General features: G+C 42.5%; 2 protein-coding genes across 2 annotated transcripts in view; one reads left to right on the top strand and one right to left on the bottom strand.

Moving 5' to 3' along the window:
* PCK1 (phosphoenolpyruvate carboxykinase 1) overlaps window positions 1-6,314 on the bottom strand; it is a 19,444-nt gene extending 13,130 nt beyond the window's left edge. Inside the window, exons 1-3 of the mRNA XM_087720502.1 lie at window positions 5,882-6,314; window positions 5,100-5,366; window positions 1,317-1,498 (exon numbers count right to left, since the gene is read on the bottom strand). Of these exons, the coding sequence (XP_087576628.1) occupies window positions 1,317-1,498; window positions 5,100-5,323 (406 nt within the window). The 5' untranslated portion in view covers window positions 5,324-5,366; window positions 5,882-6,314. The remainder of the gene's footprint in view (window positions 1-1,316; window positions 1,499-5,099; window positions 5,367-5,881) is intronic.
* Window positions 6,315-25,510: 19,196 nt separating this feature from the next.
* CTCFL (CCCTC-binding factor like) lies at window positions 25,511-49,858 on the top strand. Its single transcript, XM_087720862.1, is given in 8 exon segments — window positions 25,511-25,676; window positions 25,678-26,070; window positions 31,522-31,770; window positions 42,189-42,240; window positions 42,302-42,435; window positions 47,371-47,491; window positions 48,506-48,655; window positions 49,761-49,858. Coding segments are annotated over 8 exon segments (1,329 nt in total). The 5' UTR covers window positions 25,511-25,544.
* The last annotated feature ends 22,231 nt before the right edge of the window (window positions 49,859-72,089 follow it).

Genomic DNA, 72,089 nt, shown 5'->3' with positions numbered 1-72,089 from the left:
TTATTGATTACGACTCTTTAGCCCCATGTTTTACTGCAAATGCCTGCCAAATTCCAGCAGTATATCATTAAGCTGTTCCAAGTTTAAGTTTAGAAGATAAGTGTAGATTGCAGTCCCATTCTATCTTTGTGGAGATTGTGCTCTCACTAAGGAAGTTCAGAAGGCAGATTTGACAACTTGATCATCAAAGAGGACGTATCAATAACATTGGGAAACCTTTAAGTTTTGCAGAGGTTCTGGAACATTCCCAAGGGAAGATGTTTGAAAAAAATAAAGGGGAGGGCAGCTCTCATGCAGGGCTACCAGGGAAGGAAACACAAGTGGAGCTAAACAATAGGAGCTAAACAATAGCACTCTATATTGTAACTTTTTTTTTTTTTTTTGCTGAAGATCAGTCTGGGCCATTCTAACCCTTCACGAAATACATTTTAAGAAGTAGATAATTGGATTCCAAAACAGTAGAAATAGAAATAACACTTATATACTGCTTTACAGTGCTTTTACAGCCCTCTCTAAGCAGTTTACAGAGTCAGCATTTTGCCCCCAACAATCTGGGTCCTCATTTTACCCACTTCGGAAGGATGGAAGGCTGAGTCAACCTTGAGTTGCTCAGAATCGAACTCCTGGAGTAAGCAGAGAGTTAGCCTGCAATACTGTATTCTAACCACTGTGCCACCACAGCTCTTCCACAGTAGTTCAAGAGTGACATACTGCTGTCCATTCAAATCCAGATGTGACTTCTAAGTAGACTAGCAAATCTAAAGAGAGCTAGTATAAAATAACTGGCATTGTAGGCCCACCCAAACACAACTATAAGTAAACCATCATTCTACTGGTTTTCCCTTGGTAAAAATAATTATAATAAAGGCGTCATTGGTTGTGGCGTTCACACTTACTCCATTACTTACATAATTGACTCTTTTCTGTTGGGCTTACAAGGACTGCTTAGCCATGGAACAAATGAAAAAAAATGTTTTGTGAATATCTTTGAAGAAATGTTCTTCTATCTCTTCTATGTGAAGAGCTGTGGTGGCGCAGTGGTTAGAATGCAGTACTGCAGGTACTTCTGCTGACTGCTGGCTGACTGCAATTTCGAATCTCACCAGGCTCAAGGTTGACTCAGCCTTCCATCCTTCCGAGGGGGATAAAATGAAGGCCCAGATTGTTGGGGGCAATAAGCTCACTCTGTAAACCCCTTAGAGAGGGCTGTAAAGCACTGTGAAGCAGTATATAAATCGAAGTGCTATCTCACCGCAGGTAGAAAGCTGCAGTATTTTACTTCTAAACATAAAATTAGAGTTTTTTTGTGTCTCTACCTTCCATGCACCCAGGGAACCTGACCCTGAAGGCTTTCTCAAAATCTTCTTCTGACATCCACCGTCCCAGCTGGCTCAATCCGCTTTGGGGGATTGGGATGGTGTCTCGCTGCTCTGGTGTCACAATTACAGTTTTGCTTTCAATTCTGGCCACGTCCCTTGGATCGGTGCAGGCTAACCAGCTGTGGAGACGAGAAGCTGAACATTTACACTTGTCATGTGAGCAATAAAAATGACAGAAATCCAATTCAATTTCTCCTTATTTCAAGACAGTCTAGCACCATACAATGCTGGATCGTGAAAAGAATATTATTTATTTAAGTGCAGTCAAACCATTGACTCCTGGTGATGTTTTGCTAATGAACATGACTTTATTCTGTATAGAGACATTTCACAAATGGGGCCCAACTCCTACTAGGTTCTCAGCTATCTTTTTAAAAGATATATATCTTATATTTTTAGGGAGGAGAAGCAGGAAAGAGATAAAATAAGCAATAACAACCTCATTATATAAAATAAGCCGTATATTCCCCATTTCTAATTGGAATGAAAAATAATGGAAATGCCTCTTTATATTTATTTCCAAACATTAAAACTTCCAGACGCTTTATATTTACTTCCAAACATTAAAACTTCCAGAGGCTTTATATTTATTTCCAAACATTAAAACTTCTAGAGTTTGTAGAGTGGAATTTTCAGACTCCATCATTGGAATATTAGAGACAAGATCTCAAGATACTTTCAGTCCGGGAGAATCTTTAGGGCAGTGTCCCCCAACATTTTGGGCACCAGGGACCAGTTCCATGAAGAGAGACTTTTCCACCGCCCAGAGGGGGTGCATGATTTTGCATGCTGCCTGCATCCCTCAGATGGGGCTTTGCTTATTTGCTCTAGGCAGAATGCTACTCATAATTCATTTGAAGCTGCTGCCTCATCTTAGAGACAATTATGAAAAAAAATGAGAACTGGGGCTGCATTTCCTTGAAGGTGGAACTACGCATACACACAGAGAGACAAACATGAATGCATGCATGAATGCATGCATGTATGTATCAGTGGTAGGTTTAACAACCAGTTCGGTGATCACAGGCTTCGCTCCTGAGGAGGAAAACAGCTGAGGCATAGCAATCCGCTCTGTCGTGCGACTAAGTGAGAAGATATAGGTCAGTAAAGCACAAGGGTGGGCTGGCGAGCCCACTTATTTGTCAGAGCGAACCGGTCCAAACCGGTAAAATCCTACCCCTGGTATGTATGTATGTATGGTATGGTATGTATGTATGTATATAGCAGTGGTGGGTTTCAAAAATTTTTAGAACCTCTTCTGTAGATGTGGCCTGCTTTGTGGGAGTTGCTTGCTGGCCATGTGACTGCATGGGTGTGGCCAACTTGTAAAATGTGGTGAAATTCACTTAACAACGCTCTTGCTTAGCAACCAAAATGTTGGCTCAGAAACTCTGGCATTTGAAGCACGCAAGTTTTAAAGCTGTCAAGTTACAAGACCTTTGCATCCCTAACCCTTTAGGAAAAAACACCCCAGGGGTGTTGAAACTTGACAGCTTTAAGACTTGTGGACTTCAACTCCCAGAATTCCTCCTCTCGCTCTTCATCTTGATGATGTGCAGACAGGCGAGGGGAGGGAGCTGGAACCGGTTCTAAACGGCACTGTAGATTTGTGGAACCTCTTCTATAGAAGAGGTTAGAATGGCAGGAACCCACCCCTGGTATATAGCCAGTTTGATCTAGTGGTTAAGGCACCAGTCTAGAAGCAAGCAACTATGAGTTCTGGTCCAGCTATGAAAGTCAGCTGGCTGACTTTGGGTCAATCACTCTCTCTCAGCCCAACTCACCTCACAGGGTTATTGTTCTGAGAAAAATAGGAGGAGGAAGACGTGTTGGACATGTTTGCTGCCTTGAATTATAGGTAAAAAAATAATAAAGGTTGGATACAAATTATATATATAATACAAATATGTGTGCGTGTATGTGTATATATATATATATATATACATACATATACATACATACATACCTGCAATATATACATGTGTGTGTGTGTGTGTGTGCGTGCTTGTATGTGTGTGTGTGCATATCTCTATCTCTATATCCATACCTATTCCTTCCTCCTTATTTTCAGATGTTGCTGCTTGCCTATGATAGGAAGGAAAACATTAACGTATCTCCTTCCTATGCTAGTCTCCATATTGACTCCTAAAATAACAAAGCAAAATTTTATGAAGCATTTTAGAGTTGCATATACTGTAAAGAATAAGGTGGCCAAGCTTCAGTAGATTGTTTTAGAATAGAATAGAATAGAATAACAGAGTTGAAAGGGACCTGGGAGGTCTTCTAGTCCAACCCCCTGCTTAGGCAGGAAACCCTACACCATTTCAGACAAATGTTATCTAACCTCTTCTTTAAAAGATCCATTGTTGGAGCATTTACACCTTCTGGGGTCTCCAATTTTTATTTTATTTAGATCTGTATTAAGACTTTTAGGATATCTTATATAAACGAGACATACAATGAAAACTCATTTCAACTAACCTCCAATTAATTTATTTAACCTCTAATTGTAGGGAAAGTCTGGTAAATCAAAGAAGACCATCAGTTCAATAAAGCCAAAGATGCACACTATGCTACTTGGGTCAAATTACATTATTATATTGGTGTGATTGCATAAGTTGTGCTAATCACAAACTGGTGTTATTGTTGAATGGGCATAAATTGCAATGGAATTTGATCTGTGACATGAGAAGTCTGTGGTATCAAATACTAACAAATCTAAGTTTCAGTGAACTAGGAAACTAAAGATGAGATAACTGTCTTATTGGCTTATTCTTCTAGATTCCAGCTAAATTGTCTGTTTTATTTTGTGTTCTTAAAGTGCTATGTGTGTAATTATTCTTTTAAGCAGTTGAAGAAATAAATTTATAAGATTTCTCCCTAAAGTTTGGAAAAAGGGAGAGCCAGTCTGCACTCTATATACCCGTTTCTAGAAATTAGATTTATAGTTGCTTCACCAGACCAGATTTAACCCCCCGTGGCTTAAATCATGTTACATTTACTCTGGGCACAAATGGTTGAATGCATTACTTGATTTTATTCCGTCTTTTCTGCACAAAGAAGCTAGATCCCAAAAATTAAAAATCAGAATGACTGCAAAGTGACAAAGAAAGGTGGTATTTTTAGAAGAAAACTAATGATTTTGAGAAATATTGCTATCTGAAGTTTTCTCCAGCTAAGACATTCAATAACGAGAAAATCTTTATCTATTGATGTTTTGATAGCTACGTAGCCACTAAAAATATGGCACATCCATTAAAGAGTGGCAGTTCTGTATTGGAATAATGTAAAAAAGAAAGAAAGAAATGGAACTTCGGTTTTTATTCTTGCCTACATTGAACCGTCCAGGAAGAACATAACATTAATGGCATTAAAACACTTATGGACAGTTCCCCATTGCTGAGCTGAACCGCTCTCCATCCCTCATTGATTTAGTCGGGTATGGCATTTGCTGCCCCATAGCTGATCCCTATCTTGTCTTTATTGTCTCTCTTCCTGGTTACTTCTCTCTTCCTGGATATCCCTCCAAAAAGTTTTGTACACACTTTTAGGATGCTTTGGGATAATGCTGGAATAAGGGATAAAACGCAGAGGAGAGAAAAGTTACTTCAACCCCTTATACCACCGCTAAGTACAAGTTGGGGAAAGCCCTAAGGAATGGAACATGGTACAGTAGATCATATATTTGGCTTTGCGCAACGTACAATAGTGGTGCCTTACCAATTTTCATATTTTCTAAGCTTCTTGATCATGCCTTGTTCCACCATGAGCTCCAAGATCTTCTTGTTCTCATCCTCTGATCCATCACAGATGTGGATGGCCTTCGGTTGGCACAGCTTGGCATTGCTTTCAATGAACTTTCTCACATTGGGTGCCAGGCTCTTGAAGTCTCCTTGGACCACTTTTGGAGTGGCATTCATTCGTGTTTTCACTTGGGGTGGCATTGCCTGCTCTTTACCACTGATGAGGATGGTGAGAATATTTAGCCTGTGAGATGAATTGCGAATTATACAGAGTAAAAAAAATATGTCTTTAGTTCATTAAAATGCATAATTGTTGGCAAAAAAAAAAAACCACTTAGGGTGATATTGCCTTCAACAGAACTGAACCAAACGAATGGATGTGCTATCTATTTCAAAGGGTGAACAACCTGTTACACATTAGGTGTTTGGAAATTATCTCCACCAGGCCACTGTCATTGGTTGAGTTAGAACTGATGGGTTCTGGCATCCAACAAATCTGAAGAAAACTTATGTTAGTAATCTTTACTTATACTAGCAATATCCCAAACTGAAAACATCAAAAGTAGAAGCCAGGAAGAGAAACAACAGGATTTTTTGCATGGCGTGAATAAGTTCTACTATCAACTTACAACTTTTCTCAAAAAAAGAAGCATTTTTTTTTCAGACTAAGCAATACAAGTCACCCCAAACAACTCCATCAATTTTTGGTTATCAAACTATCAAATTGCACGCAGGTGATTTATATATGTAAACACTTACTTTACCAGAGTAGTTTCAGTTCTTAGCTTTGGAGAAGATTTTTAGTTGGTCCTTTCAAGGAACATGATGCTGCTCACTAAACTTCTTCCTGGGACTTCTGGTTTCCCTTCCTTAAATACTCTTGTCTTGCTTAGTCCGTCCCACCACTCAAGGTAAAGGAGGCTTGTCTCTAAAATCACCCCAGGGAAAAGTTCTTCTGACATCTTGCCAAGGATGGATCTCCGAAGAAACAACAGTAGTCACAAAGGGTTTATCATTTAACTGGCTCCATTAATGAGTGTTTGAAGTAGATGCTCTTCAGACCTCCTGTCTTCTCAGTGGGTTTTTTTTTTTTTAAAGTCCCGTTTACGAAATGCCTTGGCTTGACCAACCTTTGGCCCAGTTCTAGCCTGATTGGAAGGGGGGGAACCTGTCGTCACTACTCAGTAGAAGTGAAAGGCTGAGCATACACAGCAGATGGTTGCAGCAGCTGAGACTGAAGGCACTTGTTTGTAGTATTTAGAAAAGCAGGTTTTGTCGTCACAGTAACGGCCTGTTGGCTGTGAATTGGAGGCTTGCCCTGGGTGTGTTTTCTACCCTTTGGATTCTCCCTAAGAGAGGAAGAAAGGAGGAGGACTAAATAGCAATTCAAGAGCAGCCAAGGCAATGTTTGCATTCTGTTCACATCTCATGGTTCCCATATTCCGGATGAATGGAAATATTTTAATTTGGCTTGGAAGAAGGGGTCGGAGGTGCATTGCTTTGGATACTTCTTCCGTTTTTCAGGGTAGCAAGTTGTTCTGTCACCTTGTAGTCTAGATCTCAGTAAAATTCAACTATTTCCTTCCTTTCCTGTTTTTGTTTTCCAAAAGTAGGGACAATTGTTCATTTCCAGGATTAACTGAATGCATGCGCAGAACTGAAAAACAAGATGGTGGCACCAGCAGGAGAACCGGTTTGGGGACGTGACAGGCCTGGATCGCTGCCGGTTCCAGCGACCCAGGCTGCCAAATCACTACCAGTTCGCTGAACCAGTCCAAACTGGTAGGAACCCACCACTGAAGTGGACTATTAGATGTATCCTTCTTCAACATGCCACATCAGAAGAGGGAGGCAAGCTATTCTCCAAAGCACCTGAGGGCAGGACAAGAAGCAATGGGTGGAAACGAATACAAGAGAAAAGCAACTTAGAATTAAGGAGAAATTTCCTGACAGTTAGAACAATTAATCAGTGGAACAACTTGCCTCCAGAAGTTGTGAATGCTCCAACACTGGAGGTTTTTAAGAAGATGTTAGATAATCATTTGTCTAAAGTGGTGTAGGGTTTCCTGCCTAAGCAGAGGGTTGGACTAGAAGACCTCCAAAGTCCCTTCCAATTCTGTTATTCTATTCTATTCTATTCTAATATGGATGGTGGAGAGAATAGTCCATTGCCCTGTAGGAAGTATGCTGAGCAAGCACAAAGAGCAGACAAGATGGAAAGGAGGAAGAAGTAAGGCGATCACATAGAAGATCAAGATGTACTCTTTAGCAAGAGGGTAAGGAATACAGATAGTCCTTGACTAACAACTATTCATTTAGTGACTGTTCGAAATTACAACAACACTGAAAAAAGTGACACAATTGTTTTTCACATGACCTTTGCAGCATCTTCATAGTCACATGATCAACATTTAGAAGCTCGGCAAAAACAGGCATGTGTTTATGACGGTTGTGATGTCCCGGGATCACATAATCACCTTTTGCAACTTCTGACAAACAAGAGCAAGATATACTTACCAACTGTGTAACTAATTTAACAACTGCAGGGATTGACTTAACAACAGTGGCAAGAAAGTTAGTAAAAGAGGAGAAAACAAATGTTTCACTTAACAACACAAATGTTGGGCTCAATTGTGGTTGTAAGTTGAGGACTACCTGTATGGCTTCAAGTTACAGCAAGGCAGATGTCCGTCAAATGGCACAAAAAAACTTCCTAGCAGTTTGAGAGTAGAACCAATTACTTGAAAAGGAGGGATCTAAGTCCCCATGTCCCTCCAAACAAGGACTGGAGAGCCCTCTGTCAAGGGATGTCTTGATATCTTAAGTTTAAAAGTACACCAAATAAATAAACCTACCGCATGTGGTCAAATAGTCAAGATGGCAGCCAAAATGGTATGCCTGAAGCAGAGGTGATATTCAGGCGGTTCAGACGAACCAGTAGCAGAAATTTAAACTGGTTTGCCGACCGGGCAAATACCACCTCTGGCTGGCCCTGGCCCTACCCCCAGCCACCTGCTCGTCGCCACTCACTCTACCCACCTGCTCACTCTGCCCACCCACTCGCCCCGCTTGCCCCACCTTGTCGTGAGTAACATTGAGTTGGCAACGCCCACTCTGTCTCATGACCACCCCCACCCCCATGAAGTCATGTCTACCAAGCCACACCAACAGAACAGTAGTAAAAACATTGAATCCCACCACTGGCCTAAAGCACCATTTGTTTTTGTTTTTTTAATATTGATTGCATGAATCTAATGGAGCAGTGATCAGATGTGCTCAACTAAACTGCATAATCTGGACAATTTTTTTTTTCTCATCATCATCAACCAGATATATCCTTTGTTCCATAGTTTGTGTATGACAGCACAATAGATAGATAAATATATGTACGCATGTATGTATGTATATGTGTGTGTGTGTGTGTGCGTGTGTGTTTGTGCGCGTGTGTGTGCGTATGTTCCAGCATAACTCTGGAATGTCTCAAGCAATTTCAACCAAACTTCGTACACAGATGACTTACTCTCTGGAAACAAATACTATGGAGGTAAGACACCCCTAACACCCCTCAGGGTGTGTATTCTGTTAAGATACAGCCTGTTGTGCCTTAAAATAGCTTCTACTCTACTGCCTTAAAATGGCTTCTACTGCACAGCACAGTGAAGTTGCCATGGTAACGGCTTCACAGTACTCCACAAGGGAGCTCCCTCTGGTAAGGGGGAAACTCCAACATTAGAAATTACGTTTGGTCTGGACATTTGTGAATGTCTAATACAAAATTGGAATAAACAAATGCCCAGGCAATGCTGGGTTAACAACTAGTTCACAATAAGGGTCAACATCTGCAAGACAGTGCCAGTGGCTGTGCAATTAAAGCCCTGCCATTCTTTTTATCTAAACCTCATCCTGCCTTTTTTAACCACCCCATCCCAATACCCCGATCAAAAGTATCTTGAAAATAAGGTGGAATAAAAGAGAAGTTTCATACAGACAGTTGGAGACACAAGAAGAATCTTTTTTTTTTTACAGGGGAAGAAAATGTAACACAGTACAGATCGTACTGAAATTTGTACCAAATGAAGATTTCATTATAATATTAGCAAAGCCGATGATAAAGATAGAAACGTAGACCTGTCTTAACTGTGTTGAAAATGTTTTACTTGCAGCAATTCTTTTCCCTAAGAGAGGCCAAAGTATAGAAGTTCAGCAAGTGCAGAGTGAATCGAAAGATAACTGTGTCACTGCCTCAGCTGAATTGCATAACGGAGTGCTCTCAGGCCTTGTATTTAGAATATTCTTTAAAGAATTTTTATTCTTAAAAAGAATTAAATGCAATTATGAAGCAAATGGTAAGGGGATGGGATTATCTCCCCCGTATAGAGAGATAGCTATATTTGAGGCTTTTTAAAGTAGAGAAACTAATAAAGAGAGAAGTGACAGAATGGAATAGAATAATGCAAAAGGCTCAAACAATTTCCCCATGTCTTCTTATATATTAGAGTTTGCCCAATGAGTTTGAACTTGTGGACAATTCATCGTCAAAGTTAAAGTACAGAATTTGACTGACACGGTGCAAAGCTAAACTAAATTACTTCGAACAAGAAATGGGGTGAAGGCCACTAAGATGGCTTTAGAAGAGAGCCTGCATCAGTTCATGGAAACAGGTTATCAGCATCTGCTAGATAGGATGACCTCTAGGATCAGAGGCAACATAACTCTTGAGTACATCCCTTGCTGGACAATAACAGAAGCTGGACTAAAGCAGCTTTAACCTGATCTCCTCGGGTTCCTTTATGCTCTGTCAATAACTCAGTAACCAACAGTTGAGCAAGTAATTGCGTCAATAAACAACATATGCTCCATTCCATATGAATACTGAATGGCAGGGCAGGCAATGAGGGAAAAGAACATTCATGGTCCCCAAATGAATTTGGCTAGTTACTGGTTGAAACACAGCACTGTTCAAAAGAGACATGGGCAAAAAAAGATATCAGTGGTGGGGTGCTGTCAGTTTTACAACCGGTTCGGTGAGCACACACTTTGTGCCCATGTGTGTTTTCCCCATGCGCAGCTCTGAAAATGGAGCATTTAGAAGCTCAGATGCTTAACTTCCAAGTCAGCAACGGTAAGGAAAACAGCTGGGGGAGAAATCAGCTGTGCCACGCAATTGAGATGAGCTAGAAAGCAGGAAATAAAGGACAGGATACAGCAGGGCTGGGTGGGTGGGGCCAGCTGATTATCGGAGCTACCGGTTTGCCTGAAGCAATCCGAACTAGCTGAATACCACCTCTGGATGTTATGTCTTATAGAATGAAAGCTTACATTGAGAGATTTTCAGAAATCAGGAGACATTGCTACCATTTCATTCACATTGGAAAGATGGTGGCCATTTCCCCGAAGAGACATATAGCAGAATAGCATGTTCAAAGCATTATTCAGCCATAACTGAAGTGACCCCATCCCCCCAAAAAAATCCCAGTCCTCATTACTACTGATAGTCCTTAACTTACAACATTTGCTTAGTGACTATTTGAAGTTACAACGTCATTGAAATAAATGAGTTATGATTGTTCTTCACACTTAAGACCATTTCAGTATCCTCCACGGTCACATGATCAGAATTGGCAACTGACATGTATTTATGACTGTCGCAGTGTCCCGGGGTCATGTGATCACCCTTCGTGACCTTCTAACAAGCGAAGTCAACGGGGAAACCAGATTCACCAAAAAGCTGCAGTGATTCTTTTAACAACTGTGGCACAACAAGTCGTAAAATGGGGCAAAATTCACCTCATAACTGTCTTGCTTAGCAACAGATATTTTGGGTTACATTGTGGGCATAGGTTGAAGATTTCCTGTATTATTTGGCCCAAAGATGATCAGAGGATTGTCACATCATATTAAGAGATACATGTGCATCAGGGGTGGGTTTCAGCCGGTACGTACCGGTTTGGGCATACCGGTTGGTGAAATTTAGCGTGCCTCCTAGTACCCGTTCTTCCGGAGGCCCAGTACCAGAACGCTCCCTCTCCTGGCTTCAGCGCTGCTCTGAGCTCCTGAAAAGCCTCCCTCTGCCCCCTTCCTCCTCTTTCACAAGCAGCTTGAAAATGGGGCTCTTCTCAAAGAGAAGGAAGGAGGGGAACATGACCACAATTGAGCCCAAAATTGCTAAGCAAGAGTGTTGTTAAGTAAGTTTCACCACATTTTCCAAGTTGGCCATGCCCATCCGGTCACATGACCACCAAACCACTCCCACCCAGTCATATGACCACCAACCCACTCCCACAAAACAGGCCACACCTACAGAATAGGTTCTAAAAAAATTTGAAACCCACCACTGATGTGCATATACTTCAAATCTACACATTAATGATTCTTGATGTGGCCACTAATTGAGCGGAGGAATGGATAGATATTTCTCCACTGCTATTAGATTGCAAATGCAAAGAACTGGTTTATTTGTGTGTTTATTTGTATTAAATGTAATGGGAACTTTATAATCTGTATGGCATGGCCTATACAGATTATGGTTCACTGACAAATGCGCGCACAACAAAAGCGCACTGACAAAACCGCGGCGAGAAAACAGCGAGGTCGAAATCGCGGCCACAACAGTGCGCCGACAACAGCGCACCAACAAACAACGCGAAAACAAGATAATAACCCTAACCCCAACCCTAACACTAACACTAAACCTAACCCTAACTTTTACCTTAACCCTAATCACGCTTTTGTTGGCGCGTTGTTGTTGGCACGTTGTTGTGGGTGCGATTTTGACCTCGCTGTTTTTTCGCTGCGGTTTTGTTGGCGCGCTTTTGTCATGCGCGCATTTGTCGGGCCACAACAGATTATGTGTGCCTACTGGGACCATCAAAGAAATCATGATGGTGTTTGAAGCTATTAGCTTGATATTTTTTTTTAAAAAAATCTCCCTGCTGACGCAACTGATACAGGAAATAAGTAGTTAAAGCTACAATGAAGTCAGAAATTGATGGTGTTTATTCTTTAAATAACTGAACCCCCTAACTAACCAAAGTGTTGTGTAGAATTCTGTGGTAGAACATGTTTTAGTATTTAGAAGTTAATATTCTTAGTCGCAAAAGCAGGAATGGGAAAATTAGTCGACATTAGAATTTTTTTCCCATTCAAGTTAATAAATACTAAGAGCAGGAGGTCAAAAGATATTAGCTGAGATCTTAAAAACTGCTACCAGCCAAACTGAAGCTACTAAAAAAAAAAATCAGTGGTCCCATTACTAGAAAGCAGGAAAACATTAGGTATGCTAACATTAATTCCAAATGTTTTGGAATTAATTAAAGAATAGATATAAAATCTACTCTAGCAAGATTCTAGAGAGGGTTAAATCATTAAATTTGCAGCTACTAAGATTGTCGGATAAGCAGGCACAAAAACAGCCAGGAAAGTGATTGAAGCCTGGGAAACAGGAGTGCTGGTTTACCCCCAACCTTATCAAATACTTAAGAGATGGGGTGAGTGGAGGAGGTTTGGCAGCACAAGGAAACAATAGCCAACAATTTAATAGCCAGCCATCAACACCCCAATCTACATCTAAAAAGCTACAAACAATGGCACCAAGGGTGAGCTGCTGGCAGTTCTCACAGGTTTGGGCGATCCTCTAGCTAGGATTCTGCCCAGTTCAGCGAATCCCCAAATGCCACCCCTGGCTGTCTCCGCCCACCCCTCCCCTCCCAGTCTCCACGTGGCCCATTCATCATACCAGGTAAGTACAGGGCCCATGTGAAGACTTGGGGAGGGCAAAAATTAGCCTACCAGAGGTTCCGGAAGTCTGGAAATGGACCATTTCCAGCCTCCGGAGGGCCTCCGGAGCCCATGAGAAGCGGTTTTCGCTTTCCCAGAGGCTTGAGGAAAGCCTCCAGAGCCTGGAGATGGTGAAACCCACCCACCCCTGCTGTGGTGCAGGCGTCCAACTAGATCATACGCACCCAGAAACGGGACTGTGAATCCATTGCTGGAACTTTTGAAGCCCACCCCTGAATGGCACAATATAAATACCACACAAAGAACAGCACCCTGAGGATGGGCTCTTGCACGAGTCCTAAAGTTCAGAAGACAAAACCTCTGGTTTTGACTCAGATTGGATCCTGTAAGTCATTAAATGTTTGATTAATAAACATTGCTGAAAGAATTGAAATTAGGGTTTCCACAATCCTAGTTTGGGGAAAGAAATACATTTGTTTTTCAGAAGCCTAAGACACTGTCTTCTCTTGAGTTCGTCCATTAATCCATCTAGGACGTTGCTTTTGACAACAATTAGTGGGATCTCTCTGGAAAGGGTGACTTTTTCAGCCCCATTTGATGAAGTTGGCCTTTTTGCATGCAAAGCATGTACTCTACCACTGACCTACATGCAAAGGCTTCTTTTCCTGGAATTTAAATTGCTGTATTACTGGGCTGGATAAATCCATTAGATTGCTGAAGATCAAAAAAATAAAATAAAAAGAATTCTAGCCTCATGCATATCCCTGGCAGTTTAAAACTCTTGAACGGTTTTTAACATAAGATCAATAACCGATGAATCTCAAAAGTGTCTTCATGACAACCTTCTAGAGACTTTTGTTATATTTTCAAAACTTAAGGATGAAAACAGTGAAGAAACGTGGCATGTCTCTTATCACACCAAGGCCAAACATATTTGATAAAATGTAAGCCCTAAAAAGCAAGGAAGGATAAAAGAAATTGCAGGTTGCTCTAAAGGGGTTGCTTGCATTGAGGAAAGGTCAAAAGCTAAGAAAATTAGAGCACTGGGATTCCCACACTTTGAACTTACATACATAATAAACATGAGCACAGAACACAATTCCAGTTTGCGGCATTATTTGCAGGAGTACTTTTGGGAGAGCTCTTTCCCCTTCCATTTAGTAAAGGTAAAGGTTCGCCTCGCGCATACTGTATGTGCTAATCGTTCCTGACTCTAGGGGGAGTTACTCCTCTCCATTTCTAAGCCAAAGAGCCAGCGCTGTCCAAAGACATCTCTGTGGTTATGTGGCCAGCATAACTAATTGCCAAAGGAGCACGGAACGCTGTTACCTTCCCACTAAAGGTGGTTCCTATTTTTCTACTTGCATTTTTAACATGCTTTCGAACTGCTAGGTTGGCAGAAGCATGGCGCTAGGGATTCGAACCGCTGAACTGCCAACTTTTCTGATTGACAGTCTTAGCCACTGAGCCACCGCATTCCTCTTCTGTTTAGGCTGACAGATAAATATGTTAATTCTCTGAGTGGAGCTGAGAAATATATGGAAGGAAAGGAGGGAGGGAGGGAGGGAGGGAAGGAGGGAAGCAAAAGATACTTCTGCTTGTGAGGGGAAAATAACTCAATAAAACTTGCAATTTTCAATTGTAAGACAAGCATTTGTATAAACAAATCCTATATTAAGGAATGAAAATATTCCACAATCTTTTTTGCTGGAAATTTCCCTCTGTATGCTGTCAAGCAAAGCACCAGTCTCTGGCATCATTTTAAGAGGATATAGGCAATTTAGAAAATATAAAAAATTATGGGTAACTGCAACATTGCATGTTCTTAGGAACTGTGTTTAGCTGTCTAGGTAAAATAAAAGAATAAAAAACCCAAAACCAACAGCAGTTGCAAACTGTTGTGGAAGACAGCAACCAGGAAAGGCTCGGTGCAAATCATTTGTTATACCTACAATGGCAGCAATTTTATGAACCAAGAAGCCTTTTCTGAAGAGTTACCACAACATTGTTTCAACATTTCAAATACGCCCGCTACTTCCAAAACATCTGTATCTATCACAGGTTGATCCAAAGCTGTGGTCAAAGCAGGATTTTTAAAAATGTAGTTTCAGTTTAAATCAAGCTACATATATTTACTCCCCAAAAATGAGACAGGGTTCTTTTGACCCCCGAAATAAGCGCTTGGCCTTATTTTTGGGGAGGTCTTATTATTTTTGAGGTGCAAGAGACCCCTTAACCTTGGTGTCAGTCTCTGCTTTGCTGCTGCTTCGGCGGCCGTTGAAACGGGGAGGGGGGGCATGGTATTTGGGAGGGGAATCATTATGTGCTGGAGGAGTGTTCTAGAAGCTGTCCTGACCATCTCTTTCCGCATGTGGAGAAAAGGAGTTTCCCGCCAAGGCTAACTGTCCAGCATTCCACCCTGATGATGCTTTTTGAAGATATCTCCCACCTGACAGTTGGGTGAATTATTATTGGACTATGGAATGGGGTGCCAAGGGGAGCGGATTGAACTATACATGATATCTATTGCTTTTGCGTCAATTTACCCAGACTCAGCTTTGCCTTGCTACTTATTGTTTGTAATTAGTAAAAGTACACTTAATTTCAAGAATGGAGTTAAGTGGTTTCTTTCCTGATTATTAAATGAAGCAGCACCTGACACTCGGCCTGCGGCCTACAGGTCAGCTGAGCCAGAGAGGACCGGAGGTTCTGTCTCTGTTTCTGGCACATTCTTGCCAGCCCTAGCATCACTGGGCCTACTACTCTTTTTGCAGTCACCACTAAGAGAAGGTGCGTGGTAGGTAGAGTTTGTGTGAGTGGCAGTGGTGGGTTGCAGGTGGTACGCCCCGGTACAGGCGTAACGGAGCCTGCCCGGAGCACCGGATACTGTTCTGGTATGGTGCTCTGGAGGGCCCACCCGCCCTCCCAAGCTCGTTACCGGTCTTTTAAGTCTTCGGCACTTCTGTGCATGAGCATGGCCCGTACAGCACCTGCACAACACTCCACTGAGCAACTGGAGCATCGCAGAGGCTCATGGAGGCGCTAAGACACATACGTTGCATGCATCATGAAGGCTGCTGGGCCTGTTCCAACCGTATCAGTTGGAACAGGATCCGGAACCCACCACTGGAGAGCGGCCTCCGTGAGGCCGTTTCACATGGATGGCAGGCGCATATGGGACATGTTCACCCCCTCCCCCCCAGGAAATGGCAGGGACCGGGTGTGCATGTGTTTAAATATTTTAGGGGAAGGCTTATTTTAGTGCATGCGCTCAAAAGCCCAATTGGGCTTATTATCCAGGGAGGGCTTATTTTAGGGAAAACAGGGTATGTTTATTGTAAAAAATGTGAAATTGCTTTAGATCTGCCTGAAAAGAAGTTCAATTGTCTCATTTGTATTTTGGCATCATCAAAAGTGAAGGTTACATGATATCAGCCATTTTATTTTTAGGGGATTTTTTTTCTTCATTCATTCTCCACACTGAGCTGATACGACTGCATTTTGAAGCTTTACTCAAAGCTCTCTTTCCTGGATAGTTACAATAAACGGTGATCTCACAGTATATATCTTATCTTTAATGCTAGCCTTTCGTTAAAACCTTACCTTATGTTAAGTTTGTACAGGGCCACCATGTCAATGCTTAAGAAAATGTGGAGACAGTTAAAGGCAGCAAAAGGTTTGAAGAAGTCTTAAATTTTAAACAACTAAAGATGGGCTTGTAACAGTTGGAAGGCAGAGCGATACTATCTTCTACCTACTAAAATGTTTTCTTCCTGATTACCACTGATCTGATCACTATAGTTAATTTGCTAATGGATTGAGACTTTGCTTATTACATAGAAAAACCCTACACTTTGATATTCAATAGCTATCACTCTTTGAACTCAGCAGGATATTTGTACACTTATTTCTTCGATGTGTATATGCGCTTGTGTGTGTGTCTATGCACACACAGACACACACACACACACACATGCAATTTTTCCATACGTTTTCTGTCTTATCTGCATTCCTTCACTCTGTTCATGGCATCTCCAAACCTTTTGCTGTCTTCCAATCATTCAAAGACAAGATTAGTAGAGAAAACAGTAGGTAGTCCTTGACTTATGATCACAATTGAGCCCCAGATTTCTGTTGTTAAGTAAGACATTTGTTAAGTGAGTGTCGACCTATTTTACAACCGTTGTTAGGTGAATCACTGCAGTTGTGACATTAGTAACACAGTTGTTAAGTGAATCTGGCTTCCGCCTTCACTTCGCCTGTCAGAAGGTCACAAAAGGTGATCCCATGAGCTTGGGACACAGCAATGGTCATAAATATGAACCAGTTTCCAAGCATCTGAATTTTGGTCACATGACCATGGGGATGCTGCAAAGATCATAACTGTAAAAAATGGTCATAGGTCACATTTTTCAACTTTGAATAGTCACTAAACAATCTGTTGTAATTTGAGGATCTGTATGTTATAGCAGACATTGTTTAGACCAGGGGCAAAGTACTGAAATCCTTCAGGTATATTCCAGGCTTGTTATTCTACTCTGACTACAAAGGTGACTATTGGATACTTCTAAAGTTCTATTGTCCTACAACCAATCATTAACAAATGTACTGCATTTTCTGGCAAGTCAGCCCAACTCAAAGAAAACTTCCCTATATCTGATTTTAAGTATATAAAAGGCTGATATCCCAATAAGCCTTGCTTATACATAAACTATATTAACACACTAGCCCTCCCAAAGAATAGTGGAAACAACAAGCTAAATGCACAATTTATAAAGGAGAATATTTGCAGTTCAGGGTTGACACGTGGGGGATCCTTGGTGCTCTCTGAGCTTGTTTTCTTGCAGATGTTTCATTATCCAACCTGGAAGAAAACAAGCAAGCTCAGAGAGCACCAAGGACCCCTAAATGCACTATCAATTGCTCTTTTAGGAAACAGATTTCCTGAAGTACATAATGTACTAACTACAAGTCTGGGAGCAGTAAACTTTCATCCTGACAGGGAGAAGGAAAATAATCGGTAGAGCATAGACCAAATTTTCATTCAAGGCACTAAAAAAAAAATTAGGAAGGCAATAAGGCCAGATGTGCTGAAGGCCCAATATTAGAAAAGTTAGAAGACAAATTGATGGCTATTAAAACTAATGAATGAAATTCAGACAACAGAAACAGTGCCCAAGAGGTGGGAAGAAGCATATATCATCTTAATACAGAAGAAAGGAATGACAGACTGAATAATGTGTCTACTGAATATTGATTACAGGATAATACATACTATACTGACTAAATGTATAAGGAAATGCACTCAAGGAGATCAGACAGGTTATATTCTAGAGAGGAAGATGTTAGGCAATAAATTTATCATAAATGCATCAGAATATATCCAGATTAAAACAAAGAAGGAGGCAGCAATATTTTTAGATGCAGAAAAGGCTTTTGACAAGTTGGAATGGTTATTTTTTTCCCCAGAGGTTCTAAATAAAATGAATCCCAGAGAAGAATTTAAAACCCGGGATAAAGGTTATAATATCAACAATAAAAAGCAAATACTATAATGAATGGAAACTTTTATACACATTTTTCAATATGTAAAAGTACAAGGCACGGATATGTATCCTCTTTCTCCTTTGCTATATGTAATTTCGAACTCCTAGCAAACAAATTCTAAAAAAAATAAACAAATAACCAGGGTTATAAGGGGAATATAAAATGAAGTGTCAGGCAGATGATATGGCAGTGGACTCTAGTGAGGATTGTTTTATATAACTATATTCAAGAAAAGATGTACAGTGAAAAAGAACAGTTGCTGGTTGAGATCTACCTCAAAAGGACAGGAAACTACATAATTGATTTTGGTCAATCTTGCTCAGAGGAGGTTCTCTGGTTTGTTAAAAGATTGTGGTTTACCCATCTGGCCCCTTTCTATAGTTAAGTTGGTCTCTGATTAATTTAGCAGTGCTCATCAGTTATCAGGGGACAGAAGGAAAAGGAAAGCTTTGTGGAGAAGATATAAAATGCCAATGGGAATTGCAGCAAGAAGGACAGAAACAGCTTTGAAGGGGAACCACTCAGAAACAGAATAGAATAACAGAGTTGGAAGGGACCTTGAAGATCTTCTAGTCCACACCCCTGCTTAGGCAGGAAACCCTACACCACTTCAGACAAACGGATATCCAACATCATCTTAAAAACATCCAGTGTTGTAGCATTCACAACTTCTGGAGGCAAGTTGTTTCACTGATTAATTGTTCTAAAAGTCTAAAATTTCTCCTTAGTTCTAAGTTGCTTCTCTCCTTGATTAGCTTCCATCCATTGCTTCTTGTTCTACCCTCAGGTGCTTTGGAGAATAGCCCCTGAAATATTGGAACACTGCTATCATGTCATCCAGAGTCCTTCTTTTCATCAATCTAGACATACCCAGTTCCTGCAGCTGTTCTTCATATCTATTAGCCTCCAGTCTCTTAATCATCTCGATTGCTCTTCTCTGCACTCTTTCTAGAGTCTCAACATCTTTTTTACACCGTGGTGACCAAAACTGGATGCAGTATTCCAATATTCCAATATTTTTTCCTTTACAAAAAAAAAAAGAGGCAAGGATTTTACAAATGATTGCTTGTTTTGTAATTGCTGCCTCTAGAATATGAGCTAATGGAAAACAACTATTGCACTGTATATGCTTTCATAAACACCAGATCACTCATAGGCTAAGAATGCTGCAGAAACACTTTGGAAAGAGTTGCATTGGGGCTTAACAAACGTTTCACTTAACATATATTTTGGGCTCAATTGTGGTTGTAAGTCGAGGACATTTGTCCCATTATGAGAAGAAAAATGTCTCAAGCTGCAAAAAACCTACATTAGTCTCCCTGCACTTTCTTCAAATAAAGAGTCCAACTGACAAATGTCCTTTTTTATTTTTTTTATTTTAATTGAACAAAAACACACAAAAAAAGAATCATCCTTCATTACATCTTGTAGAAAGCGTGTCGATTGGTTACAGAAAACATTCGTGCATTTCTTCCACAGTCATTATTTATAGTTCATATTAGATTATACACTTTAAATCAAAAATCTTTGTATATCTTACTATCAATGTACCACAATTCTCATTTGACTACAATTATTTGAACATGCTTTTACTTCAAATCATTCATATTTAAAGACACAACCACATAATGGCATTCATTAGCTATTTCAAAAAAATCCTCCAATAACATTACACCTTTATGACATCTTTTAAGTAAAAGTCAATTAATAAAGTTTCTAACCTCCCCCTTTTTCCCCCCAACTCACTGTTTAGAAATTATATCCAAGTTACTTTTGCCAATACCATAGCGTGTATATATTGTTAAAACAATGTCCATTGACATTTCCTTGTTGTTATTATAATTGGCTAAAAATCATTTACTATTTATGTCCCATCTCCTCTCATCAACCCCCCCCCAAAAAAAATAACCTTACACCTTTATAACAAGATCTAAATAAAAATTATTAATATATAGGTCTTTTTCCCAAGTCAATTTGCAAATGTCTTTTTTGAAAGCTAAAGAGCTGTTACTAGTCCAAGGAATCAAACTTCCCCATCCTAGTGTCCACACCTTCAAATGTTACACAATAGGTCACAAACTAAAATTTGCAGTCCCAGCACATATGAAAAAAGCAACATGGTTTATGGTTCTGCTCCTATTGCAGCTTGTCCTCCTTCTCCTACCAGCCGTCTCCACACAAGGCTCAAATGTTCTCCAGAAGATCCACTGGATCTTCCAGAGCAGGACACTGGTGGTACAAAAGGACAATGATAAAAGAAAAGAAATCCATTGCCCTGGCGAGCAAATGCAATTAGATGCAATCCAAAAGAGGAATAATACCAGGATATTAGATTGCTTAATAACGGTGACAACTATGCTGTTTTGTAGGACATTCCTGACAGCCATTTCTACATCTACGGATTTTGCAATATTCCTGGTATTTCAGTAACTCATAGCAAACTATATATAATTGCTGGCGGAAGCAGGGAAGTGCAGATTTCTAACAGGTAACTACGTAAGATTGACATGTCAAAATGTGCTCTAGAGCAGAGGTGCTTAAACTTTTCCAGGCTGCAGAACCTGTTAGTTTAAAAAAATATATATCCCAGAACCTGTGATTCAAGATGTATAGTGACTGAAAATTGGCTCTGCTCAAGTGATCCCCCCCCCTTCTTTGTCAGTCTTTGACAAAAACCACTGCAAGTTCCCACAGAATCCAGGGTGTGCCACAGCCTTGACTTCTGTCCCAGAACACACAGTGAGATGATCCTGGTGGGGAATACAATATCATTCTACCTTCCTGTTGTCACCACTGGGAGCAAGGTTTAAGTGGCCATATTTACAAAGCAGGAAGGATATTATAAAAAGATCTGGCTATAAACAAGGTAGCACCCACTCATTTATGACCGTGAAGATGTGCAAATTTTCAATCTTATCTTCTGAAGCATTCTAGGCCCATTAGGATTACCACAAGCTTCAGCTGTTGTGGAGTTCACCTTTCCACTGGCATGCTTGAAAATCAACACCGAGTGATCCCGGTTTGCCCTGAGCTTTCTTTGCAGAGAAAAATATTTTTATTATTATTCATTTAGTTTGTCAAACATGTACAAGATAAAAGGTATAAGTATAAACATGGACATGAACACAGGAGATAAGTACAAGGTTGACTCAGCCTTCCATCCTTCCGAGGTGGGTAAAATGAGGACCCGGATTGTTGGGGGCAATATGCTGATTCTGTAAACTGCTTAGAGAGAGCTGAAAGCCCTATGAAGCGATATATAAGTCTACCTGCTATTGCTATTGCTAAGTACGAATAAATGGGGACAGTAGGACAGGGACGGTATCCCTGGATCCATAGTGAATTTAATTGCACATCTCATTAAACACATGGCCCAAGAGACAATTCTGTGCACCTTGAAATGAAGTTCCAATGATGAAGCAAGACACAACTTCTTTGAAGAAAGGCACAACAACAACAACAACAACAACCCTTTGCTTCCCATTTAGGCTCAAAATATGTGAGGCCTTTTGCTTTCTGTGGTAATTATCCCACTAGCTTAGAAGGTAACTTTCTAATAAAATTCTGAATGCCTGATATTTGTTTAGGATTTTAGCTGGACAATGCCGATTGCTTACTTGTGAGTAAGCAGCACACAGACAGTTCCAGTCTGTGAATGGTTTCCTCCACAGAGCTGAACGAAACTTCCAAGTAGTCCCGCACAGTAGTAAAGCCCATTTCCCATTTACGCACCAAAGCCACATTGGTGGAGACACTTAAAGCCCTTTTATCTTTCAGCACCGTTTGGGCTACTATTTTATGTTGAGAAACGTGTTTTGACTCTCAAGTTTGGTTGAGTTCTCAGATGCCATTGGTGAGTTGGGTAAAGGGCTAATACTATCAAGCCTTAATCCCATCATCCTGGAGCTGAAGGGGAGAACTCTTTAGAGTAGACTGGCTTGGGCATCTTAATGGACCATTGACAAAGGGGGATGGGCAGGGAGCTGCAGGGAGCTACACTTTTCTCCCTTTTCACATCCAGGGAAATATAATATTCTCTCTTTTCAATATTTCCTAGGATATTTCATTCTTCTAGGAGAGGAATAAGTTTTAACTTCCTACAGTGGGAAGCAGCCTCCTTCTGCAGAAGAGACATGATGGAAGAAGAGAAATTGTGGGTCTTTGTGTGTGTGTGTACTTTCAGCAATAGCAATAGCAATAGCAGTAGACTTATATACCGCTTCATAGGCCTTTCAGCCCTCTCTAAGCGGTTTACAGAGAGTCAGCATATTGCCCCCAACAATCTGGGTCCTCATTTTACCCACCTCGGAAGGATGGAAGGCTGAGTCAACCCTGAGCCGGTGAGATTTGAACCGCTGACCTGCTGATCTAGCAGTAGCCTGCAGTGCTGCTTTTAACCACTGCGCCACCTTGGCTCTTTCAGGATGGAGGGGGCTCCGCTGGCATCCAAAGAGGGTCTTCAGACTTGGGTCAGGAAGTGATCAGAATAAAAATTGTGGGTGGGTGGGGAACCAGTTCTATGCGAAGTTAATTTGCAGCTTTGGAGGGAGAGGGGGGGAATCTGGAAATCGTAAGGAAAGGCGAGAAATAAAGGATTCGGGTAGAAGGGATCCCCGGACAGAAGATTTGAGGTGGGGAGTTTCCTACGCCTATTTGCTTGGAACTAAATCTCGGTATTTTTCCACAGTAAGTATTCGTGGGGATTAAGAGGAGTTAATCCAATACGTATTTCTTCCGAGTAAATACTCTGAAATACTGCCCAGTGCGCAGAAACGCTGAACGCCCAAGTGGTCGTTCAGGAACAAAGTTAAATAGGAATTCCCCACGGATGTCTAAATGTGCGCGTTATTTATTCCGAAAGTTCGCCCGATTTCATTAGAAATGAATTTTAAGACGCCTTGAAGGCATTTTTTTTAAAGTCCGGTGGAATCAATTGCTTCAGCATGGGTTCATTCAAATCACATTCGCACGTTACGGATTAGGAATTAATCGGAAAGCAAAATGTAAAAATGGATGGGGAGTGAAACGCACCCTGAGCGTTCAGTTATAAAACGGGATTCTGCAGGACTTTTTTTTAAAAAAAAAATATAGGAAACTATTCAAGTAATGGCGCTGGGATCCGGAAGATTGAAAATTCAAAGTAATTTGAAAACTGGGTATAAAACAAAAATAGAGAAATTAAAGTATGTCATTTAATTTGAAAAACTGAAAAAACCCGCAGCTCTCTAAGAAATCAGATTGGTAGAGGAATAATCTAATGAGGGGAGTTTCTTGTGCTATTAAATATTACGTACACAAATATCCAAGCAAGTTATGTTAGTCATTTATGGCTTAGTAAAATCTGTGTGTGTGTGTGTGTGTGTGTGTGTGTGTGTGTGTGTGTGTGCGTGTGTGTGTTCGCCCTCTAGCTATCCCCCCCCCCTTTAATTTGGCATAGGCAGCCAAAGCAATTAAAACTGAAAAAGAGAAGTAAGAGTTTGAGGATTAGAAAGAGAAAGGATCACAAGGGCTTGTACCACTTTAGCGATAATCTAGAGTTGAAAAAAAAGAGTGTGTTGCCAACATGTGAGATCAATTAATATTGAGTGCCTAATTTGATCTTTCTAAAATATGAGAGGGAATTAAGGTGTAAATGGTGCTAGACAGTAAAAAATTAAGAATTGGGCCTCTTTTTTTTAAAAAAAAAGATCAAATTCTTAATAAGTAATGTTGATGTTTGAGTCTTGCCTGCAAATCAGGATGAGTGATGTTATGCTTTTGAGTTTTTGTACGAAAAAGGAAAATAAATTTTACTTTCTCCCAATTGCTGCTTCGGGGTAGATGAGGAAGAGTTTTAATGTTACTGTACAGTACATAAATTATGCCTTGTAAAGTGTTTGCCCCTGAGGTTAAAATAGAAAGTGCACTTTTATAGCCAAGAACTTCATTTAGTTTGGAGGGTTGCCAAAACAGGACAAAAAGCAGGGAGATACGATGATTTTATCGTTTAGCATTTCCTTTTAAAAGCTCAAAAGGATTTAAAAAAAACCCAAATACTGGCCTGACCCAGGGTTAGAACCTAGATGATAGCATAGTACTTAGACTTATATACCACTTTATAGTGCTTTACAGCCCCTCTCTAAGTGGTTTATGGAGTCAGCATATGGCCCCCAACAATCTGGGTCCTCATTTTACCAATCTTGGAAGGATGGAAGGCTGAATCAACCTTGAGCCGGTCAGGATCGAACTCCTGGCAGTGGGCAGAGTCAGTCTGCATTCTAACCATTGTGCCACCATTGGGTTAGTGTTGAAAAATAGCCCAGCCCTAGTAAGCTATTGAAATTTTTGTCACTGGTTCCTCTAAACCAGTGGTTCCCAATGTGTGGTCCATGCCCCACAGGGGGGCAATTTATTTTTAATGGGGGCAATTTGAACTTTATTTAAAACAAGTTAATAGCCTTTTAGGCTTCCTCCACATGAGTAGAGTTTACTTTTTGAGTAAAGTAAGAATTATATGTCTGGGATGGGGGGGGGGGCATCAGGATTTTAGAGATGCTTAGGTGAGGCATGGCCAAAAAAAGGTTAGGAACTACTGCTCTAAATTAAGTTTATCAAATATGGGGGACAGAATTGTGGACAATCACAAGATAGAAGTAAAGAGAAAACTATAACTGTTTGCCTGGTTTGACTGGAGATTTGCAATTCAGATCTGGCAGATATGTAATGGTGGACGTTAGGATGGCATGTTGGTTCATAACATGACTATGATAATTAGTGTGGTCTGCAACTCATTTGTGTAAAGGTTATCTGATGCTCTACTTTCACCTCTTGTGTGTTCTTGACTATTTTAACTTACCTTTTTCCCTTCTTCTCAGGGTTGATTTGTGAGCAAAGCATTGTGTTACAGCCACTTACTGTAGTTTTATTTTCTAAGAATTTCTTTGTTTTCTTTTCAGTGTATATGGGACTCAAAGCCATCCATGCAAATAAGGGGAATGTTAGAGTCTCCAGCTTCCCATTTATTTATTATTATTTTTATTCTTAAAAGGAAACTAAAACTAAGTGGGGCATGGAAATTTTCTAGGAAAATATTACCTCACCCATAAATCTTTCTTTTGTGGTTCTTCCAGTCCTTGTTTTAAAGACATCGTAGACCACAATGGATCACCAGGAGGACACAGAACCCAATGAGCATTTCACTAAAATCAAAATCGAGGAAAGTTTTCAGAACAAAATGCAAAGGGAAAACGTATCCTTTGGACATCTTGTCCAACTATCCAGAACTGGGTAACTATCCAGAAAAGATCAAAGCTGTCGATTGCATCTTGTTCAAGAAAGTGCTGGAAGAAGTTGATAAGTGGCCCCCATCATCTTCAGAAGGAGGGAAGATCCTCATTTTGCTGAAGACCGTGCATTTGAAAACAGCGAAAGATCATATCCAGGGGCCTTGTTTAATTGATCACCCAGTGGAGCCTCACACTATGTTGCGAAGAGAGGCAGATTTGGCGAGGATGCCAAATAGCATAGACATTCAGGAGAACCCAGGGAAAGTCCTGGCAATAGGTTTGCCAGCAGGCATTTATGCACTCCACGAGATGGAAGTGGTCAACGGTGCAAAAGAAACACCAAGATTTCATGAGGAGCGATGGTCAATTGAGAAGGATTCAAATATTCCTGGGATTCGGGTAGCTTTTGTTCTTGATTATTCATTAAACATAGCACGTGCCCCCGAAAATAAGACAGAGTCTTATTTTCTTAAATAAGAGCTTGGCCTTATTTTGGGGGAGGTCTTATTATTTTTGAGGTGCAGATCAGCTGATCCAGAGGTGGGCGGAAGTTCTGTCTCTATATCTGGCACACTCTTGCAAGCTCTAGCATCGCTGGGCCTGCCGGACTTTTTGCGGCCGCCACTAAGAGAAGCACAGTAGCTAGGGTTTGTGGGAGCGGCGTCTGTGAGGCAGGTGCACGTGGGGCATGTTCCCCCCAGGAAATGGCAGGGGAGGGCTTATTTTAGCACATGCGCTTGAAAGCCTCATTGGGCTTATTATCCAGGGATGTCTTATTTTCAGAAAAACAGGGTAGACGTCAATTTATGACCATAATTGGTAGCAAACAAGGAGAATTTTTGTAGCTTGCCAATTACCTCCCTGCGACCTATTAGGTCACACAGATTGGGCCTCCTCCGAGTTCCATCTGCCAGTCAGTGTCGACTGGCAACTACACGGAGGAGAGCCTTTTCAGTAGTAGCTCCGACCCTTTGGAACGATCTCCCCGTGGAGATTCGTACCCTCACCACCCTCCAGACCTTCCGCACAGCCCTCAAGATCTGGCTATCCCGTCAGGCCTGGGGTTAAAGATTATAGTCTGTCCCCACCCGAATGATGAATGAATGTTGCTTTTATTTTAATTATATGTTATTTATATATGTCATTGTGTGTCTTCCCGCCCTATCTGTTGTAAGCCGCCCTGAGTCCCCCCAGGGAAAAGGGCGGCCTATAAATAAATTTACCATTTACCATTTACCATTTGAAATGAAGGGGTCTTTGGTGCTCTCCAAATTTGGTTGTTTTCTTGCATGCGTTTCATTACACTAACTAGGTAACAACATCAGGACTAGTAAGGAGTGGAGTCTACTCTCAGTTTATTGAATTGAATTGAATTGAATTTATTACACTTATATGCCGCCCTTTTCCCCGAAGGGGACTCAGGGCGGCTCACAATCCAAGTCAGGGAAGGGGATACAGATAAGGGATAAAAAAGACGAACAAAACAATACACAATTTAAAAGCACACAACAATCATACCATTCGAGGAGGGGGGCAAAAGCTCTTTAGCCCCAGGCCTGTCGGAACAGCCAGGTTTTAAGGGTTTTGCGGAAGGCCTGGAGGGTGGTGAGGGTTCGAATCTCCACGAGATGTTTCAGGACATATGGACAGATTTAATCATAGCTTCAATTGGGAAATCATGGCCATCCTAGACCAAGCCAAATCTAAAAATGCTAGGAAATTTTTAGAAGCCTGGCGCACTGACAAAATTACCATCAATAGACCCATAGACATAAACAATTATTTATATACTATGCAAAAGAGACAATCAACAAGCCAAAATGGGAACAAAGAGACCAAAACACCTCCCCACCAGCAATCAGCAGCCAGATGAGCATGGATTAACTGCAAGATTATCATCAGACCAACAATCAAGGAAACAATATTCTAATCAAGGAAGTGCCAAACAAGCCCAACCAAAGAACCTGTAAGATTACCTTCACCAACATTGACAAGGTAAGCCAGGGGTGTCAAACTGGATTTCATTGAGGGCCCCATCAGGGTTGTGTTTGACCCCGGGGGGGGGAGAGATCTGGCCAGGATGGGCGTGGCCAGCTCAACGTCAACCATGTTGGGCGGGGGGTGCCTATGGTTGCCTGAGTGTTCTACCAGTGAAAATGACTCCTAAGCTCTGTTTTCGGCTGCAACAGTCTCCTGCAATCCTTTGCCAGAGAGAACAGAGCTCAGGATCACTGCCTGTGGCCTCTCAGAGCTCTGCTTTTGCTAGCTGAGGCACCGTAGGCCAGTCTTTTACTGTTTCCAGGGTGGCCCTGTGGGCCAGATCTAAGCACCCCTTGAGTTTGACACCCCTGAGTAAGCTTAGAGAAAACCCCATTCATTACTAGCACTGATAATATTACATACTTTGGGTAATAAAACGTCTGCAAGAAAACACCCAAACTCAGAGAGAACCAAGGACCAGAATTGGGACCAGATTTTCTGTTGCGAAGCAAGGAAATGTGCAGGGATTTATGTGTATCTCTCTTTTTTTAGTTAGAGAGAGAGAGACAGAGAACAGCATTAGTCTGATAGTGGACACTATGCATCTGATGAAGTTCACAAATGCATTAAACTGGCTCTTCGCTTTGAAACAAAGATGGGCACTGCCCCCTAGAGTCAAGATTCCCCTTGCACATACTATATGCGCTAGTCATTCCTGACTCTAGGGGGCGGTGCCCATCTTCGTTTCAAGGCGAAGAGCCAGCATTGTCCAAAGACTGTGGTCACGTGGCTGGCATGACTAAAAGCCGAAGGCACACGGAACACTGTTACCTTCCCACCAAAGTGGTCCCTATTTTTCTACTTACATTTTAACGTGTTTTCAAACTGCTAGGTTGGCAGAAGCTGGGACAAGTAACGGGATCTCACTCCGTTATGTGGCGCTAGGGATTCGAAATGCTGAACTTTCTAATCGACAAGCTCAGTGTCTTAGCCACTGAGCCACCGCATCCCTTTGCTATGCAGTAGGGTATAAATAAAACAATTTGCAAAGAAACTGTAAGAAGAACAACAATACAGATCTGAAGGGATTCAGCGCACACAAGGATATCCACATGGCACCCATCAGCAAGTCTTTACCGGAGTTGCTCCTGTTCCTGAAATCTTGGGCTTCTGTCCCAAGAAAAGGTGGATTTGATTTAAGGAGGCAATGCCAACAAGCATAATGTGAGCCCTCTTGGATGCTCCCAAAACCAGTTTCCCTTCTGAATCAGATCACTGCACTGTCCTTGACATAGATGTCCAGTGAACCCAGCATGAGGATTCTTAATACAAATTGCTCTGACATTTTTGTAAAAGAGCATGAAGTCTATAAATCTAAGGCCCGTATCTTGCAAGCAGTGGAACAGATGTGAAATGTTTCTGAAAGTGATGCCACCCACCAGCAAACAGACACTCCTTTTCTGCATTCCTGATGGAACAAATAAGGTTGAAGAATTATTGCAAAGGATTTGTCTCCCGATTGCAGCAAGGAATAAACGTCTTCAGCAGTAGAAAATTCAGTGGATATACTTTCACATCTAAATACGTTCTGTTTAAGCTACACAGTCACCTGGTATTCATCAAAAGATCTAATATCCACATCTATTACAAATATACAACGCCTGAAACAATTGAACCAAGTATATACATTGTAAAACACCTCACCAAAATAGAATTGACTCCTGAAAAATTCGGGGGATGGGTGGATGACCGTGATGGCGACTTATAGCCTTCTGTGGGCACACCAGCTATCTCCCGAGCCCAACTCCACAGTGCATGTGCGCGCACCTCCTATTGGCCATCTGATCTTCAGGTCTCTGCCGCACATGAGGTGGGGGCACATGCTAGGGAGGCGTTCGCATTGCGCAGCACCCCCACAACCTGTTTTGTGCTGGAAACCCTCCTGCACCAATCTGGAAGCAAAAAAGGGAGGTGGGGGTGGGCTGCATGCGCAGGTGGGCAGGGAAACATGGGATGGTTGTGCGCGCAGGGGGCATTGCATTAGGTGTGCCAGCAGTGGGCCTGCTGTCGTCCATGCGCACTTTCAGCACACAACAACAAAAAGGTTAGCCGTCACTGGTCTATGACAATTTGCCACAGCCAACTTACTGCGAGGCAAGAGTTCCATTAACATCAAAGAATTGATGGAATAGAATCCTTAAAGAAAGGATGCAAAGGAGGGACAGAATGAAATGTGAATGGCAAAAATTAAACCAAATTTTATTTCTTTTAAATAATGAAATAGAATTGTTAAATTGTCCCGCAATGCGTTGTCTGTGGGGAGTTGGCTGTGGTGAGTTGCCTTTGGTGAGTTGGCCACGGTGCATTGGCCACACCGAGTTGGCTGTGGCCAGTTGTCCCATTTCCATTTGGGAGAACATTAGTGGGGGAACACCCGGCTTCTGTTTTTGAATGGAAGACATACTTTAAGATCAGGTTTTGCCCATTGGAAATACACCATATAAAGATTTTTACAATAATCGACAGGCAAAAACATAGTAAATTGTGGTCATTTGACCTCCAAGTGCTGCAAATTGTCATAATTGTTTTACAGAGAACCCAAAATGTGACTGTGTCACTGGGGAGGCAGATGTCAAAATCTTAAATCCAGATCATAAGTTCCTTTTTGCGGGATCTGTTTTAACTTTGAATGTTTGCTAAGTCGTAAGTAATACCAAGAAAGAGATGAGAATCTCCTATTTATTGTGTAGCTTTTTTCTTCCTTTCTCTTTTTTTATTCTTGTTTTCTCTCTTTCTTCTTCCCTTTGTTGTGTTTTATTAATCAAATAAAGCAAAACAAAATATCATTGCAATAACTTCTAAATGATACGGTATAAGAAACTATCTTTCTGGTTGCGGATGCTGCCCCCCCCATTGAAATTGGATTGTCTTCATGCACATATATTGTATATAAGTAAAGGTAAAGGTTCCCTTCGCACATATGTGCTAGTCGTTCCCGACTCTAGGAGGCGGTACTCATATCTGTTTCAAAGCTGAAGAGCCAGCGCTGTCCGAAGACATCTCCGTGGTCACGTGGCAGGCATGACCAAATGCCGAAGCTTATAAAGCCCTTCATGGTATTGGACCTGGGTACTTGAGAGACCGCCTGCTGCCAATTACCTCCAACAGACCGATTAGATCCCACAGATTAGGCCTCCTCCAAATTCCATCCACTGGCCAATGCCGATTGGCTACCACCCGGAGGAGGGCCTTCTCTGTGGCTGCTCCAGCCCTCTGGAACGAGCTCCCCGTGGAGATTCAGACCCACACCACCCTCCAGGCTTTCCGCAAAGCCTTAAAAACCTGGCTGTTCCGACAGGCGTGGGGCTGATGAGTTCCTGTCCCCGTTTGAATGGTGTGGCTGTTGATTGTTTTTAGAATTGTGGTGCTGTGTTGTCCGTTGTCTTTCTTTTTCTTTCCGTTTGTACACCCCCACCTGACTTGGTTGTGAGCCGCCCTGAGTCCCTCTGGGAATAGGGCGACATAGAAATACAATAAAATCGAAAATCAAAAAAAAAATCGAAATGGAATGCTGTTACCTTCCCACCAAAGGTGGTTCCTATTTTTCTACTTGCATTTTTACATGCTTTCAAACTTCTAGGTTGGCAGAAACTGGGACAAGTAATGGGAGCTCACTCCGTTACACGGCGCTAGGTATTTGAACTTCCGACCTCCGTCTTAGCCACTGAGCCACCATGTCCCTTCATGATATTGTAAATGATATGGTGTAAGAAATTATCTTTCATCTTGGGGATGCTGCCCCCCCCCATTGAAATCGGATTGTCTTCATGCACATATATTTTATATACTGTATTTCTCCTTTAAACACAGGTCGATAGAGAAGAAAATAGAGATGGAGGCAGGGACCAGCAGCTCCTTGTAGCTGAAGAGGGAAGGATTGTCTCTCTGCCTGACTCTGAAGCAGCGGATATTCCAAATGGAGCCTCGCTGTTGCACAATTCTGAAAATAAAGCCCAGAGCAAGGACAGTGAATCCCTACCTCCTGTTGCAATAAGCCGTGACGTTTCTTCAGAAATCCAGGGGGACATAGTCCAGCAAGGGAAAGGCATAAAATCACTTGCATAGTTTTATTTTTAGATACCTATGGTTGTAAAGGGAAGGACTTCCTGTTCCTTGAAGAACACTGACATCAGCAGCCGGCTCTAATCTGTTATTAGGAAAGTGGGTGGACTTTCACTCCAATCAGCAGAAAAGTTCTTAACAATGTTTGCTTCACCTCCTCCTCTTTAACTTGTCGCCTTTTAGTTCATCTACCCATACAGGTACCTCGACTTACAGTGGTTTCATTTAGTGACCGTTCAAAGTTATAACGGCACTGAAGAAGGAGACCGAGGACCTGTTTTTCACACAACCACAGCAGTGTCCCCATGCTCAGTTGATCAGAATTCAGCCACTTAGCAACTGGTTCATATTTATGACTGTTGCCGTGTCTGAAGGTCATGTGACCGCCCCCCCTCCCCTTTTGCGACCATCTGACTGACAAAGTCAATGAGGAAGCCAGATTCAGTGAACAACCATGTTACTGATTTAACAAGTGCAATGACTCACTTAACAACCGTAGCAAGAAGAGTCGTAAAATGGGGCAAACTCACTTGACAAATGTTTCCCATAGCAATATAACTTTTGGGCTCATAATTGTGGTCGTAATTCGAGGACTACTTATAATTATCTACGTTGAGGTAACTCAGACTGAATTCGTGTTTTTACAGTCAAGAGTGTTCAAAACATGGTCAATTGACTCCTCAATAATACTATAGAAATATGAATTATTGGAGCACACATGTAGGAAAACCCATACTATAGAATGCTTTCTCTTATTTGTTACCTAGTGAAGTCATAAGAAACTCGAACAATGAACAACCTTTCGGTATTGTATTAGGTTAATTATTTAGTTTATTGCCTTGAATAAGAAATCTTGATCGATCTAGGCTCTCCTCTAGGGCAGTTCTAATTATTCTTCCCCAAACCTTGATATTTGCTAATAATTTGTTATGTATGTGTTCCACCCATCGTCTAAGGAATAAAAGCCTGCATATAAAGTTTCATTTCTCCTTTTTATTTATTTTAAGGGTTTTTTTTAGCTTGCCTTTATTATTTTTATAAATAATTTCAAGGTGCTGAACGTATCGAACCTATGCTGCTTCTTCCTGCTATTTTCCCCATAACCACAAACCTGTGAAGTGGGCTGAAAAAAATGTGACTGCCCCAAAGTCACCCAGCCAGCATTTGTGCCTAAGGCGTGCCTAGAATTCACAGTCTTCTAGGGATTGGCCAAAAGTCGCCCAATTGGATTTCATGCCTAAGGCAGGATTAGAACTCCCAGTCTCCTGATTTTCAGTCTGATGCCTTAGACCAAGGTTGTCAAACTCGATTTCATTGAGGGCCGCATCAGGGTTGTGTTTGAAGTCAGGGGGCCGAGGTAGGCATGGCCAACTCAACGTCACTCGTGTTGAGGGCGCCTGTAGTGACCCGAGTGCTCTGCCAGCGAAACCGGGCTCCCAAGCTCTGTTTTCAGCTGTGACGGCCTCCTGCAACCCTTTGCCACTGAAAATAAGAGCTCGGGAGCCCCCCATTAACTCCATTTTCACTGTCAGGGGCGCTGTGGGCCAATCCTTCGCTGATTCCAGAGTGGCCCCAAGGGCCAGGTCTAAGATCCAGCCTTGAGTTTGACAACCCTGCCTTAGAGGGAACTAGCTCTCTTCCTCTGCTCTTGTAATGTAGTTAGCTCTCTTAACTCTGCTCTATGATGTAGCTAAGACTGAGTACAAACATAGCCATAGAGATCTTTCCTCTGGCATGTTCCCACAATACTGTCTTTAATTCATCTCCTGCCCACATGTGAGACAGACTCAAGTCTCCTTAACTGTTCAGGGTTAACAGTATTTTTCTTCTTCCTTCTTTCAAGGCTGTACAAGGACAGCCTCAAGTTTTATAAAATACTAGCCAATAACCCGGCATTGCCTGGGTATTTATTTATAGGGTGAAAATGTCCAGACCAAATGTAATTTCTAATGCTGGATTTTCTCCCTTACCAGAGGGAGCCCCCTAGTGGAGTACTGTGAAGCCATTACCATGGCAACTCCACTGCACTGTACAGTAGAAGCCATTTTACAGCAGTACAGTAGAAGCCATTTTACACAGTACAGTAGAAGCCATTTTAGAGCAGTACAGTAGAAGCCATTTTACAGCAGTACAGTAGAATCCATTTAAAGGCACAACAGGTTGCATCTTAACAGAACACACACCCCAAGGGGTGTTAGGCGTGTCTTGCCCCCACAGTATTTGTCTCCAGAGAGTAAGTCATCTGTGTAACAAGTTTGGTTGAAATTGCTCAAGGCGTTCCAGAGTTATGCTGGAACACACAGACACACACGCACACACAGCCATATATATATATATGAAGAAAGATAAGAAGATAAGATAAGATCTTTAGTTTGTCACCCATTCACTTGCAAGGAAGTACTAGCTCTAGAACAACGTTTCTCAAACCTTAGCAATTTTTAGATGTCCAAACTTCAACTCCCAGCTGAGTTAGGAATTCCGGGAGTTGAAGTCTACATATTTTAACTCAAAGGTTGAGTAACACTGCCCTAGAGTAACTTGGGACAGGCAGGAGAGGCAAGATAAGGTTCAGTGATGAAACAGCATTTTTCTTGCCAGAATAGTGTCTTGCCAATTCAAGGATTGGTGGGCAGCACAGCTCAACAGTTGGGGAAGGGGGGGGGGTTAAATTCCTTTATGTCAAAATCAGATGCTAAATAGAAATATGAATATGGTATTCAGATCTGTGCAGAATCAAGGGGTTGTTTAAATTGTGCTAAAAAGGCCAAAGGTGTAGCAGGTAAGTACGAAAAATGAATGAACTCACTTTATGACTTTTGTTCTAACTCAGTAAAGAACGGACCAGTGATGGCTAATCTTTTTTTGGCTCTGGTGCTGAAAGCACATGCACAAGATTGTGCACACACGCATGCCCACACCCATAATTCAATCCCTGCCCTCCCCCACATATGCACACAGGTCCCCACACGCTGCCCCCTCCATGCATGCGCGCACACCCCCTCCATTCCCTCTTGAAGCCTGGGGAGAGCGAAAACAGCTCTCTCCTCCCGGAGGCCCTCTGGAAGCCGGAAATGGCCTGTTTTCGAACTTCCAGTATGCTTGGTAGGCCCATTTTTTGCCCTCTCCAAGCTTCAGAGCTTGCTGATGCGTGCTGCCGTTAAATTCGGACAACGGTTTTCATGACCTCAGAGATGGTTCCATATGCCACCTGTGGCACATGTGCCATAGGTTCACCATCACGGGCATAGACAAATAAAGGAGAAAATGCATTCAGAAGTATTTTACGTACAACAGGTTTAAAGAGAAGACATGCTGCAGAAATAGTTTATTGGAAAATGAATGAAAAAACACTGAAGAAATAAAATTGTAGAGAGATTTTTCAGTGATTTCTTACTTGCGTCGGCAGATGTCAGAAGTTTTTTACTACACTCATACCTGAATTGTTATTTTGTAGTCCTTTTAAAGGGCTCCGACATGCATAAGTAACACATAGAAGTAATTCAGTTTTACAAGCAAAAAAATCCAACATCACTTAGGAGAACATTGAACAAAGGATTGTTAAAGAATGCAGCTGTGAAATGGTTTACCTTTCAGATACAACACACAACATCGCTAAATCCAGGAACAGCTGTGGGGGATTCAGAAAGTCAAGATGGTGCTTGTCTTAATAAGATGAAAATCCACCTAAAACTTAATCCATCTGCCTTTGACTTGTAACAATTTATATAACCATCCATCTTGCAATTTTGAGTGATGCGAACTGCTCACAAATATGCAATATAAGAAGGCAGGGATTATATTTATGGAATTATATACTTATGATAAATCTGTGTAGGCCAACTTTGTGGGTTGTCAGCCTCTACTTCGCTTGCTTGCTATCGGCTGCCATAGTAGCGGGGAGGATGGGGGCTGGTAGTTTTTTGGGGGGGAATTGCTAGGTGCTGGAGGAGTGAATAGGGAGTTTTGTTCTCACCATCTTCTGCACATGCTGATGGCTCGTGTTTAGGTTTGGTCAAGGTTAATCGTCTCTGCATACCAACTGATAGAGGTCAGTTGAAGATGCACCCCACATGACACCTTTGGGAGTTGCAGATTGGACATTCGGTTGGGGTAACAGGGGAGGGTCCTGGGTAAAAGTTTGATATGTACATGTTCGCGCCGTTTTGCTTCAGATCCTACTTTTCTTTAGCTGTTTTTATTTCATGTCCAGTAAAAGTACCTTTATCTCTATTCAAATGGAGTTGGGGTTTTTCTTTTCTTGGATACTGAATGAGGCACGCCTGACATGGGTAAAGAATTTTCACAGTTCTCCCAAGACTTCTTAAACAATAGAAGCAAATGAAAATAAGCACCAATAAAAAACCTGTAACAATCAAATGAACATTTCTTTATTAGCAATTATTGCAATGCCATATCAACAATTTTGTGAAAATCCAATCAAAATGAATGTTTAATTGACCAAGCCTATTTCATATTAGTGGTTTGTTGTTGTTGTTTCCTAAAGTACATTTTATTGAAACATTTGACATTCCTAAAGGGTAATGCAAACTGAAATAAAGAGAGAAGAGTGTAGAAAAGAATTACAAAGTTTGAAGAGAAAAGGATACAGGAAAAAAAATTACTAAATGAATTACAGGTAATTCTTGACTTACGACCAGTCACTTAGCAAGTGGTCAAAGTTATGTTGGGTGCAGGGGTGGGTTTCAACCGGTTCGCGGCGGTCCCTGCGAACCGGTTGGTCGGCGAACCCGGAAGTAAGTAACTTCTGGGAACGGTGAAGGGCCCACCCGCCCGCCCGCGCTCCTTACCCAGTTTTGACGAGTTCTGCGCTTCCACGCATGCGCAGGACGCATACAGCGCCTGCGCGATCCTCCAGGAGCAGCTGGAGCATCGCACAGACGCTAGTACGTATGCGTGCACCACGCGCGTGCACGAGGACGCCGCCGGCCCCGTTCCAACCGAATCGGTTGGAACGAGGCGAGAAACCCATCCCTGGTTGGGTGCCTCAAAAGATGTTTTAAGACCCACTTCAGACCTTCTGAGGGTCATGTGACCACATTTCAAGCACTCTGCAACCAGCCTGCATTTACAGCCATTTGCAGTGTCCCAAGATCACATGGCCATGATTTACTAGCATTTTTTTTCCAGTTTGCCCAAAATGCTTCATAATGAACCATGAGTTTGCTTAACTACTGTGGATTCGCTTAATGACCGCGGTGATTCGCTTAATGACCGAGGTAATGACTGCTGCAAAAGTAGGTTGTAAAATCAGGTCAGTCACTTTACGACCATAATGGGCTGGCTTCATTATAGTCATAAACCAAGGACTACTTGTTTTCCCCCACCCAATGTTAATTGTGTTGATAATCATCCCATCTTGTGCAATCTCTGACAAGTTCATTAGGTTTACAAAAGATGATATTATTGGTTTAATCTCACCTTAAGAGCATTAGGAGAAATCATTGATATTTTTTTCAAATTGATTTGCTAGGGTGCATATCAATCGCTCAAAAGCAGACACGTAAACAGTGCTTCTCCTGAAACATGTAAAATTCTGTCAGACTACTGTAAGTGGAGGCAGTCCTTTAATATGCCCAACCCCACATTTAAAGCTTTTAAACTTAACCCGGGACGTAGAAGAGCTCCAGCAATCAGGCTGGTCACTGTAGTGCATTACATGGATTGCCTACACCTAAGTCAGAAAAAAGATCTGTAAAATTTGATTCTGGTCCAAGATTTTTGCAAAATAGATAAGCCAAAAATTTTGCAGGCTGATGGATGATAATAGTTGGAATCAGGGACGTACAGTCATGGGAGGCAGAGCCTCACCACTGTCATCATGAAAAGAAAAAAAAAATGTAAAAGGAAAAAGGCAAGAGCTGAGGTCAGGCTGAGCTAGTTGCTGCCAGAGTCACCGTGGATGACTCTGCTTAGTGCTTAACTGTTTAAAAAAGCCTCTTAAAAAGCGCCCTCTACAGGAGGAGGCAGGAGAACGACATGCCTCATCTAGTCTGACTTTAGGCGTTTTATGATCACTCAAGCAGAGTTAAGCAAGGGTAAAAATTCCTGACGTAGGTGAGGCACGTCGTTCTCCTGCCTCCTGTAGAGGGTGCTTTTTTAGAGGCTTTTTTAAACAGTTAAGCAGAGTCATCCACGGTGACTCTGGCAGCAACTAGCTCAGCCTGACCTCAGCTCTTGCCTTTTTCCTTTTACATTTTTTTTCTTTTCATGATGACAGGCAAGAGCAGAGTTGAAATCCTCTCTGAAACAGCTGGAAAAGGTACGTGTGGGTCGCAGGGAGGGGGAGGAATTCAAACTTCATCCTCAAGTGTAGATCCCTCCCCAAATGTAGTTTGATTGCAGGCATAGCCACTTTTGCCTTTTCAAACACAAACACACACACACACACACACAGCTGGATAAAACTATATAAGCCCAGCTTCACTGATTACAAGTTTGAAAAGGCAACGTGGCTCCGCCTGCAATCAAAGGCTTGGATCGGCTCCCCTCCGGCTTCTCTGCCTCCTCTCTCACCCCAGCCTGCAAGAGCGTGTGTCTGTTTGAGAGAGGGGGGAGAGAGGGAGGGAGGAGGGGGAGGGAGGAGAAAAAGAATGAAGGAAACTTTTTCGCAAAGGAAAAACAAATGCGGTTGCTTTAAATCAGAACTGAGCATGCCTGGCTGTGGAATTCTGGGAGTTGAAGTCTACAACTCTAAAAAAATTTGAAACCCACCACTGTGTCAGTGCCTCACTAGCCATAAACCTCACTGCACGTCAGTGGCTGGAATTTAAGGTGACACCCCCCCCCCCCCCAAGGAACCTGTCTAGTCTTTTAAAACTGCCTAGTCTTCTTTTAAAACTGTCTAAAAGGATAACACTAATCACATCTCATGACTGAGCTATAGAATATCTCAATCCTTCTAACATGGTGTCTTCCAGATGGCATGGGAGGAATCGCCATTTAGTCAGGGTACGGTAAATCTGGGAGGACAATCCCAAAATACCTGGGGAAGATAACAGTTGGGGACCAGCTGCGAGGTTGAGGGTGGGTGGCACTATTTTGTACTAGTCCTCCTTTCATGGTGTTGATCAGGAATAGGTGGTCTCTCTTGCTCCCTACAATGTGAGGGCCACAGAACTCAGTATTTTCTCCATTCTGCTGGGTGAGGCAAAGCTGGCTGGGGAATTCTGGGAATTGAAGTCCATAGATCAAAGTTGCCAAGGTTGGACATCCCTGCTTTAGAACATCATTTCCCCTAAAGTCAGATTAACTCCAAACCCATTGGCCTTCTGGAAGATTCTGAAGAAATGACTTTGATATCTATCTGGGTCTTGAGGCCACCTGGATCCGAGAATTTACATTTTTAGTTTGCTAGCAAGGATGTGGAACCTGGAAAGTAGCTGTATTGCAGGAAATATTGAATATAGTTTCCCATATATCGGCTGGGTTTTTTAGTTTTCATTATTTTTCGTGTTATTATTGATTTTTCTGAAGAAGCCATCTTTGGATCCAGCCATCTTAAACAACTATCGTCCAGTCTCCAACCTCCCCTTTGTGGGGAAGGTTGTTGAGAAAGTGGTAGCCTTTCAGCTCCGGCAGTCCTTGGAGGAAACCGATTATCTAGATCCCTTCCAGTCGGGATTTAGGCCTGGCCTGGCTACAGCACGGAAACCGCTTTGGTCGCATTGATTGATGATCTCTGGAGAGCCAGGGATGGAGGTCATGCCTCCATCCTAGTGCTCCTTGACCTCTCAGCGGCCTTCGATACCATCGACCATGGTATCCTTCTGCAACGACTGCGGGAGGTGGGGGTGGGAGGCACTGTCCTACGGTGGTTCTCCTCTTACCTCTCGGACAGGTCGCAGTCGGTGTTGGTCGGAGGGCAGAGATCGACCCCTAGGCCCCTGAATTATGGGGTGCCGCAGGGTTCAGTCCTGTCCCCGCTCCTGTTTAATATCTACATGAAGCCGCTGGGTGAGATCATTCGACGGCACGGGATAAAATACCATCAGAATGCGGACGATACGCAGCTGTATCTGTCCGCCCCGTGCCAACTCAGTGAAGCGGTTGACGTGATGTGCCAGTGCCTCGAGGCTATTAGGGACTGGATGGGGGTTAACAAGCTTGTACTCAATCCAGATAAGACCGAGTGGCTGGTGTGTTTCCCTCCTACTAATTGGCCAAGTGTTCCATCTCTCAGGCTGGGGGGTCAAACAGGACGCCCCTCAGACAGGGTTCGCAATTTGGGAGTCCTCCTGGACCCACAGCTGACTTTTGAACACCACTTGTCGGCTGTGACCAGGGGGGCATTTGCCCAGGTTCGCCTGGTGCACCAGTTGCGTACCTACCTGAACCGGGAGGCCCTCACAACAGTCACTCGTACCCTTGTGACCTCTAGACTGGACTACTGCAACGTGCTCTACATGGGGCAGCCCTTGAAGAGCATTTGGAGACTTCAGCTTGTCGAGAATGCAGCCGCGCGAGCGATCGTGGGTGCACCTCGGTTCACCCACGTAACACCTATCCTCTGCAAGCTGCACTGGCTGCCTATTGGTCTCCGGATACGCTTCAAGGCGCTAGTCATCACTTGTAAAGCCCTTCATGGTATTGGACCTGGGTACTTGAGAGACCGCCTGCTGCCAATTACCTCCACTAGACCAATTGGATCCCACAGATTAGGCCTCCTCCGAATTCCATCCGCCGGCCAGTGTCGACTGGCGACTACCCAGAGGAGAGCCTTCTCGGTGGCTCCTCCGACCCTCTGGAACGAACTCCCCGTGGAGATTCGAACCCTCACCACCCTCCAGGCCTTCCGCAAAGCCCTTAAAACCTGGCTGTTCCGACAGGCCTGGGGCTAAAGAGCTGTTGCCCCCGTCTCGAATGGTATGACTGTTGTGTGTTTTAAATTATGCATTGTTATGTTTCGTTTTTTTATTATTATTATTTTTTGTCTGTATCCCCCTTCCCTGGTTTGAGTTGTGAGTCGCCCTGAGTCCCCTTCGGGGGAAAAGGGCAACATATAAATATAATAAACAAACAACAAACAAACAAACAAGATCTCCAAGGTCCCTTCCAACTTTGTTTATTCTATTCTATTCTATCCTATTCAATTCTATTATGACACCATTTGTATATTAAAATGCATGTTTACATTCCCAAACAATCTCACCACAAGAATTCTTATCTTTTTAAACCCCAATAGTCACTGAGAGAGATTTGGGTGGGCCATATAAATTTTCTTAAATAAATAAATGCTGTATACATTTACCCTTAAGTACAATAAACAATGAAGGATTTATCATGCATCTTTAGTCCTTGCTCAATTTACTTAGCATTCCATTCTTTGTTATATATCCTTTAGTTTCATCACTTCAATTGCAACCAACTTGTAAAACATTCTGTAATTCAAGGTTATTTATGACATAATGTGCTTTCTCTACATCAACAGGCAGACCATAACCTTTTCTCCTCATATTCATATTCTCAGTTATCTGTTGAAGAGCCAAAATCCAGTTTGCATAACCTATCTGGCATAAAGCCATAGTGTTATTTCAGATTTTATTTGCATGTATTTATCAAACTTCTACACTTTTATTTATTTGCCTTTATCTATTATTTATCAAATTTCTACGCTGTTATTTTCCTTTATTATTTATTTACCAAATTTCTACATCGTTTTGTTCATTCCCTTTGAATCAAATTCTATCAGATTCCTTCCCACACATACTTAATAGTCTAATTCCTTATAGTTTTTCATTCAGTCTAGCTATTTTTCACTCTGTGTTCCTTCAGTTGCCAAGCACAAATGCCATCCTCAAACTTCAAAACAAGTCACATTCAATAATTAAATCACATTCACACATTAACACTTTTCAAGTTCATTTATTCCATTTATTAATTACATTTTTATCCCGCCTTTTATTATTTTTAAAAATAACTGCAGGCAGCAAACACATCTAAATCTTCCTCCTATTTTCCCCACTATAACAAAATCAGGACTATGTTTCTCCTGCACACCTGATGCTGATTTACCTCATCTCTGCCACCTGGAGAGGAGGTGGTACAGTGGTTAAATGCAGCACTGCAGGCTACTTCAGCTGACTGCAGTTCTGTAGTTCGGCTGTTCAAATCTCACTGGCTCAGGGTTGACTCAGCCTTCCATCCTTCCGAGGTGGGTGAAATGAGGACCCGGATTGTTGGGGGCAATATGCTGACTCTGTAAACCGCTTAGAGAGGGCTGAAAGCCCTTTGAAGCGGTATATAAGTCTAACTGCTATTGCTATTGCTATTGCTATTTTAACTTTTTTTTTAATTAAAAAAACCCCACTAATCCTATGCACAGAATTAACAGCATTTCTAAGTTGCTTTGAAGTGTTTGATGAGCCATTTTCCACCTTATTGGATTCTATGCCTAGGTAGATGTAAAACTAACAGCCCGCTATCACAACAAATTTCTCAGTATTCCGGGTAGATTTGGATTTAAAGGTTTCAACTGAATACATTTTGAAATTCTGCTGCTCTTTTGCAGGGACTAAGCCACAGAAGTGTAATGAATGTGGTATGGCCTTTGTGACAGTGGGGGAACTTTCCCGCCACAAGCGATATAAACATACTCTGGAGAAGCCCTTTAAATGCTCCATCTGTAACTACTGCAGCGTGGAGGTAAGATGGATTGTTCTCTGTAGAATCATTTTGCAAAGTCCTCCCTTGAGTGAGTAGAGAAAGATGAGGTTTCCTTTGAAAGAGGCACTGCCATTCATGGTACATGCATTTTTAGTTAGAAGTATGGTAGGGAATTTGAAAGTAAAAGTAAGAAAAATTACACACACACACACACACACACACACACACACGTGCATTAACAACGCACATTGCAATTAGTAGGGATGAGTGGATGGGACCTTTAGGCTGGCATGAAGCTGCAGTGTGGTTGAGATTCAACCTAGAACTAAGAAACTTCCTGACACTGAGAACAATTAATCAGTGAAATAGCTTTCCTCCAGAAGTTGTGGGTGCTGGATAGACCAAGGGTCAGATAGATATGACCTGGGGGGGGGGGGGGGGGGCTGTAAAATGGCCAGATATAATAGCAATAGCAATAGCAGTTAGACTTATATACCGCTTCATAGGCCTTTCAGGCCTCTCTAAGCGGTTTACAGAGTGAGCATATCGCCCCCAACAACAATCCGGGTCCTCATTTCACCCACCTCAGAAGGATGGAAGGCTGAGTCAACCTTGAGCCGGTGAGATTTGAACCGCTGAACTGCAGATAACAGTCAGCTGAAGTGGCCTGCAGTACTGCACCCTAACCACTAACCACTGAGCCACCTCTGCTAATCCAGCCTCTGCTTGAAGATCCTAAGGACATGGAGCCATATTGGTGGGCACACGAGCTCAGCTACCCACGTGTGTGCCAACCAGCTGATTTTCAGGCCTTCTGGCCCCATCAGAAGTCGGGAAAGAGGCTGTTCTTGGCCTCCATGGGGGGGGGGGCATTTTCACCCTCCCCGGGCTCCTAGAAAGGGTCTGGAGCCTGGGGAGAGTGAAAAATGGACCTTCCAGTCTGACCGGAATTTGGCAAATGTTGTTTTTGGGCTCCGGGGGAGAGGGGTAGGCCATTTTTTCCCTCCCCAAGCTCCTAGAAAGGGTCTGTGTTATGGGTCAGGACGAAGGACGAGGCAGGAGGCAGTCTGAGGTAAGAACAGCTTCGTTTATTGTAGAACAATCAACTATGTACAGAAGTAGCAGTTCAGCACCTTCCCTGCTTGACAGCTATTTTTACGGGCTGTCAAGCAGGGAAAACCAATAGGCACACCCCTAGCAGCCCGCGCTGCTTGGCATCTTGGCCAATCAGGACGTGGCTTGGCTTATTGCTAGCCGCTAGGTCGTAAGTCGAGGACTTACCAATATTCAACAGTCTGGAGCCTGGGGAGGTAAAAAAGCAGGTATTAAGACACGCCTCGAAGGCTCGTCTCAAAGTCTTCCAGCCACCTGAAATATGGAGGGTGACTTCAAACAGGAATTGTCTACAGCAGCATTTCACAACCTTGGCAACTTGAGGATGTCCGGACTTCAACTCCCAGAATTCCCCAGCCAGCAAACGCTGGCTGGGGAATTCTGGGAGTTAAAGTCCGGACATCTTCAAGTTGCCAAGATTGCAAAACACTGGTCTACAGCCATCTTGGTTTTAATTCAGTGTTAGATTAAACCCTGTATTTGCTTGAAGATTGCTATTACATCTTCCCTTACAGGAAGCTTTCCTTTAGCAACGGCCTTGTTGAGTAACCATTTACAGTTGCGACAATGATGAAAAAGTCACTTTCCTACCAATCCTCCCATGTACAATCTTCACAAGTCTCTAAAGCAAAAGAAAGGTGAAGTAAAATCATAAGAACAATTGCTGTTCATTTAGTGAACCCTTTCGTTTAATAACCAAGCTGCAGTTGCTAAACAGCTACTTTTACAGTATAATTGTCTTTTCTATAGGCTAGATATATTCAGATCTTTAACTGTTCCCTGTAGGACTTGCTTTTACAGACCCTTCACCTTTATCCCTTTCAAACTTGCTAAAAATTTGTCCTTTTCTTAAACAGCAGTGCTAATTCTTTATTAGGAATACTCCTTACATGGAAGGGAAAAAAGCCCCTGAGAGATAATTTTAAAAGCAAGGACAACAAAATCCCAACAAAAGACACTCTGGAAGTATTAAGCAAATACGGGGTTTTGTCTAATGCTGAATGAAAACCAAGATGGCCACCAGGAATCCCTGTTTGAGGTCATCCTCCGTATTTCAGACGGCAGGGAGATTTGAGAAGAGCCTCTGAGGCTTGTCTTAATACCTGCATTTCATTCCTGCTTCTGGTAAATAGATTTTGTATCATGTTCAGAAATCTGTCTGCCTTGCCGGATGAAAGAAAGACAAGAAGCTTAAACCCCTTTCAACTCTTGTGAAAACAATGGTTTGTTTCTAATCAGCGTTAACATATTCTTGTGGATGTTCCGTGGATGAAGCAGGAGCCCTTAGCATTGATTTTTTTTTTTAGAAACTAATGAGACATCAGCCACTGGAGAGCTGATTGCAGACTCCTTTAAACAATATTTTCTGTCTTTTTTCATTTTTGGAAACAACATATAAACTTCTATCTATCTCTATTGATAGATATAGATAGATAGATAGATAGATAGATAGATAGATAGATAGATAGATAGATAGATAGATAGATAGATAGATAGATAGATAGATAGATAGATAGATAGATAGATAGATAGCTAATGATGATAGATAGATAGATAGATAGATAGATAGATAGATAGATAGATAGATGATAGATAGATAGATAGATAGATAGATAGATAGATAGATAGATAGATAGATAGATAGATAGATAGATAGATAGATAGATAGATAGATATGGCTCTGTGTGTGTGCGTGTGTATATCAGGGGTGGGTTCCTGCCAGTTCTAACCTCTTCTATAGAAGAGGTTCCACAAATCTACAGTGCCGTTTAGAACTGGTTCCAGCTCCCTCCACTTGCCCATCCGAACATCATCAAGATGAAGAGCGAGAGGATGAATTCTGGGAGTTGAAATCCACAAGTCTTAAAGCTGTCAAGTTTGAACACCCCTGGGTTTTTTTTCTAAAGGGTTAGGGGTGCAAGGGTCTTGTAACTTGACAGCTTTAAGACTTGCACACTTCAATGTCAGAGTTCCTGGGCCAACATAACTGGAGGAGGAATTCTGGGAGTTGAAGTCCACAAGTCTTGAAGCTCTCAAGTTTAAACACCCCTGGTTTTTTTTTTCTAAAGGGTTAGGGGTGCAAGGGTCTTATAACTTGACAGCTTTAAGACTTGTGTGCTTCAAATGCCAGAGTTTCTGAACCAACATTTTGGTTGTTAAGCAAAAGCGCTGTTAAGTGAGTTTCACCACATTTTACAGTTGGCCACGCCCACCCAGTTACATGGCTGGCAAGCCACTCCCACCCAGTCACATAGACTGCAAGCCACTCCCACAAAGCAGGCCACACCTACAGAAGAGGTTCTAAAAATTTTTGAAACCCACCACTGGTGTGTGTGTGTATGTGTGTGTGTCCCAGAATAACTCTGGAAAGCCTCAAGCAATTTCAACCAAACTTGGTACACAGACGACATACTCTCTGGGGAAAAAAATCCTGTGGGAGTTAGACACCCCTAACACCCCTCGGGGTGTGTGTTCCATTAATATACAGCCTGTTGTGCCTTAAAATGACTTCTACTGTACTTCTGTAAAATGGCTTCTACTGCACAGCGCAGTGGAGTAGCCATGGTAACAGCTTCACAGTACTCCATAAAGGGGCTCTGTCTGATAAGGGGGAAAATCCAACATTAGAAATTATGTTTGTTCCAGACATGTTCCCGCTATAAATAAATACACGGGCAACGCCTGGTTATCAGCTAGTATTAAATAAAAGGAGAGTAATATAAAAGGATGTGAGGATCTGTATATATCTGTTGTCTATCATGCTGCATATCCGCACAAAATCACCAGTTGCTCAGGTTTGCTATGCAATTTACATAATTAGCCATAGTTTATAGGGTTTTTATGCATAGTCAAGCCACTGCGTGCTTTTTTTTCTTTATAACTGTCTGTAATACGGCATTTATGCACAACTTACTTGTGCATCATTTGTATGCAGCTTTCACAAAGTAGAAACAGTTTGGGCTGCAACTTTCTTGAACATTTTTTTTTTTTTTTTGGGTATGTAACTTTCAGACTCACGGACTTCATCTCCTAGAATCCTGAGAGTTGAAGTCCACAAGTCCTAAAAAGTTACCAAGTTTGGAGACCCTTGCTTTAGAACAGGGTTGAGGGTTGCATCAGGGTTGTGTTTGACCTGGGTGGGGGGGACATGGCCAGGGAGCATGGTGAGCTCCATGTTACTCATCAAGGGTCTGTTTTCAGTCACAATCACTTCCTGCTGCCCTCTGCCAGTGAAAATGAAGCTTGGGGATGGGGGGCATGTGCAGCCTGCCCGGGCTCTATTTTTGGCCACATCGGCCTCCTGCAGCCCTCTACCAGTGAAAACTGAGTCCGGAGAGGCACCACCAGGGCTCCATTTTCAGCCATGACATCCTCCTGCAGCCCTCTGCCAACAAAAACAGAGCCCGGGGAGGCCACGCACAGCCCACCTGGGCTCCATTTTCAGGCACAACATTTTCCTGCAGCCCTCTGCCAGCAAAAACAGCACGGGGAGATCATGCGCAGCCTGCCCGGGCTCCATTTTCAGCCACGACGGCCTCCTGCAGCACTCTGCCAGCAAAAACGGAGCCTGGTAAAGCCACGCGCAGCCTGCCTGGGCTTCCTTTTGGCTGGCAGAGGCACCGCGGGCCAATCCTTTGCTGTTTCCAGGGCAGGACCGCAGGCCAGATCTAAGCATCCCGTGGGCCAGATCCAGCCGATGGGCTTGAGTTTGACACCCCTGCTTTAGAACTTGCAACGGCATATTCTAGTGACAAGCACTTAGCAGCATTTCTAAAAAGTCAACTTTATTTTTAATGGTGAATTGTTTCAGCAGCACCCTCCATGCTCTTGTAATTCAGAATCTTCTTTCGTAAATTGTAGGCGGGCAAATTGAAGCGCCACATTAGCTCGCATACAGGAGAACGTCCTTACAGTTGTACGGTGTGCTCCTATGCTAGTAGGGACACTTACAAATTGAAAAGACATATGGTAACTCACCCAGGTACGTATTAAAACTATAATGGCTGCCATTAAAGCAGAGTAATGCTAATGCCCGGTCCTGTGGGGCTATGAGATGCTGAGCCACTAAAGGAAGAAAGATAGGCACGTGAGCAAAAAAGCAAGGCGGAACAGTTGGAAGCAGATGGTACTCCAGAATAGCAAAGTCGGGTATTCAGTGGATTTGGAGACAAAACAAGAGAAAATTATTTGGAAACTAATCCAAGAGAGGAGCAACCTGGAATTAAGGAGAAACTTTCTAACAGTGAGGACAATTAATAGCAATAGCAATAGCAGTTAGACTTATATACCGCTTCATAGGGCTTTCAGCCCTCTCTAAGCGATTTACAGAGTCAGCATATCGCCCCCATAGTCTGGGTCCTCATTTCACCCACCTCAGAAGGATGGAAGGCTGAGTCAACCTTGAGCCGGTGAGATTAGAACCACTGAACTGCAGATAACAGTCAGCTGAATTGCCCTGCAGTACTGCACCCTAACCACTGCACCACCTCGGCTCCTAACCAGTGGAAGAGCTTGCCTTCAGAAATTGTAGGTGCTCCATCCCTGGAAGTTTTTAAGAAGAGACTAGACAGTCACTTATCTGAAATGGTACAGGTTCTCCTGCTTGAGCAGGGGGCTGGACTAGAAGACCTTCAAGGTCCTTTCTAGCTCTATTCTATTCCATTCTATTCCAGTCCAATCCAATCTAATCTAAATGGAGTTCAATGAAATGGTGTCAAGGAAGTGGGAGAACCAAGAGAGATCTCTAGGTGGCCAGATGGGCAAAACTTCCCGTCAGTGAGAAAACATCTGTCCCATTATTAGCTCAGGAGTTCATGCTTGGAGCTTTTCTTCTTCTACTATAACAGAATCTGAAACCTGCAGATATCCTACAGATGCAGCATCCTTTTGGGGTGAGGATGCAAAAAGTAGGATCTAGAAAATATGCTATCATTTTCAGCTAGGCATTTTGCTGTCTAGTTCACCAGTTCTTACAAGTATGTGTGTTTCTTTCTAGGTGAAAAACCCTTTGAGTGTGTGATTTGCAAATCCAGATTAACACAGGCTGAGACTTTGAAGTTCCATGGTTTGCATAAACATGGGGGAAATGTACCAAAATACCAGTGTCCACACTGTACCGCAACTGTTGCCCGGAAAGGCGATTTAAGTAAGTTTCATAACTTCCTCCCCCCCCCCCAAAAAAAAATCTTTCTGTAAAAGTACATAAAGAATGAAGGTCACCGTCAGTATCCAGCTTGACTTAATAAATCTATCCCCAAAGTATTGTGCTCTGGCTCATTAATTTCCAAAGCAAGCTCTTGTCTTTTTGCAGTAAATAAAATCTGATTTCTCCCTCAAAGATGCCATCAGTGAGCATTGTTTCTATGTCCAATATCAATCATTTGGGCTTAGCATGTTCCTGACATTTTCACACTTGTTTTTTTTCCTGCAATTTTTTTAGGATCCCAGTTCCTGTGTTTTAATTAGGAAGGTCACCAAAATTGGAGGGATTCATTTTTTTTTTACTACTGGTTCGGTGGGCATGGCGTGGCCTGGCAGGTGTGGCAGGGGAAGGATACTGCATAATCCCCCTTCCCTTCCCACCCCACTCCAGGGCAAGGATGCTGTAAAATCCCCATTCCTTCCCCACCCTACTAACTTGCTTTCCAGCTCCTTTCTCCTGTGCAAGGCAACAGAAGAAGACCCAACAGATCAGCTGGGACTCGGGAGGCAGCAAATAAATGGGGGCGGAGCCATCCAGAGGTGGTATTTGCCAGTTCTCTGAACTACTCAAAAATTCTGCTACTGGTCAACTGGCTGAATACCTCCTCTGTCACAAATGCCTTAGCACTCTGTTCTATTTTTTGTTAATTTTCACTGATACTTTTTTTTTTTAGATTGCCCTGAATTCTTCTCATGCTTTCCAGCCCTTCTTGGGCCATTGCAAGTGTGCCCTAGTATACTTGCACATGGATAGAAGTACAATGCAAAAAGATGTCATTGTACCAATAAATGATAATATTTGTAGCTCAGGGTTGATGCCTGTGATTTATCTGTGATGTGTCATTTGATTTTAAGTTCTGAGCCTGAATATTAATATACGTTTTAAAACTGTACAGGGATAAAGCAGGTGAGACCATCAAAAGAAGCCACCTATTAATTTTACAAATTCTTCAAATCAAACTGCAGGGCTGGCAAGATGCTATATATCTCTGAGAGAAAGCCTTAGGAAAATGTAAGGTTTAAGTAGGATTTTAACCTGCATGGAATAGAAGAAGGCAGTGTGGCTTTGAAAACTATTCGAGAGCAAAGCAGTCAGTACATCAATGCCATCTTTGATGGGTTTATTCCCAGGGTTGGAGGTGAATAAGGTACATTTCAGAATTTCTTCATTTCGTGATCAACCCCATTGATGTATGGGAAGCAATTAAAAACCGGCACTTGAGAAGTCTTTATCCCGGAGATGGTTAGAAGAAAATGACAGGACATTTGCTTAGTTGACTGTCATGAATGCAGAAGTGGCTTCAAGAAGTCTGTGTGAATGATGAGTACTCAATAGGCCAGGGACATCCACAGTAGAGGCAAATAAATAAATAAAATCAAGGCAGCAATACAATTGTGCAATCAAAAATCCTCCTCCCTTTTTAAATGTGTCAACATGTATGTAAAAACAGGCACAGCGTCAGTCTTGCGATTTCATCCAACGTTTGCCCCTGCTGTAGGCCCAGATTTTTAGAACACAAATTGATTCATTGTTAGGTGAACAAACCAAAATATGGAATCTTTTTTTTAAATGAAAATTTTAAAAAACAAACTTTTACAAATATTTACTTCCCTCCCCCCCCCGTCCCCCCCAACCCCCCCAACCTCCCCCCCCCGGACTTCCCAGAACCAATACAGGGTATAAATCTTTAACAAAAACATTCTAAAATAAGTTTAAAAAGAAAAAAAAGTTAATAACATCTTTCACTTGAGCTTTAACTCCTCCTTGCTAGGCTAGCTCTAAACAATTTATATCATTCCTGGTTTCTTTAGTCATAAGCTATCTGAAATTTCTTAGTCCCGTATTTATTTTGAGTATACTCAATCCATCTTTTCCACTCCAGTTTATATCTCTCGTTTGAATGGTCCTTAAGATATGCAGATATTTTAGCCACCTCAGCTAGGTTTGTTACTTCCAATGTCCATTCTTGAATAGTAGGCAAATCTTCCTTCTTCCAGCATTGCGCCACCAACAGTCTAGCTGTGGTTATTAAATGCAAAATCAGGTGAATCTCTACAACTGTACAGTCAGTAATTATACCTAACAAAAATAACGGAGGGGTAAACTTTATCCTTTTTTTAAGAACATTTTGCATAATCCACCATATTTTTATCCAAAATGCTTTAACCTTTTTGCAAGTCCACCATATATGAAAGTAGGTAGCATCAGCACAATCACATCTCCAGCATTTAGGTTGTAAATTTGGATACATAGAAGCCAGTTTTTTAGGATCTAAATGCCATCTATAAAACATCTTGTAAAAGTTTTCTCTCAAATTTTGGGCTTGTGTAAATTTTACATTTCTTACCCAAATCTTTTCCCATGTTATCCAACATTATTGTTTCTTCAAAATTTTGAGCCCACTTTATCATACAGTCTTTAACTAGTTCTGTTTCCGAATCCATTTCTATTAGTACATTATATAATCTCTTTATATGCATTGGACTTAATTTGTTTGAGTAAATTATCTTCAACTTGCATAAAGCCGACTTTTTGATCTATTTTCCATCTGGCTTGTAACTGCCCATACTGAAACCATGATTGAATTGCCTTTTCTTCTTTTAGTACATTCAAAGGTTTTAACTGTAATACACCTTTTTCTAAGGTAAGAAGCTGTCTGTATGTAATTACATCCTGTTTTTGTACTATGTTTATATTTTCTATTGTGTGTCTAGGAATTGCCCACATGGGTATCTTATCACATAATTTGTAATGATATTTTTTCCAGACCCGCAGTAGAGCATTCCTTAAAATATGACTTTTAAAGTTCTTATCTACCTTTTTGTTATATAACAAATAAGCGTGCCATCCATATACCAAATCATGTAAAATATGGAATCTTAAATGGGAGACTATGCAGAGGAATAAAAAAATTGATGACAAGAAACTGAGGATTATTACAGCCTTTCCAACTTAATGCCGTCCAGTGTTTTGAGATTATATCTTATCAAATTCCCAGCCACCTTCAGCAAAGGCATTATAATCCCAGCCAGGAAGCCTACTAAATGTGTAATTTTTAGGGTTTTCTCTGTTTCATTCAATGCTATGTATGTACATTCTTTGGAAGATGCTTTTGCAAAGATTTTTTTAGTGAGACTGAATTCAGGACTGAATTTTGAAATAAAGCGAAATAGCACCACCTTTTGGCTACGGGAGGAAGTTCAATATGCTCCATAAACCATCCTTTGCATTTGCTTTTTGTACATTTAAAAGGAATTATTGCTCTTCTTAATCAGAAACCTCCCTCCCTTCCTTCCTTTTTTCCACCCTCCCTCCATTCCTTATTTTCTTCTTCCTCCCTTCTTCCCTCCCTTATTCCCTGCCTTCCTCCCTCCTTCCCTCACTTCCTTCTTCTTATCCTAATCCTAATTAGAGTTCAGTTGGTGCATCTTCCTTGAAGTCATTTAGACAGTTTCATATTACCATATTACCCTGATGTCACAAAGTGGAAGTCTAGATCTTATTGGAGAATTTCTCCTTAGTCTGGATAAATCCAGAGAAAACTCCCACTCCATTTCTTTGCTCATGAAGCTGACAGGGAAATGTTGAGACGCCTTTTGTGTTTCGCTAATGAAAAAAGGACAACAACTGTCATACTTGCGGCAAGGATTCTGGAGTGCTTTCCCCTGGCAGGGCTGGAATAATTATTTTGAGGTTGCATAGTTAGACCTTGAGTTACGAACATAATGGAGTCTGCCCCTTATGGTTGTAAGCCGTGATGGTTTTTAAGCGAGGCACCCACAGGTCCCCACAGGCCATAGGCCTGCTTCCCACCCCACCGGAGTTTTGGATGGTGCCTGATTGGACCATGTGATGGACATTTGGGTGCTGGGCAGGGACTTGGACTTTCCTATGGGTGGGGGAAACCTGGAAACTTTCAGATTCGGATTTTCCCAGATGTGCCAACATGACATCTCTAATAAAGTGGAACTTTAAGCCTTGGAGTCTTCTTTCCTTAGGGGTGTTACTTGGAATCCTGACATTTGCACATTTAAAAAAAAGGCACTGATTAAATTACCTTTTTATAATAAGTAAAATTCCAGCACAGATAGAATCACATTTTGAAAATTGCAATAATAGAGAAGCCATCGTAACATCTGCACGTTGAAATCTGTTTCAATAAATGTGAAGGGGAAAAAAAGACACTCCAGCTTTTCACTAAAATAATGTTCCCTTATGCTGAGATCGTCCCTTGTCCCTGTACTGAGATAGCTCATCCCTGGTTAATACAGGTTTCACCAATCCTAGGGCAGCCATCCCCAGGTCTGGTGCCATCCAGAGACACAGACTTGAACTCACAACATTGCCCATGCTAAACGGAGAATTGTGGAAATTAAAGTCTCTCTTCCATTGGAAATTAAAGTCCATATATTTGCAGATGGGCCTTTTGACCTCTTCCTGTATGCATTTTGGTTTCCCATGTTGATGGAGCTGTCCATTTTAAAGAATTACTTTCCTTCTAGCACAAACTTATTCCACTTTGGTCTCTTTGTTTGTTTGTTCATTAGATTTTTATCCCGCCTTTATTACTTTATAAATAACTCAAGGTGGTGGATATACTTAATGCTCCTTCCTCCTCCTATTTTCTCCACAGCAACAACCCTATGAGGTGGGTTGAACTGGAAGAGAGCAGTTGACCCAAAGTTACCCAACTGGCTTTCATGTCTAAGAGAGTAAAAATCACAGTTTCTTGGTCTCTAAACATAAGCAACTTTGCGTGACCCGACAAATGCACGCACAACAAGAAAACCGTAACGTCATAAACGCACCCATAACAACGAGCCGACACAACCGCACCCACAGAAGCGCGATTTCAGTTAAGGTAAGGGTTAGGTTCAGGGTTACGTTCAGGGTTAGGTTTAGGGTTAGGTTTAGGTTTAGGGTTAGGGTTAGGGTTATTAGGTTGTTATTAGTTCTTTGTTGAAGGCATGCTTTTGTTGGCGCGCTGTTGTCGGCGCGCTTCTGCGCTCATTCGTCAGCATGATTTTGACCTCGCGGTTTTCTTGCCGCTGTTTCGGCGGCGCGCTTTTGTCGAGCGTTCATTTGTCAGTGAACCACAACTTTGCTCTATTATTGTTAACTGGATCCACAATCAACCAGAAATTTGGACTGGATTTTGCATTTTTATCCATATTTTGAATCCTTCCCGGGAGGGTGGGGGGTCCTCTTTTTTCCAGGAGGCAACTGGACTTTCATCTTTTTCTTTGAAGACATTTCACTTCTCATCCAAGAAGCTTCTTCAGCTCTGACAGGATGGTGAGAAATGGAAGGATTTATACTCCTTGCAGACAGCTGGTCATTTGCATGCTTTTAGAGAGTTGTTGAGACCACACCATCGATCTCCAGTCTACAACACAGTCCTTTCAACAGTTCCAAACTCATTTGCATCACTCAGATGTCCCTGATAACACAGATAAACTTCCAGGTGGCCTCAACAACTCTCTAAAAGAATCCAAATGACCAGCTGTCTGCAAGGTGTATAAATCTTTCCATTCCCTACCATCCAGTCAGAGCTGAAAAAGCTTCTTGGATAAAAAGCGAAACAACTTCAAAGAAAACCCAGAATGTCCAGTTGCCTCTTGCAAAAGCCTCTTTTGGACAACCATGACCTAGATAACTGAGAATCTCCAGTGACAGTTACTTGACAGTGTTACAGATGTTGCCGCAGGATATAAGTTGTTCCAAGTAAAGTTGCCTTTTTCAATTGACTGGTGGTGATTTTGTCAATGCCAGTGATGCTCAAAGGGTGCCCCAGATGTTTTGGGATTACATCCAAGAAGCCTATTATTACTGGTACTACCTTCTCGTTCATTTGCCACAGTTGTTCTTCTATTCTCAGGTCTTTGTATTTTGTGTTTTTCTCCAGTTTTTTTTCTCTTCTGCACCTCTAGGTACTGCAATGTTTATTATTCAGACCTTTCGTTCATTTGCCACAGTTGTTCTTCTATTCTCAGGTCTTTGTATTTTGTGTTTTTCTCCAGTTTTTCTTTCTCTTCTGTGCCTCTAGGTACTGCAATGTTTATTATTCAGACCTTGTCTATTCTTATGAATATTTGTTGTTACATATGATGGACATATTTCTAAACTTTTCCTCCCCAAATAGCCATCTTAGTTTTGCTTGCGCACACAATAAGTGGCTACCCATTAGAAGCACCCTTTTTAATCTTCTTCCTTCCAGACATTACAGACACAGGTGAACTTGCCTCCTCTGCTTCTCCATAATATTCAGAATTATTCATTGCCACCCTCCCGAATGACAGTTTTATTGGTATAATTAGGGCCAAGGTTGGTAAGGAAAATATAATCATTAATCAGTTTGAAGCATGCAGAGTATTTTCAGTTTCAGAAGTCATGTGTAAAAGTATTCTGTCTGCCTACATAATGAGCCCAGAGACCCTTATCATCATGTTGCGATTTTTAAATCCCTCCCCCCCACCATACATTCTGGGCTCCCAGCCACATCCTTTCACCTATAGCCATCCCCAAAAACTTAAAGGGAATCTTTGATTTACTACGACAGATATATAATCAAGCTTGGAAATTATAACATACATTGTGACAGTTGTAAAGTGGGACATCATGTGACTGATCCTCCTTCTTTTGCAGCAGTTGTAGAGCAAACACCATGGTTATTAAGCAAACCCATTCTTGGTTATGGGCCAGATTTTGGTGGATGCCAGTTTCCAGCAAAAGCATCATAAATCACAGTGACATGGTTACTTCAAACAGCCATAAATGTGAGCCCGTTGCTGAGCACTTCCAGTATAGTTATGTGACTGTGGGCAGGGGCACAGCTGCCAGGACCTAGTTATAAGTAGTTTTTGGCATTCATTTTAACTTCAAGCAGTTTGTAAGCAACTGGTGACAATTCAAGGACTACTTGTAGTTGGAGAATGTGGTGGGGTGGGGGTCCTGAATAACATAGGACCATGAGGGCGAACCTATGGTACGTTTGCCTGAAGTGGCACGCGGAGCCATGTTGCCTGGTACGCAAGGGATCACCCGTTCCTCTTCCGGGTTTCTGGTGCGCATGCACGCACGACGATCAGCTTGTGCATGCTGCAGTGCCAGAAACTGGAAAAGCTGGTCTTTCGTTTTCCAGCTCACCAGCTGATCAGGATGCGCGCCAGTAACCAGAAGACTAGCTGGCTGCCGTGCATGTGCGCAGCAGAAACCAGAAGTTCTTTTTCCGCACGCATCCCCCCTGGGCAGCTCCTCTTCCAGATTGTGGCCCCGACGAGCGCAGGTGTGCTCTTGGTGCTGAAAAGGTTCGCCATCACTGACATAGGACATAGAAAGCGGTTTGTTTTGAACTATGTGATGGCCTAATGATGGAGACACTCGCCTCCCACTTGGATGTCCCAAGTGCCATCCCATGTTCAAATCCTAAGCAGCGACAAATGTTTCTCTCTCAGGGTACAAAGAGAAAATATCTGCTGTGAACTCCATATGGCATCAGGAAGGGCATCTAGCCAGTAAATGCTCAGTTCCATCCAGTCGCCCCAACTCTACCCCGAATTAAGGGATTATAGGGTTGTAAAATAAGAGTTTATAGAAAGGGATTTGCCTATGGAGATTCTCAGTCATCCCGGTCTTGGTTGTCCAAAAGGGGCTTTTTCAAGAGGCAACTGGACTTTCTGGTTTTTCTTTGAAGATGTTTTTCTTCTCATCCAAGAAGCATCTCCAGCTTTGACTGGACAATGGGGAATGGAAGGATTTATACTCCTTGCAGACAGCTGGTCATTTGCATTCTATTAACGAGTCGCTGAGGCCACCTGGAGATTTATCTGTGTCAGTCACTTGAGTAGTGCAAATGAGTGTGAAGCCTTCTTTGCAAATGTCCATATTCACCTTGATTATTTTTTCTCTTCAAGAAGCTGACTGTGTGAACACTCCGTCTTCTCGTATAATCATTCAAGAGCTAAATTTTGCTCAGCGCCTTGACTTTTGGGCTTGTTTTGATAGTGCTGTATACAGAGGGGAGTCTTTACACAGTTAAACGTGTGGAATCTGTTTCCATTTTTTCCAGCTGTAGAGTTTTAGTTAACCCGAGTTGAAGTTAGGCTCCGATATCAGTTTATTCTTCCGTGGCAATGTTCCCCCATTGCTTTTTATGGCAAATTCATCTCCAGGTCAGCTTTAGATGTTAGTGTAGGGCCAGGGATCTTGTACATTTTTGCTCCCGGTGGCAACCCCAAGCTCCTGCAATTTGTATTGCGAAACAGATTCCGTTGAACTGAATGGAAACCTTGATTTTTATCAATGTGTCACCATGATCAAATCAAACCAAACTTAGATGCAAATACATGGATGCGAGACGTCGTAAGAACTGAATCTGAACCTACTTTGTCCTCATTTTTGTGGAACCGTTGATCTAATCAAATACTCCCAACAGTTAGTTAAATATTAAAGCCAAAGTCTTGTATCAAGATGTTCTTCCTTAGTTCTTTTTAAATGTGTTGTAAGTATCTCATAATGGGGTGTATTAACACCTATATTAATCAGCTGGAAGAAAATAATCTTCCTCCAAAAGATAACCACTTACGGAAGCAAGAACTTCCATAAAAGTCACTATTACTCCATCTGGACGTGATGTCTGTTATGAATACTTACCTCAAGGTGGCGATAGAAATTCATGTGTATTAGATAACCAGCTTTAAGAATGTTGTTCTTTTCAGGAAAGGAGTAATGTTTGGGATTCAAACATTTTTACTACTGGTTTTGTGGATGTGGCTTTGTGGTCGTGGCAGGGGAAGGATACTGCAAAATCCCCATTCCCTCCCCACTCTCAAAATTTCCGCTACCGGTTCTCCAGAACCTGGCAGAACTGGCTGAATACCACCTCTGATACAATTGGATTGAATCTGGCTCCTTAAGTAAAATATTTATACGGATTCATAGTGCATAGCTTTTACATCATCACGATGTAAAAGCTGGAACGAGCTCCCCATGGAGTTTCGAACCCTCACCACCCTCCAGGCCTTCCGCAAAGCCCTTAAAACCTGGCTGTTCCGACAGGCCTGGGGCTAAAGAGCTGTTGCCCCCCTCCTCGAATGGTATGCCTGTTGTATGCTTTTAAATTATATATTGCTATGTCCGTCTTTTTTATTCCCTGTCTGTACCCCCCTTTCCCTGATTTGAATTGTGAGCCGCCCTGAGTCCCCTTCGGGGAAAAGGGCGGCATATAAATGTAATAAAATCAAATCAAATCAATCAAATCAATCACTACTCTCTTCAGCTTTTCTCTCTTTATAGTTTTATTTTTACAGCAAACCAGAATAATAATTCCTTGATTAGAGGTAATAAGGATCTTAAGGTCATCCAAAAGTGAACAGATGGAATGGCCATCTCAGCTTTTGTTAGCTGAGTTGAGGTGGAATTGATAGAAGTCTCATCGAATGGTCAAATGAGGTGGAGATCTCAAACACTCAGGCCAAAGAAAGTGACAGGTATAAAGAAGGTTTAGGTACTGATATTTGTCTTACTGTGTTTCCCCCCAAAACAAGACAGGGTCTTATTTTCTTTTGACCCCTGAAATAAGCATTTGGTCTTATTTTCGGGCAGATCTTATTTTTAAGGTGCAGGAGGCAGAGAGCAGGGTCACCTGATGGCTGTTGATGTGTTGCAATATTTTCCGAGAGGGCGTATTTCAGCGCATGCGCTCAAAAGCTCGATTGGGCTTATTATCCAGGGAGGTCTTATTTTTGGGGAAACAAGGTATCAAACTAGCCACTCACAAAAAACCCATATCTTGCATGGATGAGCTGAATAACAAATACATTTGTGTGCTTTTTTTAAAAAAATCTCTCTTCAAGGGGCAGTTTTGCTCCTTCGTGAATTATAATTGATATTCCGGTGCATTTTGAGTGTAATTATTTCATTCAAGGATGGCCATGTTGAAGTTAGCCAGAGAAACTAGTTTCACATTAGGCTAAGTTTGTATTAACTGTGGTTATTATATAAACCATAAAATATTGCCTTCATTCAACATGTTGAGCCATAATCAACCCACATTATATGGTTAGCGGAGTTGGAAATCTGTTGCTTTCACCTCTTGGACCAAACTGGCTCTCCACCGCAGAAGAACAGAGTTGGAAGGACTTTGGAGATCTTCTATCAGACCCCCTGATCAAGCAGGAAATCAAACTCAATTTCATTGAGGACCACATCAGGGTTGTGTTTGACCTCATGGGGCCAGGGTGGGCATGGACAACTTGACATCACTCGTGTCGGAGGTGCCTGTGGTGGCCCAAGCACTCTGCCAGTGAAAACGGGCTCCCGATCTCCGTTTTCAGCTGGGGCAGCCTCCTGCAATCCTCTGCCAATGAAAATGGAGCTCGGGAGAGCCACATGCAGCCCTCCCAAGCTCCATTTTTGCTGGCAGAGGCACCCTGGGCCAGTCCTTTGCTGTTTCCAGGGTGGTCCTACAGGCCAGATATAAGTATGCCATGGGCTGGATACAGCCCATGGGCCTTGAGTTTGACACCCCTGCCCTATAACATTTCAGACAAATGTTGTCCAATCTCTTTTAAAACCTTCAGTGTTGGAGTACTCACCAACTTCTGGAGGTAGTCTATATGTCACAGATCAATGGGACTTGGGGCTTCCTAACTAGGTGTGCACAGGATGCCATTTGGATGATTAAGCAGACCTCTTTGGGGCACGCCCACACATACACCCAACTATAGTCTGCCACTTGTAAATGGAAGTCAGTGGGAGGGACTGTTGTGCTGCTAAGCAACTTAGCAATACCTGCTAAACTTGAGCGCCTGGGGAAATGTTTGTTGGAATTGAGTAGGGTCAAGCTAAACATTGGGTTTTGTGCATCTGCACAGAAGATGGAGGACTAGTTGTTCTCATGCATGGAAAGCTGTTGATGGGGAAATGTTGATGTGATACAATGAGTCCCATGCTGGAGTGAGATCTAGGAGGGCTCAGCATGTACATGAGACCCCCACACTACCCCTTAACCAACGGTGGCCGGTTCAGACCGGTTCAGGTGAATCGGCAGAGGTGGTATTCACTTACCTTCCCTACCAGTTTGCAAATGTGAGGGTACATGTGCTTTTGGCGAAAAAAAAGGCCTAAATTGGATGCTGTAGAACCGGGGCGGGTGTGTGGGGCCACCCACGATTTCCGCTACCCAGGCGGGTAAACCAGTCCGAGCCAGTAGAATACCACCTCTGTGAACTTGTAGTTCTGACACCCCCGGCTGGGCCCGCCCATCCGCCCCAGCGCTAGCCTGTCCTATTTATCTTATTCTCTGGCTTTGTTCCCCACCCACGAAGCCCAGCTGATTGCCGTGCCTCACTGCTTTACTCACCGTGGCTGCCTGAGAAGCTTCCTGTGGGTTTGAAGCTGTGTGAAAAGCTCACATTTCCGGTGAACCAGTTGTTAACATATGTTCAGCCCACCTTTGCCCTTAAGCCCTCATGGAACCTGTCCAGTTCACATGGAAGTCAAGAGTTCCTGAAACCCAGTTTGAAATATGTATGTATGTATGTATGTATGTATGTATGTATGTATGTATGTATGTATATGTGTGTGTGTATGTGTTCTCTCTCTCTCTTTCTCTCTCTCTCTGTCTCTCTCTCTCTCTGTGTGGATGGATCGATGGATGGATGGATGGATGGATGGATGGATGGATGGATGGATGGATGGATGGATGGATGGATGGAGAACGATCTGCCCGTGGAGATCCGGACCCTCACTACCCTCCCGGCCTTCCGCAAAGCCGTTAAGTCCTGGCTGCTCCAGCAGGCCGGGGGGCTTTCGAAATATCCGGCCCCTCGGAAATTGTGACTGTTGTATATTTTAATATGTTGTCTTGTATATTATCCCCTTCCCTTGTTTTATTGTAAGCCGCCTGGAGTCCTTCAGGAGTGGGCGGCATACAAGCTCAATAAAACAAAACGAAACAAAAACGAAACAAATTATGTATGTATGTGTGTGTGTATGTATGTATTTTTTTCTTTTTTCTATTTGATCCATCAAGTGTTTAACATATTTCAGTCTGATTAGGAATGTATACAAGAGGGAGCACATTTTCTTTTTTAATCCAAGTCAGTAAAGAAAACCTTTTCTAAGACTAAGGAGAGAACGTTAAACCGCCAGGCTTATCTACAACCCTCTTAAGATCAGCTCTCAAGAGTCTTCCAAAATATGTTAGGGCCATTTTTATGGTGGCAAAAGGGCATCGTTATGAAATACAGGACAGGAGAATCGCCACTACATAAAATTTTGATTAAGTTAAGTATGCAAATGAAAGGTAAAACAATTTAATTTTTGTTTTATGTCACTCAAAGGTCAACTGTGTCTTTAAGCCTAGAAAAGTTTTAGATCCCGCCTTTAGAAGATACCGTACCCTCCGGAGTTTACATCCTGCTTGATTAATTGTTTTTCTGGATTTGGCATTTTGTCCAGAGAGATTCCATTCAATTTCATTCTAAGCCCCACCCCCCCTCCAAAAATCAAAAGCTGTTTAAAATGGAGCAAATGTGCCTTGGTTGAAACGCAAACAAATGTTTTTGCATTGTTCAGAATGCAAATCTAAATGTTGACCTACGATAATAGTGATATGGGCATCCTCTGTCTGATTTCAGACAGTCCAACATTTATGATGGGTTTGGATTCCTTGGCGTGAATTTCCCACATATTTCTTGCCCTTTGTTAAATTGTATGGTTAGTGTCAGGCCTGGAAGCCATCTTTTGCATTGGGCCTTCAGGCCTGCCACAATTAATGTGTGGGAAAATGGGAGGAGGGATTATGTGGAGTATGGGAGATATATAATCTAAATAACATTCCTTTCTCAGAGAGTCAAGGACACCTTGCCCTGCAGCTTCAGTGGTGTGACTGGGAGGCATCTCCAGTTTTGGACAGTGCCTGATTGGACTATGTGATGTCTGGGTGCTGGGCAGGGTCTTAATTTAATTAATTTAATTTATTTGATTTATAGGCCGCCCAATCCCGGAGGACTCTGGGCGGCTTACACAGAACAAGAAAGAAAACAAACAAAATAAAAATAAACAATTTAAAAATTCTCCAACATGCATACGTTCTGATTGGGGCTGGACCCTACATAGTAAGGTCAACAGCCCCAGGCCTGCCGGAACAGCCAGGTCTTAACAACTTTTCTGAAGGCCATGAGGGTGGGTGAGGTCCGGACCTCTGGGGGTAGCTGATTCCACAGGGTCGGAGCAGCCACAGAGAAGGCTCTCCTCCGAGGCCCCGCCAGCCGACACTGTCCGGCTGACGGCGTCCTAAGGAGGCCCACTCTGTGGGATCTTATTGGCCATTGGGAGGTATCCCCATTTGGGTGGGGAAGACCTGGAAACTTTCAGATTCAGGTTTTTCCAGATGTGCCAATATGGCATCTCTAATACAATGGAACTTTGAGGAAACTTAAGCCTGACAACCGTAATTGAGCCTGGAATCACAGTCATAAGTTATGCTCGTCATGAAGCAGGTCAACACATGACCAACCTGATTTTAATACCTTTTTGTGGCAGTCGTTAAGCAATCCATGGTCATTAAGTGAACAACGTGACTGTTAAGTGAAGCCATTGTTCACAAGGACCTTTTTGTTTTTGGCCAGAAATAAACACAGGTTTCTGGCAAAAATGGATTCACTCAAAATGACTTGGTCATTTGTGACTAAGTTAGCCTTTGAACCAGAGGTGGTATTCAGCAGGTTCTCTCTGGTTCAGGTGAACTGGTAGCTGCGGCTGCGGGAGGCTCCGCTCACCCGCCCCGACATAATGCACGAGCGCTGTGCATATGCAGAATCGGCAGGGAAGGGAAGTGAATCCCAGCTCTGCTTTGAACCAATCTTGCTCTCTTGGCTGCAATTTTCCTTGGTCTTTATCTCAGTCGCTTAAAATGTTTTTGTTATTACTTACTATCACATTTATTCTCTGCCTTTCTGTTTATGCAAGCCCTCATTTGATCAGTAAAGAGGAACATCTGCGTACAACGAGGAAGGATGCGATCTGCTTTTAGTCTGAAACTGCACATTTATCAGGATTGCTTTGAACTACTCCAAGTTCCTGGCGCTGCCCTTTGGAGAACTACAGCTGGGCTCCCCCAAGCTGGCAGCTTCAAGGAACTGCGCCGTGCTCGGGGCCCCAGCCGGCCCATCTGGCAGATGGTGGCTCACTCCAGGAGGTCCCATCTACAGACAGCCTATCCTGCCACTGGCACTTCCTCCCCATGAACAGCAGGCAAACTGCCTCGGAACAATGTGCTGCTCAGAGTCCCCTGATGATGAGAGATGACAGGCGCTTAGACGGGCAAGCCAAGATTACTGACGAGAAGACCCATCCGGATAATTGCTATAATTATACCCTGCGAATTCTGCACCCATCAGATGGGTTTGCGCTGGGTAACCCATTGACGATGAGTGCAGCTCTGGCAGCGAACTTCCACCCCTGCCTTTCAAAATTGCCTCTCCTGTGGAAACCAAAGTCAGAGATTGGCAGATTTTTTTTTCATTTTGTGTAATTAGACAAGCTGCCTCATCTTTTCCCCAAAAGCAGGAAACTCGTCCCACTTGGATTTCAATGGCTGCATGCCTAACTTTGGATGTGGCCTGCCTGTCAGTTGCAAAATATAAGGGAGAAATCCTTTTTACACACACGAAATTCTAAAGCGAGGTAAGAATCCTCTTTGGATGTTTCTTTGCATAGAGATGTTTACAGAATTTACAGAACAGAGTTGGAAAGGACCTTAGGGGTCTTGTAGCCCAACCCCCTGCTCAAGCAGGAGACCCTATACCAACCAGGGCAAATATCTGCCCCATCTCTTCTTAAAAATCTCTAGTGATGGGACATCCACAACTTCTGGAGGCAAGCTGTTCCAATGATTAATTATACTCACTGACAGGAACATTTTAGACTGGATCTCACCTTGATAAGTTTCCCTCTATTGTTTCTTGTTTTGCCCTCAGGTGCTTTGGAGAATAGATTGACCCCTCCTCTCTGTGACAGTCCACAAGTATTGCAAGACAGCTATCATGTCACCAGTGGTTGGATTCAAATTTTTTTTACTACCGGTTCTGCGGGCATGGCTTGGTGGGTATGGCTTGGTGAACGTGATGTGGCTTGGTGGGCATGGCGTGGCTTGGTGGCTGTGGCAGGGGAAGGATACTACAAAATCCCCATTCCTTCCCAATCAGCTGGGACTCAGGAGGCAGAGAATAGATGGAGATGGGGCCAGTTAGAGGTGGTATTTACTGATTCTCCAAATTACTCACAATTTCCGCTACTGGTTCTCCAGAACTGGTCCGAAAACCTGCTCAATACCACCTCTGCATGTCACCCCCTAATCCTTCTCTTTGGACATACCCATTCTATGTTTGATTCTATGTTTTAGTCCCCAGTTCCCTAATCATCTTTGTTCCTCTTCTCTGCACTTTTTCGAATCTCAACATTTTGTGTCTCGTGCTGTTCACAATTGGACATCTTGCCTAGCTTCAATTGCAATAGAACTTTCCCAATCGACAATGGGCAGCATTTGGCATTTTTACTCGGGCACCAAAGGAGGCCCAGATAAAGCAATACAGAAAGATTTACAAGCAGGGTGGGACAGATGAGGACATGGAGGTTAAGAAAGCCACTTTTCCACCGTTCCTACCGCAAACACACTTGAGTGACTAGGCAACCAGTGTGTTTGTTAAACACAGAAATCCTTTTTCTAAAGAGACCAGTTGCTTTGTGAAAGAGCACAGGGTTTTTGGTTTTTTTTTTCTGTAGACTGTCCCAAGTTCACGTCACAGATGTTTAGTGAAAGTGTTCTCAGCCTGCCTGTGAACAAGCAAAGATTTAAATAGGCTCAGGCTTGAGTTTGGTTTTTAAAGAGCGTGAAAACCATATTCAAAAGGAGGCCAGCAAACAGTTTATAAATATAAGTAGGGCTCCTACTGAATTACATATTTTATTCCAGAGGTGGATTCCTACCAGTTTGGACTGGTTCGGCTGAGTAGGTAGTAACTCGGCTTTCCACTCCCCCAAACTGCTTCTCTTGTTGGCACCGTAGGTGCCGCCATCTTGTTTTTTGCTTCTGCGCATGCACAGAAGCCTTTTTTTAGTACTGTGCATGCGCGCACAGTGCTTCTCTGAGCAAACCAGCAGTAGCAGCAGCCAGAACCCACTCCTGTTTTATTCCCGTAGCTGATTAACTGCCATGATGGTCCTCCCCGGTCAGGCATAGATGGGAGGGGGAGGGACTAATTTGAAAGAAAGAGACACTTCCCACTTCCCAAACAATGGCCTTGGAGGACAAACAGAGATTGGAGCAAGTAGGGTGTAATTGGTTACATGGCCAATAGGAGCTGGGCTGCTCATATTTTGTAGAGTCACCTGTCTTCTTTCACTGAGAGCTAACATCTTCGTTGCTCTTCTCTGCACTCTTTCTAAAATCTCAAAGAGTGGGATCCTACTGGTTTAACAACCGGTTCGCTGAGCATGCACGTTGCGCACAGATGCAGTTTACAGGAAAACAGCTGAGGTGCAGCAATCCACTCTGCCACGCCTATCAGCTGGGCTTCAAAAGAGGGAATATAGGTGAGAATAGTGCAGGGGCGAGTAGGCGGGCCCAGCTGATAGTTGGAGCGAACTGGTTCGCTCCAGGGGTGGGTTCCAGCTTCTTTTACTGCTAGTTCGCTCAGGGACGCACTTCGCACATGCATGCTTTATGTGCACTATGTGTGCATGTGTACACATGTATGTGCCAAAATTGCTTCTGCGCATGTGCATAAGCAAAAAACAAGATGGTGGTGCTTATGGCGCTGCCGATAGAATCAGTTCGGGGGTGTGGCCAGCTGAGTTACTACCTACTCGGCCAAACCAGTCTGAATGGTAGGACCCCACCTCTGATAGTCCCAGCTGATAGTTGGAGCTACCGGTTCGCCCGAACTGGTCCAAACTGGTAGAATCCCACCACTGATCTCAAATCATATACCCACAGCAAAAATTGTATTGGAATAAGTGTTTTTTCCCTCCTTAAGTTGCTGCAGTTTCCTTGGCAAGTAATTGCATTGGCCTTGCCTTCTTCCTAAGGTTGAGAAAGAGAGAGGGACTGGTCCAAGGTTCACCCACTGGCTTGTGCCAACATTGGGACTAGAACTCACGGGCTCCTGGTTTTTAGCTTGATGCTTTAACCACATAAGGCACAATTAGTTCCCACAATATAAAAACATCATTTTAGGAGGTACATTGCCATAGTGTGAATATTTACTTAATTAGGCTGAGGGGTGTTTGGGTGGTTTTGCTTATCATTATTTTTTGTTAGGAGAAAAAAAGTTTATTTTGATTTTTTAATATGAAATCAGGAAAACGAGCTAATACTTTCACTTTCTATACCTGAGATTTCTGATGAGTTGAGATATATCTTTATAATGGGTGAGAATTCCTGAGTCGTGTTGACTTAGGAATTCTGGGAGTTGGAGTCCACATGTTGTAAAGTTGTCATAGTTGCTCACCCTTACTCTACAATCATCCATTAACTGAGTTCTGGTTAAAAGAGATAGTTCTGATTGGTTAATAGTTGGTTATTAGTTCTCTGCAAAGCCTGATGATTCACATTGAAATAAATTGGTCTGTTTCCTTAATGTACAGGCCATTTATATGCCATTAAGTCATTTTAGTCATTACATTCTAATTGGTCCCATCCCCTGCTTTATCTGAAGAAGAAGTAATTCCTAAGGTTCCAAGGGCTTCTGTTATTCTAATAAAAATATTTTTACTAGAAAGCCACATGTAGTTTTTAGATTTTTCTTCCACAATGCCTTCTCAGTCAAAAAAAGTCCATAAAGGACATAATGATAAGAAGGTACAGAGCTTAAGAGAACATAGAAATAGCAAGCATTGTAAGAAGCCAGAAAAACATCTGGGTATCCTGGATGTTGCTATTTTTAACAAGACTGTGCTTAGTAAATATAAAGCAGGATTAAATCAGCTGGAATACGGGGAGTTCCTTGAAGGATATTGATTTAAAGAGATAGCTTAGGGAGACATGTAATGTTCTAACATCAGAAAATAATCCATTGTTTCTTATCATTAAAAACACACATAGGTGTTTTTTTTAATAACCCAAAGCCCAGATGGATTAATTTGACTCCATTTGTGCTTTGAAATGACTCATCAAAATTCTCTGAAATTCCCTGTCCATGCCCCCCCACCAGCTCCCCGAGCTCAAACACAAACCTGATGTGGCCCTCAATGAAATCGAGTTTGACACCCCTGTTTTAAGTGCAAGGGCTGTTTGTAAGTCATCTTTTTTCAACCCCTTTTCAGTAACAACTTGGACCGTTGTTAAATGAACAGTCATAAGTTAAGGGCTTCCTGTATGGTAATATTCATAGGTAGAAAAGATAGGTGGGTAGATAGCAAAGGAAGAGAGGATTGGCTGGTGGGACAGGAACCTTCAAGATGATACCATACTGATTAGGAAAGATCTGGTCTTACTCTCTGTTGAGAAAAGCAGACTCAACCTAATTTTGATACTCTTTCTTAACAGTTGATCCAGGCCCCTGATGAGAGAGTTTTGCCCTTGTTCCAGCAGTTGCAATTCACATTTGGAGATCAGCTCTCCTGGGCTCGAGACCCGAGCACCATGCATGGGGTTAGCTCCAATTCTTGTCCCAACTCCTGCCCATTAGCCATTTGAGAACATGCAAATGCAAGTAGATAAATAGGCGTTCTGACCTAGGCTTCCCCAGCAGCATGAAGCTGAATCCTCGTCCTGATAAACCCCTTTTATTTAATTTACAGTGAATTATTCTCCAGCAAAGTCCTGGCACACAGTCTTTAAAGATAGTTCACAATTACCGACCTTTATCAGGCTTGGAGAGTGGCAGGCTGATATCTTTCAGATGCCGCAATACTTGGCAAGAATACAGGAATGAACAAATTGTCTCCTGCAAACACCCCTCCCCTTTTGCTCCTCTTTTATTTCCTCGGGGGGGGGGTCATTCACCATCCACCTGTGGCTTTACTCCCAAGTCGACCCTTGTTCCTTAGCTGTTCCCTTTGTCCGGCAACTCAAGGCCGAGGTGGCACAGTGGTTAAATGCAGCACTGCAGGCTACTTCAGCTGACTGCAGTTCTGCAGTTCTGCTGTTCAAATCTCACCGGCTCAGGGTTGACTCAGCCTTCCATCCTTCCGAGGTGGGTAAAATGAGGAGCCGGATTGCTGTTGGGGGCAATATGCTGACTCTGTAAACCGCTTAGAGAGGGCTGAAAACCCTATGAAGCAGTATATAAGTCTAACTGCTATTGCTATTGCTAACTCTGCACATGTGCACACTGGTAAAAGGCTCCAGCTGCCTCGCTGATGTCTGATAACTGTTAGACGGCCCTGGACCCATCTCTGCCTCTGACGCAAAGCATTTATCAGAGCCTTCCCCAGGTCCAGGACTGACTCCCCAACTTCCTCACTGTCCGAATCTGCTGCCAGCTTTGCTGGTGGGCCACAACAATACCTTCAATGGGAAGGTATTCTGTGTGTCTTTGGCATATAGCCATGGTGGCCACATGACTATAGAAAATGTCTTTGGACAATGCTGGCACCCTCAGCCAATAAAGAGTCAGACTCGACTGGACAGGGAAACCTTTGCCCCCTTTTTTTTTCCTAGGCATCAATGAAAGTCTCATATGACAATCCAACACAGGTGCAATTTTCTGGGGATCCATTTAGAGAAGTAAAAATGGACCGTCCAGTGCTAATTCAAATGTACGGTATGTTACAGCATGACATTGTTGTGGCCCGCCAGCAGCCAGCGGAGCTAGCAGCAGATTCAGACAGTAAATAGGTTGGGGAGGAACATGGGCCAGTCCTGGAGTCTGGGGAAGGCTCTAATGAGGGCTCTGTGTTGGAGGCAGAGAGGGGGCCAGAGCCGTATGTCAGTTATCAGCTGCCTTCAGAGTCAGACATCGGTGGGGAAGACGAACAGCTGGAGCTTGTTCCCAGTGTGCGCATGCACAGAGTTGCCAGACAAAGGAAACAGCTATGGAACAAGGGCTGACTTGAGAGTAAAGCCACAGGTAGACAGCCCCTCCTATCGGGAATAAAAGAATGAAAGGGGAGTAGAGTTTGCAGGAGAAAATTAGATCACTTAATTGGTTCGTGACTCTATGAGACACCTTGCCAAGTTTTGCACATATCGGCCTGTCAGCTCTCCAAGCCAGATAAGGTCTGTGACTGTAAATCCTCCCTTGAAAGACTTTGCTGGATGTGAGTGAACAGAATTCACAGTAAATTAATAAAAGGGTTTTTTGTTGGGTCAAGGAGTTTGCTTCATGCTCTTGGAAAGCCTAGGTCAAAACAGACATACTGGCCTTACTGGGTTTTTGGAAAGGGTCCTTTGAATGTCCAAATACCAATTTTTAAATTCTTGGAAATAGCTTTTTGGAATTTCAACCCAAAAATGTCATTCAAAATGTTATCCTTTGCTAACCAGATGGCACCCTGTACCAAGTCCCCAAAGGGTTAATGATCCCTGCTTAAGCAATTTGCCTGATACCCCTAGAAGCAGCATTAATTACAGAGAGAGAGAGCCTGGAGGATACAGGAAAGCTCTGGAGTATCTGAGTAGTATTTAACGCCAAGACATTTTAATAAGCGGTTGAGTTGGATGATCCCTAATAAATTACTGCATTGGGTTGCTGAAATTCAGAGTGAAAGTGAGGGGAGGATGAAGGGGGTTCGCAGCTGATGTTTTAAAAATAAAAACTTTTAAATTGCAGGAAATTACTGTAAGGTTCTTTTGGGGATACGCATCACATACCGCATTTAAGAAGTCGGTTGTGTTTTAATCTCTTTCTTTCTTTGATGCACAATGTTAAAATCCGTAGGTTCAAAATTGTTAAGGATCCTAAGCAAGAAAACATCTGAGGAATAACTCTGGTTTATGTTACAAAGGCAACACACTGCTTGTATGTGCATTAAGTGGCAGCTTTCAATAGTTTTATTAGCAATTTGCAGATATGTTTGGACATGTCTTATATATGTGCACAGGGTTAGCGTTTCATCAAGTTACAAACAGCGAGTCTTTTTGTCATGAACTGGGCAGAGCTGAAAGAGCAATGGGTTGTGCATTGTTTCAAAGTGAACAATATGCCACTTCAGTACAACCTGTCCAGAGTTTGTGTATCTCTCTCCTCACTTCTTCCTTTTGGGGGGGGGGCTAAAATAATAGAAGAACAAGTCAGTTTATATGAGGTCATCTCTTAAAATATATGGCCAGAGTGGCCTATAAGGTAAAGGTAAAAGTCCCCCTCACACATATGTGCTAGTCGTTCTTGACTCTAGGGGCGGTGCTCAACTCCGTTTCAAAGCCAAAGAGCCAGCGCTGTTGGAAGACGTCTCCGTCAGTGACGTGCGGTGAGGTTTATGGCTGGTGAGGCAGCAATTTTTGTAGACTTGTGGACTTCAACTCCCAGAATTCCACAGCCAGGCATGCTCAGTTCCGATTTAAAGCGACAGCATTTGTTTTTCTCCTTTGTTAAATAAGTTTCCTTCTTTCTTTTTCTTTTTCTTCTCCCTTCCCCTCCTTCCTCCCTCTCTCCCTCCCTCCCCCTCTCTCAAACACACACACACACACACACAGTTGCACCAGGATTCAGAAAATTTAGGTTTTCCTCCTCAGCCCATGTGAGCAATACCACTAGCAGCATTTTGGCTGGCAGGTATAAGCAGAAGTGGAAATTCATTCTACTGAAAGCATTGTTTTTGCTTATGATTGGATAATTAAAATTTCAGAAGACCCAAAGGCATAGTATTAGAGTGTTAGTATTAGTGCATAAACTAAAGAACTGTCTCAATATGCTCCCTCCCCCCTCTCACAAACACACACACACACATGGACACAGACACAAAGTTGCACCAGGAGGATGAAGTTTGAATTCCTCCCCCTCCCTCCGACCCACACGTACCTTTTCCAGCCGTTTCAGAGACGATTTCAACTCTGCTCTTGCCTGCCATCGTGAAAAGAAAAAAAAATGTAAAAGGAAAAAGGCAAGAGCTGAGGTCAGGCTGAGCTAGTTGCTGCCAGAGTCATCATGGATGACTCTGCTTAGTGCTTAACTGCTTTAAAAAGCCTCTAAAAAAACACCCTCTACAGGAGGAGGCGGGAGAACGAGGTGCCTCATCTACGTCAGGAATTTTTCAGCTTTTAACCCTTGCTTAACTCTGCTCAAGTGATCATAAAATGCCAGACTAGATGAGGCACATCGTTCTCCTGCCGCTTCCTGTAGAGGGCACTTTTTTAGAGGCTTTTTTAAACAGCTAAGCACTAAGCAGAGTCATCCATGGTGACTCTGGCAGCAACTAACTCAGCCTGACCTCAGCTATTGCCTTTTTCCTTTTACATCTTTTTTTCTTTTCATGATGACAGTGGTGAGGCTCTGCCTCCCCTGACTGCATCTCCCTGGTCTCCGTGGTCATGTGGCCGGTATGACCAAATGCCAAAGGCGCACGGAACGCTGTTTACCTTCCCACCAAAGGTGGTTCCTATTTTTCTACTTGCATTTTTACATGTTTTCAAATTGCTAGGTTGGCAGAAGCTGGGACAACTAACAGGAGTTCACTCCATTACGCGAGGATTCAAACCACTGAACTGCCGACAAACTCAGCGTCTTAGCCCCTGAGCCACCACGTCCCATAAGATAACTATTACATGACAGCAAAAATTAGATCCCCCCCCCCCATCTTTTTGCTACCTTATTTGGATTCTTGAAACTCAAATCTGGTAGAATAACTTTCTCTTAACTGACAGGAACTTAATTTTGAGAAGATACAGGCAAGGTTCCACGGCTGACGTTTTTATCTGCATGCTTTCAAATTTATTTCAGTTTGCTTTTATGATGTGGGTTCTTGCTTCCAATAAGTTTGATTTATTGTTTCAATACATTTTAATCACATTAAAGTTTTAATCTTTTTTATAAGGAAAATGAGCATAGATTTTTTTCCCCCTGCCAATAAAAGAAAATAAGGAAAAAAAGGAAGAAGCACTATTTTTTTTTTTTGTAATGCAATGTAAAGGAGCCAATAAAACATATGTTACAAAATTTCCCGTTTTGACCTTAATCATCTTGTTGGTTAAAAACAATAATAAGCATCTTCACTTTGTCTCATTTTGAAATGTATGCCTTGTAGAATACCAGATCAGTTGCTTTGGGCAACTGATCTTCAAGACATTCATATCTATGTAATTCTACTCAACTCAGGACGAGATCTTTGAGCAGGCAAAATTATTGAAGGCGGGTCCTTGAATTTGCAAATGCCACCTGATGAGGGCAATGTCGTTCTAGTAGAACCTGCTCAATCTGTAAAGCAGAAGAGA

The sequence above is a fragment of the Thamnophis sirtalis genome, unplaced genomic scaffold (genome assembly GCF_051295495.1).
Source record: "Thamnophis sirtalis isolate CommonGarterSnake01/CBP01778 unplaced genomic scaffold, rThaSir2_p1.2 scaffold_7, whole genome shotgun sequence".
NCBI lineage: Eukaryota > Metazoa > Chordata > Lepidosauria > Squamata > Natricidae > Thamnophis > Thamnophis sirtalis.
Note: the sequence above shows the minus strand (reverse complement) of the source record. Positions and strands in the feature narration are given on the sequence as shown.